Source organism: Coffea arabica, chromosome 11c (genome assembly GCF_036785885.1).
Source record: "Coffea arabica cultivar ET-39 chromosome 11c, Coffea Arabica ET-39 HiFi, whole genome shotgun sequence".
In the NCBI taxonomy this organism is placed as follows: Eukaryota; Viridiplantae; Streptophyta; class Magnoliopsida; order Gentianales; family Rubiaceae; genus Coffea; species Coffea arabica.
In genome coordinates, this window is record NC_092330.1 from 29290155 (window position 1) to 29362243 (window position 72089).

Here is a 72089-nt window from a genome sequence, read left to right on the forward strand (position 1 = left end):
AATACTAATTTTCAAATTACAGTGTAATACTTTTAAATTAAAATTCTTAAATCATATTACTAAAATTCTATTATAAACCAAAATTATCAAAAATTTAAAATATGATATTAGAATAATGAGAAATTTATAAATTAACATGATAATCGAGTATGCTATTAAATTACTAATAAAATTTACTTAAGTCATATTTTTAAATTTTATAATATTATTATCGCAATCAATAATGATAAATAATAGGGCAAATTCCACTTTACCCCCCTGTGGTTTAGCGTTTTTTCACATAACGCCTCTATGGTTTCAAAAGCTATACATAACCCCCTTATGGTTTGGATTAAAGTGTCAAAATAACGAAAATAGTCACTCGTAACGGCGTCATCTAAAATGTCAAAAATACCCTTATGTAAGATTGAAATTTATGTATTAACCAAGGGGGGTTATGTGTATATTTTGAAAATCATAAGGGGGTTATATGGTAAAGTATTAAACCATAAGGGGGTTATATGGTAAAATATAAAAATCATAGGGGGTTAATGTGTCATGTATTTATAAGGGTAATTTCGACATTTTTAGAAGTTCCGTTACGAGGGACTATTTCCGTTACTTTGACACTTTAATCCAAACCATGAGGGGGTTATGTATAGATTTTGAAACCATAGGGGGGTTATGTAAAAAAAGGGTAAACCACAGGGGGGTAAAATATAATTTACCCTAAATAATACAATAATATGACTTAATACAACACAACCATAAATAATACAATAATATGACTTAATATTGTATTATTAATATGACTTAATATAACACAACCTCCCAATATATTGTATTATTTATCATTATTAATTGCGATAATAATATTATAAAATTTAAAAATAGGGTTAATTCCACTTTGTCACCCCAAACTTTGGACGATTACCCACTTTAGTCCTTAAACTTCAAAATGGGACAGTTAATTCCCTAAACTTATAAATACCTCCCAATTAAGAAAAATTGTTAACAAAATCTTGAATACCGTGGTGGTCGAAGTGTCCCATTTTATAAGGGTTTAGGGATTTAAGTGTCCCATTTTATAAGTTTAGGGACTTAAGTGTCCCAATTTATAAGTTGGTCGCGCTACCTTTATTAAACATTAAATAACTTATTAAAAATTATATATGAAATAATAAAAGGTAGGAAGAATGCTTCGTAAAAAAAATAAATTAGAATGAGCGGCCACACTTATTAAAAATTACATATGAAACAATAAAAACGTAAGAAGAATGCTTCGAAAAAAAAAAGTAAAAAACTAGAACATAAGGACAAAAGCTTCTCCGCTCATCAATTGAGCGGCGAAGCAATTTGACCAACATTCTTTCGCCGCCCATCACATGAGCGGCGAAGCAACATTCCAAAGATTTTTTTTTTACAAAAACTGACCCAAAATACATGAAACTAAAATAAATAAAAATTAAAAATATTTTTATTAGTAGACTTAACTATCAATTGCGGCGACACCTTACCCAGCATTCCACCCCGAATACCCCCAATTTTATGAACTTTTTCAAAATTGACAATATCCTAAGAAATTCGCCCTTATCGTTTGAAAAAAAAAAAAAAAAGTGAGTAGCTATGAGCCTAGCTATGACTAAGAGTCAAAAGTTATGTTGGCGGCCCGCAGGGAAAAGTTGCACCTTCAAAAGTGTGATTCTGTGAGATTTCTAATAAGTTTTGTGGAGTGGAGAGGTGAAGCAGTGGAACTAGTAGATGATCCCTTGCAGTGAAGCAGTGGATAAAAGAACGAGTAGAAACTAGGAGATGCATTTCAAGGGAAAAAGCCCAAAAAAAAAAAAAAGGCTTGAGATTTCATGCTGTTGTTGACACTTCTGCTTTCTATTTTCAATTCACTGTTTTCGTGGCACAGCCTAGGGAAACTTTGACTGATTAATGTAACTTTGTAGTAACTTATAGTTGCTTGGAAAACAAATTGAAAGTTGGATAAAACTGTTACGAAGACAGTTGTATTTCTACTCACAAACGTTGTCAAAACACAGCATGAGAATAAGCAAAAACAACTCACTAAAATGTAGCAGTGCACAAAAGTGAGTTCATATAACAAAAACACTACCAATTCAATTAAGCAAATAGAGGATCCACTGGGAAGTCAGCAAGAATCCATCAAATGCTTGAGCAATGTTACTCCACCAGCCCCTCTTTGCCTTTGTTTGATTTAACACTTGGGAACATTCACTTCTGTATTTATTGAAGATGGATTCTCTTCGGACAAAAATTTTGTCACGTCACTACAATAACTCATGATTAGTTTATCGCATGACATATTACTCACTACTTGAATTAGGTTTTACTCTAGCCTACAACCCCGGTTACATCCATGTTAGTGTTGTGGAGCTGATATGAGGTTGATAGACCTATTAAATCATGTCAGGTTTTGAATCCAAAACCTGTATTTTATGAGATCTACTAAACAAGGACTTCCTCGGCAACTTTAAAAGACAAGACACTTAATGCTTCTCTTTTCTTTTTATTTTCATCATCCTTCATTTCCACATCTTTGGCCAAAAGAAGTTTAGGAGAAATTTTAGTTTTTCCATTAACATCAGTAATTTGATGTGAGAGGGAGAAAAGCAAGTCATGGTAGTTTTTTTTTTTTTTCCTTACAAGACAGTTGTGAATGGAGTAAAATGTTAACTCAGCAGCATTATGACAAAAAGTCACACAAAAAAAAAAAAAGAAAAAGGACTCAACCCAAATGTAGCAATCCGGTAAAAAAAAAAAAAAGTACTAGTATAACTATAATTACGCAATGAGAGGATCACTTGAAGGTGGGGGTTGATCAACTGCTTCATTTTCTGCAAAACAAGTATATATATATATATGGAAAATAGGAGTGACAACTAAAAATGTTTTGAGAAAAAATAGAGAATAAAGAAAGAGTAAAATGACAAATTGATATGCATAAAAACATATCTAAGGGAGAACTTAAGTGACACTTGGGCAAGAGAATCCTATGTTTCTTCTCCCCATATTAATACGTAGTCTCATAAAATTCTATAATAGATAACTAGACTGTACCACTTTGAAACACTAACTTTGTAGTTCAACGGGGGATTGGGGTAGGATTAATACGATTGTATGGTTATTATATTTCTTTCAATGTTTGATGTATATTTATATACAGGAATTGGTCTAAATGAATAAATTTATACATATAAAAAGTTACGTGTGTGTATTAAATTATGTAAAAAAATCCAATAACTTTCCAAGTGAAAAAAGATCCTAACTCTACCTAGCCCTAGTCGACTTGGTGGCTAGGAATCAAAGTGCATTATCACTCAACAAACATGTCATGCCATTTGTACTAGAAATTAAAGTACATAGTCTTGATTGAATTGACGCGAGTTCTTATTGTTGGTTTTGATATCAATAAGACTTGAAGGGAACCTGATCCTTCTCTATCTAAACAGATTTAAGTTTAATCAAAGATATTTGATTAAATAGGGATGGTAATCTAAAACAATTAAATGGAAAGAACAAATAGTTTAAGTAGTTGATAGGCACTTTTTATGCCATGCAACATTCTATCACATTATATGACGGTGACACATACTAATCCACTAAATTTAATTCGTGAGAGATTATGTCAATCCAATTCCACAGATGAGGAAATAAGCAAAATCTTTTGATTTTACCTTACAGGATGGAACACAATGCATTCAAATATGAACTTACTTCGTCTTCACCAAAATTCGCTAACTGGTCATGAAAAAGAATTGCATTAGATGATGTCTTAGATAAGCAAAAATAAATATTTGGATTAAAAAGCATCTCACAGAGCAAATACTATGATCCTGTTTCTTCCGAAGAGGAAAAAAAAAGTTATAAAAAACACAATAGTCATTAAAAAAACAAAATAAAATATTGAATGATGTTGGTGAAGCTTATCAAAATTGAGATTGCAAAGAAAAAGGGAATTTCAAGAACCGTAAATTGAATATTAAAAGGAGAAAAATTGGAGAAGGAAAAAGTAAAAAGGAGAAAAATAGTACCTGCTGATATTAACTAAAGGCACATGGCATATTTTTTCATAATCTTCTCCTTGTTGACCTTTCTCTCTCGTAACTCTGTTGTTGAATTCTTCAGGCATTTGCACAAGGGATACCTCATTTAGGGTGGTTACATATCTCAACCCATCTGGAATCATTTCCAATTCTTCACACTCCCCAATCCATAAACTTGAGAGCTTAGGCATGGCCCCGTCTTCCACTGTCCACTGCAGTAAATTATACAGACCACGAAGCCCGAGATGTTTTAGTTGGGGAAATCCCATTGAGCGGCAGATCATTTCTCGGCCCAGAAAAGAATATGACCCAAGTTCCAGTATTCTCAGGTTAGGAAGCTTCTCTAGTGTTCCTATTGGGTCTTCCTCAATATAAGTATAATACAGCTCTAATCGAGTAAGTCCTGCAGGATCAGGAAACATATGGGATTGGTAATCCGGTAACTTCTTGCATAAACTATCGCCGATCTCTAATTCATGAATATTCCTACTAAACAACACCATTGAAAGAACATCCAAACCCCTGTTGTTGCCAAAATCAAAGTCAACGATTCTAAGTGAGCTAATGCGCATGCAGTCCAAGTTTGATATATGATTGATGATGTGTTCCAGGTCCTCAAGATTTTTATACACTATTGCTTTGAAAGCTTTGAGATTCGATAATTTGCATACTTCTTTAGGATAGCAAAACCTGTTATCGAATGATTCAAGTATCTCCAGTTGCTTGCTTAACCACAGCTTAGGGTGAGCGTCCCACCACCTCCAGTCTGGAAGATAAAGATATCTCAAACGTTCCAATTTCCATAGCACGTTCGGTATTCTACAAGAACGAGAACTGCCAGATAAATCGAGAGTTTCCAAGCACTTTAAATTGCCCAAGGAATATGGCAAGTTTATATATTGACATTTCAATCTCAAACATCTCAAATGGATAAGATTACCAATATATCCCAGAGGTGATTTGAGAAAACAACTTCCGGAGGCCATATCGAAGGATAAAATTGCCAAAACTCTAAGCATCTTCAAATTGTTGACTTGGGACATTATTCTCACCCCTGGAATAAAATGTTTCAATGGATCACACAACAATGAGCGAAGATGCGTACTATGTTCTTTTGGCGGAAAGTTGTATTTAGAGATATCTTTTGGAAGCAAACGAAGGACTAAACCATATTGTGCTTCAATTGCAAGAGGAGAATCTAGTGAAGTACTATGGTCGACCACCTTGTACAAATTCTCCTCTTTTGCCTTGGCTAAGCACATATCTCTCATAAGATCGTGAAGCCGACATGACTCCAACCTTGTTACTGCACGCTTCCCCTCCTCATGTACTTTAACCTCAACCATGCATCTGTTTGCTAATTCTTCCAAGTAACGCTCTGCAACATCCATCATTGGTTCTTGCCCTCTTCTATCATTCTCAAATATCATACCTTCTCCTATCCACATCTGATATAAACTCTCTACTCCAATGTCAGAATCTTCCCTGAATTTACCCAAGTAAAGGAAGCATGGTTTTAATTGCCAGGGGAGGTCATAGTAACTGTACGCTAAAATCTTTGGCACCTCTCCTTCTTTTCCAATTTGTTCTCCCCTAGTCAGATAGGATTTGATATTCTCATGCACTTCATTCCATTCCTTGAGGGTTTTTTTAGTTCTAAGAATTTCACCCAAAACCACCACGGCCAACGGAAGACCCCCACAGTTATTCAACATTTTCTTTCCCAACTCTTCCATCTTGTCCAAATCTTCACAACCTGTGTAGCATTACACAAACTGAATTAATATCAACTACGACGCATCTATCATTCATAAGCATCATGTTATCATTCAACAACTATACGAAAAACTTAATAGTCTGTTAACCGATAAGTCTCCCAATCCAAATATTTGAGACCTATCAATAGTCTTAGAAAAAGGCTATCTTAAGACGCATTTTAGCTTTTTTTTTAATCTACTGGATTGTATGAATCTAAAAATAAAAACTAAAAAAAAAATTATGAAGTTGTTTAAGTAAATGGTGACAATACAAAAGGAATTATGTTTCCATTGTAGTAATTCAATTGTTAAAAGTTTCAGAAAGGCTATCATTAAAAATTGGCACTGATATTCACGAAACATGTTTTATATGTCTTGGTTAGCAAGTCAAAAATGTACTCAAAATTTTTCGTCATGCGGATGAAATTGTAGGACTATCAGTCTCACACACGCACATATCCTTTTACGTAAAATGAATTTAATGTGAATAAAGGGGAAAAATTTTACCTGCACCATTACTCGCCCACAATGATTTCTTTTGTAGCAAATCCCAACTTTCTTCCTTGGTCAAACCACTCAGTGGATGGTGATAACCATTTGGACCAACATGTGCTGCCACATCTCTTTTACGAGTTGTGAGCAAAATTTTGGTTCCATGCTCCGAACCTGGGATTGCGCCTTTTAAGCAATCCCAAGCTTCTGTTGACCAAAGGTCGTCGAGAACTATCAAACATCTCCTAGCTCGCAAGTGCTGTTGAAGCAGCCTTCTTTGCTCATCTTCTTTGCTCGTCACAATCACATTTCTTTGTTCAGGAATAAGCTTGAGTAGAATGCCTTGCAAGAGATCGTTTGGTTGCCATTGTTGTGACACACAAACCCAAGCAAAACCTTCAAAATAATGCTTCAATCTTTCATGGTGATATATCTTTCTAGCAAGAGTGGTTTTGCCTATGCCTCCCATGCCGAAAATCGAAGCCACACTTATTTTGTGCTCTGCCACCTCATTCAGCAAATATTTAACCAGCACCTGAACATCATTAGGCAGTTCAACCACATCATCGTCGGCCACAAAGGAGTAAGCGTGCCTTAATTGTTGCTGCCTGGATGGAGCTCTCGACTCTGCTTCCTCCGTTCTGGTCATTACATGCCCAAACTGGCCAAAATTTTTGGTGAGATTAGAGATCCTAGTTCTGAGACTTTGAATCTCTAAGCCCAAATCATGAAGGGCATAACCTTCTCTGGCGATACAAGCAGTCCTCTTTAGAGCACGCGTAAAGCCTCTGTTGCTTGAAATTGAAACCCGCAAAGCATAGTCTTCAACCAAATCACTTGCTTCATAAGCGACCGCTCTAAATTCCGGAAGCCACTGTTGTATAGTGTCCATTGCAGTCTGTTTCTTATCTGCATATCTTAAGAACATTTGTATGCATTTGAGATCGTCACGAAGGAGACTGACTTGCTCGCTAACGCCTTGTAGAAACTTTCCTTCTTCAATAGCCAATTTGCCTATATTCTCTACTGCAAAGGATAGGATTGCGTCTGCCATCTTGGATGAGATTGATTTATATTTTCCCTAATGGATGGAATTCACTAGCACAAAATGATGGCTTTACTCTTACATAGCAAGAAGAGCAATTTATCTGACTCAGACATTGACAAATGTTAGTAGACTCTGGAAAGTCTGAAAACCTTTGTAGGAATGCTATTGAATTTTTCCACGTGCTGTCCTTTTGAAATGTCCACGAGGTGCATTATTATTGTTCGGCCCCACATGGTAAGGATTGAGGGCAGGATTTCTTCGGCCATTTTGGATGAGATTGATGTATATTTTCTGTAATGGACAGGATTTCTGCAAAAGATGATGGTTTTACTCTGTAGTGGCAAAGGGGGGCAATTTATCTTGACTGGTTGACTCTGAAGTGTGAAACCTTTCGTTTTGTATGCTATTGAATTTCTTCTTGACTGGCTCTTTCATATGATCTGGGCTTTACTGAAAATTGTTGACCGAAAACTGATTAAAAGCTAAGAGTATTAAGAGTATTAACCACCATGAGAACGTTTTGCAATGAACTAAAAGCTAAGAACGTCTCCGACTACACGCTAAACCAAACCACCAAGAGCACATATTCGACCTTTGGGGCAAAATTTGATGTTTGTTCAAACACTACTATCTTCAAATGCAAGACAAAATCAGATTATAGTTAACCGTAGCACTACAAACACCTCGCGCTTCTTGAGAACCGTCAATAAACAAAAAATTCACATATGACAACATTCAAGCAACAACTTGTAACCGGCAAACGAAACCTCTCTGCTAAAATTAGGAACACGAGAAACAGAAGCTAAGATACCGAGATTAACAAAGCTTGAAGTCCACTTAATCTCTACATTTGTCACTTGGTCGTTCCGTCCCCGTCACCGTCCCCACACGATGCATTATTACGGTGCACCAGACCACAATAATTCAGGGTGGTACGGTGCTGCCCTGGCTGCTCGTTCTACTGTACACGGGACCGTAATAAATTTGGTTCGGTTGACGAGCATTATTGCTAGTCCAAAGGAAAAAATAAAAAAGAAAAGTCAGGTTAAAACTAAATGGGATAATTTCACAAACCTCCTTTGAGGTTTATGACAATTTCGCTCGGCTCCCCTTAAGTTTTACAAATTACACTGACCTCCCTTATCACAATAAAATGACTATAATGACCTTCACTTAACAAATAATTTACAATATAATAAAATGAGATTAAGAAAAAAAAAAGAAAAAGAAACTTGATTTTTTCGAGTATCCTGTTTACAAGTTACAGCTAACGATGATTATCTCTCACTTAATATCACTTCATTCTCATCCATTAACCCCTTCTACCTATAACTCGCTCTTAAATTACCACCAACCATTGTCTATAATTGCAACCAATCACGCCACAAGTGATCCCTCAAATTTTACTAGATATTCATATTCCTCCTTTCTTCTCTTTGGAATTGCCAAATCATAAATTTAGTTAAGCAATTAGATTTGATGGTTGAAGTAAAACCCACTTTCATGGTCAAATTAAAAGGAGATAAAGAGGCACACAATAATAATGAAACAAATAATGCAATCATTGGCCAAAAGAAGAAGAGGGACTGAAATTGATAAATTGCTAATTTATTTATCATCCATCCAAAAAAACTTTTTAAGATATTAATAATTATATTTATATTTCTTTTTATGTTTGACAATTGTTGGCTGTGGTTTTACTATAGAGATAAAATTTCTTCTTTGTATTTAAGACATTAACATGTTTGAAGATTTAATGGTAAGTTAGATTATTTTGTTTTGAGAAGGTATGGGCATTGGGTTTGAAATTTGAGGTGTGATTACTTGTAAATGAAATTTTGATTTTTAGCAAAATGAATTTCTTGAAAATCTTTATAGTCATAATGATACCTTTCGTTCTCTTAAACTTGATTAATTCCATCCATACCTAAATCTCCCCTAAGGATTTTCTTCAAGGCCATAATATGGCTCATGTAGTAAGAGTTAAGTCACTTATATGGAACCAAATCATGGCATCCTGCGTTGAACATTATGAAAATATGAGGGCAGTTAATTGTGAGCAGTGGCAGATTTAAGGTAGGGCCACAGGCCCCACTGTCCCCCTTAAATTCCTATTGTACCCATAGAATTATAATATAATTTCAAGTATGCCTCCGAAGTTTTCTTATGAAGGAAGGTAACGAATTACATGGTCCTTTAAGTTGGTTCATAAATTGACATTCTAAAAGGATGTATAGGCCACAAAATTCTATTTAAAGTAAGTTAAAAAAAAGGTTTTTCATTTCAACTTGTTAGTGAATATTTTTTTGTTTAAAAATTAGAAAAAGAATAGATAAAAAATTTTAGTGTTGCTTTTGCTCCTACTAAGAATTTTTCTAGGTCCGCCATTGATTGTGAGTCTGACCATATGGTGAGAATATTTATGAAAAATGAAACAAATCTTCAGAATCGAACGTGCTTTAGGAGAAGCAATTTTATCACTATGATGATGGAATTACTTGGGTTTAGAATTTGGAATTAGACTATTTGTTAGACTAGTTTGTTACTATAGTGGGTTTGGTTGAAATATGGAAGAAAGCAATTAGCAAAATAATTTTTATTTTATTTTTTTACAAAAAGGGTAGTTTAGGATTTTTGAAAAAAAAAATATAGTCTTTTGGGTCTATATTGTTATATAAACAGTAAAAATAAGGAAGGTAAGTGTAATTTAATAAACTTGAGGGGAGGTTTCTGCAATTGTCAGAAATCAAGAGAGGTTTTTGTAATTATCCCAAACTAAAATGTATAATCAAATATAGCTATTTGTACATCTTAATCAATTAAAAAATTTAACGATAATAGATGAAAATTACAAAAAATGTGTGAGACAAAATTGAAAGATTATTTTGTGAAACACTTGCATATGTGTGTGTTTGGATATGAGTGATTTGAAAAAAAAAAAGGAAAAATTATTTAAAATGTCCTTTACATTTTGTAAAATGACTTTTTCATCCCTAATTTTTAAAAGTGTAATTTTATGTCCCTTACAAATTCATATTGATCAAATTTGGTCCCTACATAGGTTTTCGACTAATTTTTTATCGAAATTCATCACGTGCCTTGCATGTGATAATTTTTTAGAGATAAAATTGTCAAATTAAAAATTACATAATCTATTTATAGCCCCTTATATTTCACAAAATAAATTATTTCGTCCCTAACATTTCACAAAATAAAATTTTTCATCCCTCACATTTCACAAAATGAGTTTTTTCATTCCTCATTGACTATGTATACGAATAGTTTTTTAAAATTCATGTATATATCTATTTGATTTCATTTGAACCATACGAATAGCATATAATATATTCCTATTTGATTTCACATAAATAGACTAATTAAAGTTGTACATATGCTATTTAATAGATATATACATGGGTTTAAATTTAACAATTTTGTTTTAATCCCATATATATATATTTGATTTCACCATGTGAATATATGTAATATTTGTAACCTTTTCTATTTTGATAATAATTTATTTATTGAGTTGTGTAATAAGATCATCTAATTAATCTGTCCTAAGTCGAATTCTATAGTCATGCAAATAAATTGCAGCTTAAATATGAAATTTTTGATCGTCACCTTTAAGACCAACAGTTGCATTTCTTACCTTGTAATTATCTTAAAATTTGAAAGTGTCAAACACTTATTTCTTTTTGTCATACTTTTCCTTTGTTTTATTTTTTCTATCCAAATTTAATTCGATATAAACACTTGATAATGTTTAGAATTAAATGTCATCTTTGTTTTCAATTTTCAAGTAAAAAGAAATGAACATGAGTGAAAACTAACAATTTTTTTAAACCCCACATATATCTATTTTAATTTCATCTGAGCAGTATGTTCAGGTGAAATCAAATAGAGATATATTACATGCTATTTGTATTATTTAGGCGAAATCAAATAGATATATATATATGAGTTTAAAAAAAATTATTCATACACATGATCAATAAGGGATAAAAAATTTATTTTATAAAATATGAGGGATGAAAAATTCATTTAGTGAAATGTGAGGGACGAAACAATTCATTTTGTAAAATATAAGGGACAACACAATTCATTTTGTGAAATGTGAGAAATTATAGATCGGATTATATGAATTTTGATTTGATAATTTTGTCCTTAAAAAATGATCACGTGCAAGGTACATGGTGAATTGACAAAAAATTAGTCAGAAAGCTAAATAGGGATCAAATTTGATCAATATGAATTTGTAAAGGACGTAAACGTATACTTTAAAAAATAAGGGACGGAAAAAGTTATTTTACAAAATGTGAGGGATGTTTTGAACAATTTTTCCAAAAAAATAATTTACTAACTTTCCAAACATAAATTCCAACATATCTTTTTATCTTTACAATAATTTTTTTATTTCACATACATCACATCACAAAAAATATTAAAATAATTATTTCAAATAATCTCCTATTCTTGAATTTTACTCCATCATCTAAACCCGAATCGAATGTTGTTGCATACACCCTCCCCAGCTTGAGCCCCTTGCCAAGTTCAAGTTTTGTAGAAACCACAGTTCATGTCCGAGTAAAATGTATAAAGTTCGTTTGGATTGCAATTTTTCTCTCAAAAAATTTTATGTTTTTTATGATTATATTTTTCAATCACATTTTTATTCCTGTATACATCAAATCGTTACAACATTTTTTTAACCGAAACTCCAAAAAATAGTAATTCAAATACGGTCATTTGCCTTAAAGACAATCGGCTGATAGGTCTACAGCCGCTGGAGTTAATTTCTATATGAATTCTTGGGGTACTCAAAAAAAAAAAAATTGGTCCCTGAGCAAATTTTTTTGTTAGTATTTATTGTTTAATCATTAATGTCCAATGCGTTCTCTTTTTGGCAACGCGAATTAAGGCCGCTTGACTTTCATATACTCGTCATTATATTTTGATCATTAATTATTTTTCTTCTTTTCAAATTGGTAACCAAACTGTTGTGACATCCCCCCCAATGCCGTCTAATTTAATCCATTCGTATCATATTTAAATAAAGGATGTTTCTCCTAGTTACTTTTACCTTAATAGTTTGTAACATCGTTAAACTAATAATCAACTTAAGGCTTATTTTTCAGCTAAATAAATTTTTCATATTTGTAAGCTAAAATAATTAACTGAAAAAATGATCCCCACCACAAATAATTTTCCTTCCCCACAACTTTTCTCAGCCACTTTTCTTTTAGACAGCCTCTTGTTAAAAGCTACAACTGATAAGCATGATTCCATGACATTTGTAAGAAGTTTTATGGAGTTTAGCGGTGAAGTACCGGTGGTCCTTGAGCCTTACTTTGGAGTTCACAAGTGAATCAGAGTCTGAGAGAACGCGTAGAAACCAATCGAAGCATTTCTTCTTCCTTGGTCTTTAGAAAAGAGGCTTGAGAGTTTGCGCTTTTTTTTTTTATTTTTATAAACAAGATTAAAGGAACATAAATTGATTGGAGTAATACCGAACTAAATAATACTATAAATAAGCTCACAAATAACAGAAGAAGAAATTAGAAATTCATATATGGTGACGCTTTAACTCAAGATCTCCTGCATCTACAGTTTTAAACTCTAATCGCTAAATGAATGCTTCATGGCACAGTGGCCAAGATAAGCATGACTAATTGTGTAGCCAAGTTTTATTTTGCATATATTAAATTGATACAATGTATTTTTTCCACTTTGGCGAAAGAGTTTTGATAGCCAAATTTTTTTTCAAATAATATTTTGGTTATATTATAAACATATTTCTCAACCTATCTTTCCATATTTTCAACTACTTTTTTATCTCATATATATCTGATCACAAAAAGTGCAATAGTAATTATTCCAAATAAACACAAAAGAACTAGAAAAAAACAAGTAGAGCCTGCTTTTTTTTTTTTCCACCGTGCGAATAAAATCTTAGAAAAGCAATAAAATATAAAAGTAGATCAATTTGGGTTTCTTTTTTTCAAAACAGAGTGTGTTTGGATAAAAGATTATTTGGGACAATTTTTTTTAAAAAATATTGTAACACTTTTTTCATGTGATATATATGGAATAGAAAGGTGATTGAAAATTATATTAAAAATGCAAGCAAGTCAATATGTGTAAATGAGATGTAAATAAGGTATAAACCAAACACACTAAGATTACTTCGGGAATAAACTCAAAAAAGCATCATTGTGGGGATAAATTTTGAGATTGATTCACTTTGGGAATAGTATTTGAAAAGAGTATTATTTTGAAAAAAAAAAATACTCCCAAAGCATAGGTGTCATTATGATTAAGTGTGAAGTATGAAACCACTTACCTTACCAAACGCCCCGCGGATATTTCAACAATGCCGTTTTGACCAAAAAAAAAAAAACTAAATTCAATCAAATTTACAATTAGGTATCAAGATGCAGTGAGGAAATTTGTTACCATTCAAACGATACTTTAGGTACGAGAAAGCGATTGCGAAAGCACATAGTTATTTCACAGCTGTGTCAATGCCATCGTCTGCAAGGGTACTGTTCCGCTCTTTGCACATCACATGCGATTATTTTCATGTATTGCTTGGTATACAAAATCGTATTGATTAAAAAAAATTAGTTTTATAAAAATAAAACATTTCACTTACAATCAAGTGCCACTATCCGGTGCAATGGTGAATGGTACACTAAATATAACAAATGCAAAAACTCGATAGAACTGCTTCTCATTAAAAATAAATTCCCTCCAAAAAATGCTTCCTTGTTACATTGCCCCCTAAATGTTTAATTGAATTAATTCACTCCCTGTGATAGTATAATTGGATGGAATTCACCATCAAAAGATGATGGTTTTACTCTCTGTGATGGATGGAATTCACGGGCAAAAGATGATGACTTTCACTTATGTTTACTCTAAAGCGTGAAAACTTTTGTTTTGTATGCTATTGAATTTCGGGATAATTTCACAAACCTCCCCTGATATTTTTGATAATTTCACTCAACTCCTTTTAGGTTTAAGAAATTACACTACCCTCCTTTGATGTGAAAATGTGACTATAATGTCATTCACTTAATAGATAATTCACAATATGATGCAAGGGTTAAATAAAACCAAGAAAAAGAAAAAGGAGAAAGAAACCCAACCTCTTTTAGTCTTTATCAATCACCATTCCTTCTTTCTCCCTTTTCTCTCACTCTTGTAAGAACGATTCTTTCTTCCTTTCTCTTATCGTCTCTATGTCCTTCCTCTCCTCTTACCTCTTCTCTATATCCATATCTTTGTCTATCTTAATGATGACCTACCATACCGTAACCATCTCTGTTTACTTGATGAATATGGCGTTATTTTACTTGCAGAAGCATATTTCATTTTCAACTAAAGAGAGATGAATGTGCTTGTAGTGATGATAAAAATAATGCAATTAATAATTAGAAGCATGGACGAGGAGGGATTAGTAGAAAAATTGTTGGGTTGATTGTTATCCTGAAAACTTGTATAGGATGTTAATAAATGCATTTGATTTTCTTTACTTAATTAATATTGTTGGTTCTTGTTTTGTTATAGATGGTTTACTCTATTTTACGACATTAATATATATTTTTATGGAGGTCAAAGTATCGTTCTACTGGTGGTGGTAGGTGAGATTATTTATTGTTTGTGGCAATGATGGATATTGAATTGAAATTTAGAGTATGAGTTTGGTTGTTGTTTGTCAAAGGAGAATTGATTTTTTTAAAACATTTAGGCTGAGATGATATTACAAGACAGGGTTGACATTTTTGGAGCTGCTAAAATTCTTGAACTGTCAACCTGTTTGCTTAGTAGGTTTGTCACATGTTTGGAAATTATTAGATTTGGCGTTGATATTTGAAGTGTTTGCTTGATAGTGGTGTTGTTTCAAATTTGGAAGAAAGTGTTGAGAAAACTAATTTCCTTTTGTCTTTTTATAGAACAAGGGTACTTTAGGGTGTTTGAGAAAAAATCTAGCCTGATGGATCTATATTCTTACCTAAATAGTAAAAGCAAGGGTAATTTCTAACAGCTAGTTTTTGAGTTTATGATAGAAAAGAAAGGATGAGAAAACTTAAGCTATGAGAGAAAAGAAGAAAAGAGAAGAGAAATAATTTTAATGTTGTTTGGGAGTTTTGAAAAGAAATGGAATGATTTTGAATATATATATCAATAAAAAATTCATTCAATAGTTTTGTGAGGATAAAATGGGTAATTTGAAAAAGTTTTGTAAGCTTCCATCAATTTTCCTTCGCTTTCCGCCTGTTTTGGTCAAAAAAAATTTTGCATTGCAGTAGCGCTTGGCATCCTTCAAAATCTGTTCGTTTCTTTTCTTTTCCATCTCACTTAAAAATCCCAAATGTAGGAAAATCCACCTTTCTCTTCCTTTTTTTACGTTTCCTTTGAAATCTGAACTCCTAAACTAGCTGTAAAACTTATGGGGAGCTCTCCGCAACTGTTAGATACTTCAGGGAGGTTTGTGAAATTATCTCCATGTACAAAGCCTTTTGAAATTTCCACGTGGTGCATTGTTATTGTTAGGCCCCACAGGGTACTGGCCAGCTCGTTCCGTCCCCACACGGTGCATTATTGCGGTGCACCAGACCACAATAAATCAGAGTGGTACGGTGCTGGCTTGTTCGTTCTACGGTGCACCAGACCGGAATAAATTTGGTTCAAGCATTATTGCTAGTCCAATGGAGAAAAAAAAAAAAGAAAAGTTAGATTAAAACTAAAATGCATAATCAAATATAGCTATCTGTACACCTTAAACATACTGTAAAATATTTAACTATTAACAACTAAAAGTTTAACGATAGTAGATAAAAATTACAAAAATGGTATTGCTAAATGATGCGAAAGAGAATTGAAATTATTTTGTGAATTAAGTATGTTTGGATAGGAGATTATTTGAGATAATTTTTTGAAAAATATATTGTAGCACTTTTTTGATGTGATATGTGTGAGATAAAAGTGTAGTTAAAAAATATGTTGATGATACAAGTAAGTCAGTGTGTGTAAATAAGATACAAACTAAACAATCTCATAGTCAGTGTGTGTAAAATGAAAGTTCATTTGGAAGTACAATACTAATGTCCTATTTGAATCGTTATATTATAAAATATTTAAAGAAATACACGGCAATGATTTGATATATATTAAATAAAAATATATTTATAAAGAAATATATAAAGAGTTTGATGATTCTTCCATTTCGTCAATCACTTCAAGAGAAAATTCATTTGCCCGAAAAAGACGCTCAGTTGATGGTTCTACAGCCGTTGGACTCTTGCGTCGCTCACGAAAACAATTTGATCCTTGAGCACATCTTTTGTTACTCCCTCTGTCTCATTTATTTAGTCATATTTGGAGAATTGAATTTTTTAAAAATAGTGATTTAATTGTGATGTTTATACTTTTTTTTTCAATTTTACCTCCATAAATTCAAATTTTAAATTTGAATAGTAACATGTATTTGATTAGAAAGAATGACCATATTGAAAAGAGATATTAAAAGGCGTTTTAACTTTTTTAACGTGACAATTATTTTAGGATATTTTAAAATAAAAAGTACTATATTTTCAATGGAATAGAAGGAATATTATTTATTATCCTGTGTGTTCTTTTTTTGGCAACGTGAATTATGGCCGCTTGACTTTCATATTCTCGTCATTATATTTTGGTCATTGGTTTTTATTTCTTTTTTTCATTTCAAATTGGTAATCAAACTACCATGACATCGCCCCTACTCCATCTAATTTAATCGATAGGTAAATAGAGTGTTTTAACTCTGAAATGTGAAACCTTTTTGTTTTGTTGTATGCTATTGAATTTCTTCATGTACAAAGCCTTTTGAAATTTCTTCAGTTGCATTATTGTTGTTAGGCCCCACACGGTCATTCCGTCCCCATGCGGGGCGGAATTACGGCAATAATGCAACATTTCTTTGCAACATTTTCTTTTAGAGTCAGACAGCTCGTTGGAAAAAGCTGCAACCGATAAGGCATGATTCCATGACATTTGTAAGAAGTTTTTTTTGGAGCTTAGAAGTGGACAAGGGGCGCGGACGGTTGCAGGTGTAATCGTTCCGAACGATTTTGGTCATTTTTAATTGCACGTAACTTCCTTTGTACATCGCGTAATTTTTTTTGTATATCGTGTAATTTTAGAGCAAATTTTTGTGGAACCCACACATGACGTGAAAATCGAGTTACAACTTGTAATTTCAACCGCATAAATTTTTGAGACCAGTTCATAGCCATTAATTGTTCAGGGATGATCATGACCGTCCCTGCCCCATTTCCCTTAGCAGTGGACAACTGGCGGTTAGCAGTGGGGCCGGTGACCAGGGGTGGGGCGGGGCCAGGGGAAGGGGAATACAGCAATAACAACTAATTAATTAAACAAAATGTACAGCAATGCACTGAGAAATCTTTGCCAAATTCGATGCATAAAAGCGAATTGAGATCCAAAACCCTACTAATTCAATTAGGAGAATTGACAAGGAAGTAAGAAAGAATCCAACAAGTTACTTGAGCAGTAGTACTACCACACACAGCTTCTCAGTGTCCTGTTTGATTTCAACACTTACAACAGTTACTCCTTTCTATATCTAACACGCCTTCCTTTTTGTTCGAAGTTAAGACGTTATCTGGATTGTAGTTTTCTAATGAAAATTTTTTGTGTTTTTTATTAATACATATTTTTATCATTTTTCTTTCTCACGTGAGAAAATGATTTTATTAAAACTACAAGCCAGCTACGCCACTCTCTCTTTTTATTTCCATCATCCTTGATGCCAGGGTACTCGGCCAAGACAAGAATTGTCTCCGCCAGTAAAATTTGCAAATGACGAGAGGAAGAATAGCATAATCAAAAATTCAATTCATTATGCTACCACAACAATTGCAGCATGAAGTAAGATACCGCATGCAAAATGGCACAAATATTGTCAAAAATCAAACCACATGAAAAGAAGAAAATGAAATTCCATTCGACCCCAACAATCCTGCAAATTACAATAATCACTATAACATTAGCTTCAATTACAATAGGAGGGAGGATTGTCCTAAGTGTAAGCATTCATCAACTACTTCATCATCCCAATTAATCCCATTTGTGGATGGATCAAGGATCTGCCTACAGTTACGTAAAACAAGAATAAATTACTACTCCATTTGTTAGTGCATGTAATGTGCATTTGCCATCACTTAAAATCGAAAGGCGACTGCACTGCAGTCGTTCCTCCGATGATCCGTCCGCTGCTTTGAACTTTTCACCGCGGCATCCGTCGCTTCAATTATTATTGTTTCTTCTTTTGGAGCATTCCAACTCTACAAACACTAAAATCCCCAACACTATAAACTATCTCTTTGGCCCTTTTTTCTTTCTATTTTGGCGAAACTTAAATGCTTAGGACTTTTTTCTTTCTACTTTCTTTTTTTTTTAGGGCGGTTGTCCGGGCTAACTTTCTGATTAAAGATTTGGTGAATTTCAGGGGAGCACCAAACGGATTTACTCTACGAAGGCAAAGTACAACAAACAGCTACGGCAGTACACTTTTGACTTCGGGCACAACCAAAGTACATGCATTCCTTATTATATAAGAAAACTGTGTAGTACACTGCGGGTTTCTCTTTTCCCAATTCTTCCACGACGGAAAAATCAACCATGGCTTAAAGTATCATAGACCAATTTGGTGGAATAGATCATCGTACGAATTAAGACTTTTTGAGACGACCAGCAACTATTTTCACGCCATACAATGGCTTCTTGTCAGCTGTCAGGGGATCATTACAAAAAAAAAAAATCAAACGCATATTCCACCTTATCTGCTTTCTTTGCTTGTATCCCACTGAAGAAAAGTAGGACCATAATATTAGCACATCGTCTTGTTAGAACATCTGCTAAACTTGTTAGGAAGAAAAATAACCTCTGCTAACCCAAATTTCCTTTGATTGATTCCCAAAAAAAAAAAAAAAAAAGTTAAGAGAAACAAGTCTTGCTCTCTCATGCAGTGAAATCAACCCTTCAATATTGCAAACAACTGCTACTACCTATCTCCTATAATATTTCTCTGTATTGTGGATGGATACTCTTTCAATAGCATCCCATTTGTGCAAAAGAAGTGTGAACATTAAGTTTATATTAAGAGTCACAAGTAAAAAGCCTGAAGGGAAAAAAGGAAAAAGACCCAAAAAAAGGAAGAAAAAAGAAGAAGTGGACAAAGTAAGATTTAAAAAAGAACATAATATGCATACAAAAAGGTTTTAGGACGTACTTTGCCGAACGAATATCTATGGGTGTATTTGGATAGAAGATTATTTGTAAAAATTATTTAACCAAATATTATAATACTTTTTGTGATGTGATATATTTGAGATAACAAAAAGGTGATTGAAAATTGTGTTTATAATCCAAGCAGAGTAATATTTGAAAATTTTTGTGATGTGATATGTTTGAAATAACAAAAGGTGATTGAAAATTATATTTATAATACAAGTAGAGTAATATTTGAAATTTTTTTTTCCAAACCGACCACATGCTTGTTCTGCCCAAATTAGGTAGTCTCACAAAATTCAAGTATAGATAGCCAGGACTAGGGATAACGGAAGTGAGAATGGAATCAAAGTGCATAACCACTCGACAAAAGCAAAAATTTGGGTAAATCTGGTCTTATAGATTTGATGCCCAAATTTGCCACATCTTTGATACTTGAATTAAAGAGATGGTGTGGCAAATTTTGAACTACTAGATCTACATAGACCGAACCTAACTAAGTGTTTGCCTTTCACAAATATGTCATGTAATGTTGTACTAGGAATTAAACTAAACAGTGTTGGCTCAAAAAAAAAAAAAACTAAATAGCCTTGAAGGAATTAACATGTGGCCTTAGTGTTGGAGAGAATTTCTCTTCATTATACTTCAATAAAATTAATTTAAAAATTATTTTCAAAAATCAACACCATTCATAGTATATTTTATCAGTTGTAGTAGTTGTCCATAAAATTTCATGTGAAATTGACTAAGTTTTACCATCTGATTAATAATTAACAATTTGTTACAATTTTGACTCATTTTTCATTATTGAAATGTTTCATGAAAATTGAATGCCAAAGTACTCACAAAAAGAGTACCATTTTTAGTATGTTAATTTAGAGATCAAGAGAAAACTAATGACACAATCGGATGAATTTATAAGGTTATACAATTTTAGATAAAGGTAAATAGGTAATCCATAGAGATAAAATATGTGCCACTACTCCAAGCTTTCACACCCAGCAAAGCCATATATAGTTGAAGGTGGGTAATTGCACTCCCTCAACTTTGGTAAAATCACAACAGCATTAGGAAAATTGAGAAGATTTTAAATTATATTATACTTGCCCACCCGCTTCCCCCTCCCTCAAATATGTAAAATGACCTTTTATAGTTGTGATAAGTGTGTATTTTGAGTATTTTAAGTGTGTTTTATTATTTAGTTTTAGTGTTTTTTAGTTATTTTTATAGTTAATTAATTAGGTTTCTAGTGAATTATGCATTTTATGGTTTAGGTGTGAAAAATTATATTTCTATGTGTTTAAAGTGGTGAAAACTTCATGTTTTTGTAGGTTTAATGATTCAACCATCAAATGCGTGATTTGAGAAGATGATTAGATGGTTATTGGTGATTTAAAGGTTTTAAAGAGAATATGAAGTGCAAAATACTCAAGAGATAAAATGCAATCAAGTATACAAGAAGAGAAGTTTGACAATTTTGACATCTTTTGATATTTCGGTTATATCTTGAGTTATAAGTATCGGATTGCGGTGATTCTTAAGCCATTTTGAAGCCAACGCATAGCTCCATATTTTGTATGAGACATTGAAATCCAGTTCATGCGTTTTCCTAATCAAAATGTCAAAATACAATCGGTCATTTTTGTTATCAAAAGCTGAAACAGGGATTGACCAGTTAAGGGTATTTTGGTCATTGCTTAGTATACAAAGTTTCAAATTGGATGATTTTTAAAGCATTGAAAATCTAACTCAAAGGCCTAAAACTTTCATGTTTTGCATAAGATCTAGTTCAGCCTTCATCATCAAGAAAATATCAGTGGAAATTGGTGCAAAAATAGAGCAAAATTGAAGGCTAACCAGAATTAAGAAAACCTGCAAAAGAAGTAAAACGTGGCGTCATACGTAGGGCTGCAAACGAGCCGAGTCGAGTCGAGTTTTGGCCTTATTGAGCCAAGCCTTGACTTAATTTTATTGAACTCGAACTCGAGCTCGAACTTGATGAGCTGACAATTTAAAGCTCGAGCTCGAGCTCGACTTGATTTGAGTCGAGATCGAAAAAAATAAAAAATAAATATTTTATTTTTAAAAAAAAATAAAATAATATTTTTTCTTAATAAATAATAAAATATTAAGGATATATATGTAATTTTACTATTAAAATAAAAAGTATATATACTTAATATAAAAAAATAAAAAAATATATACATAAAATAAAAAAATAAAATATATATATATATAATCGAGCTCGCGAGCCGCTAACGAGCTTAATATTTTGAGCTTGAGTTCGAGCTCGATTTTGACTCGAGCCAGCTCAAGCTCGAGTCGAGCTTGACTTGAGCCGCTCGCGAGCGGCTCGGTTCATTTGCAACTCTAGTCATACGCGACCTCATGCTTGTGTTTTCATAGGTCACGTTTTCTTCAATTGCGGCTACAACTTGCTCTATAACTTGTACTTTGTTCACACAAGTTTTTTGACCAATTTGTCTGCAAGAATTCTAGCTGGATATGAGCAAGTAAGCATGGAAATTTCAAGAAGCAACTTTTGGTGATTTTAAGAGACAAAATTACCAACTAGAAATAACACATTTTGAGCTTGAATTCTCTATAAATAGGGGCCCTTGGAGAGCTTATATTGATAACTTTGGAATGCTAGGCACACTACCAAAAATGTAGTTTTCACTAGTTTTTCTTAGTTTATAAGTGTATTATAGTTAGTGTAGTTTATCTTGTACTTGTAACTAGATTTGGATGAAGAATTAAGGAACAAGATGGAGGGCTTGGAATTCATGTGACAAGAGTGACTACTTTGCTATCACTTTCTATTTTGTATTTGAGTTATATTTAGCTACAATACAAGTATGGTCTTTTCTTTCATTTTCTTCATGTTTTACTAAAGTTGATGTCTAAAGTTATGGATGAACTTTCTATATCTTGTTAATGATATATATTTGGTTATTTGATGATATTATTTTGAGCAAGTTATTTAGCACTTTTGCCTTTCAAATCATAATTAACTGCCATTAATTGTGATAATTTTAAGATGTTAAGTTTGTAATAAGAATTGGGATTTGACACTAGTTCAAAGAAGTGTTAAACCTAAACAGCTCACTCACGAGAGTAGCGGTGCACCTTTATGGCTTTGGTGGCCTGTTCCGTATAATCTTATAAAAGAAATGAGCTTGTAATTGGTTTCATAGCCACGAGAATAAGTATGGCTTAGTTACAAGTATAATTGTTTCACTATGAGAGTACGTTTCAGATACATTAGGAAATTATGCCATAATTAGTCAAGATAATCACATTTAATTAACCAGTAATTTCACTTGTAAGAAGAGTAAGATATTCCATAGCCTTAGAAGCTTTCTATTGTTATTTCTATTACTTTTATCCCATGTTTATATTGTAGATTTAATTTCTTACACTTGTGATAGTCTAAATAATAAGGGAGTTTGAAAATCATTGGCAATTGACAATCTTTCTTGTGAGATCGACACCTAGTATTCCCTATACTCGATAAATGATTTGTATACTTGCAGAAAATGAGATGTTTAGATTTTATTAAAATTTGGTGCATGGTAGAATCTCGTCATGTTGCATTGTCCCCTAAAACTATTAAGATATCATAATGACTATCTTTTGTTGGACTCTTGGATCTAGTTTTAAGTTATATAATGATTGATCAATTTGGATTGAAAGTTATTTGAAAGCTTTTCTTGACTATAGCAATATTTTATGTGAAGTATGAGAAATGAAAAAATGTTGGAGAACGCATGTTAAGACTAATAAGAAATATTTTAAATTTTTTTCTAAATGTTTTATGTTCTTAATTCAAATAAGTAGAATGATATTATTGCTAAACTAAAGTCACAAATTTGGATTTAATGATACATGCAACAAAAATGTGCATCAAATAGTGTGTTATCAAGTCGAAACATCATATTCGCTCCGCTATTGTTCACCACTTGCAGTTGAAAATAATACCCTTAAAGTTACTTGTTGCTTAGGGAATGGCTCCACATTTTTCATGGACTGGGACAATTTTGATTGTTCAATTCATGGACTAAATGGCTTGTTTGACAAATGAGTTTTTGGCTAAGTTTGTCTCCTACCAATGTTTTAATAACTTCAGCTATAGAAATCTCAAAAAACTTCTTAAAAATTTTAAAATTACACACTTCAAAATATCCAAAATACAAAAAAAAAAAAAAATTCCCTTCCTCCTTTTCCTTTTTTTTCCTTTCCCACATCAACCCACTACGACTTTCGGCGCCGACCACCTCTTTCGATGCTGGCCATCTCTTTTGGCACTGACAGAGGTAAGTTTTTTTTTTCTCTTCTCCCTCTCCCTCACCCTCTCTCTCTCCTCCTCCCCTCCCTTCTTCTCCTCTTTCCCGTCACCTCTCTCCTTCCCTCTCCCTCCCTTTCCCCCCTGCGCAGATCACGTGACCAAATCTGGTTGCGCAATCTCCCCTTCCCCTATGCAATCTGGCCGCACAACCATATCTAGTCGCACAGCCAGATTGCATGACCAGATTTGGTCTCGCGATTTGCGTAGGGGGGAGGGGGAGATTGGCGGAGGAGGGAGAGGGGGGAAGAGAGGTGGCAGGGAAGAGGGGAAGGGAGGAGGAGAGGAAGGGAGGGAAAGGGTGAGAGGAAAAAGCAAAAAAATAAAAATTTCTGCTGTTGCTGGCGGTGGGAGGGATAGGGAGAGAGGGAGACGGGGAAGAGGGAGAGAGAGAAAAATGCAAAAAACAAAAAATTGTTGTTGTTGCTGCAACGTGCAACGGGGGGAGGGGGAAGGGAGAAGAAGAAGAGAGGAAAGAAAAAAAAATAGAAAGAAAGAAAAAGAAAAAAGAAAGAGAGAGAAAAAGAAAGAAAAAAAAAGAAAAGAAAAAAGTTTTCCATGTTAAATATTTTTCCTATAACTTATGTAGTAAAATTTTATGTAAACATCCAAAAAATTCATTTGCCAAACCAATTATTTATATGCCGCCCAAGTATACCTATAGCATAGGGACCATAGTGGGGCAAAAATGGGTCAATTTTATCATAATTCAATCCTCAGTTTTCAGCTAAAACCGCTTTTTTTTTTTTTGGTCATGATAACAGAATGTATTACCTAGTTAATTAGCTAGTAATTAATCCAAAACCAGATTGTCTTTTAGCTCAAAGTATTAAGAATTTAAGTTGCTCTTTGGCTGCATTTAGTCCCAATAGAATTTCTTGGAAATTTTTAGCTAGAGCGGCAGCTCTTCTACCTTAAGTCTACCATAGAATTTTTTTTTAGAAACATTACTCTGTTTGGATTAGTTGTTTTTGAAATATTTTATTGTAACAATATAGTTGAAAAACTTTTACCGTAGATGAGGTTATTTTTTGTATTTTTGGTGTTTTTTAAGATTGTTTTTTATGTTTTTGATGCTTTTGAAGTTGTTTTTTTTTTATGTTTTTGAGGTTTTTTTTTTGTATTTTTGGAATTTTTGAAGTTGTTTTTAATGTTTTTGAGGTTATTTTTATTTGTGTATTACTGTAGTATTGTAGTTGAAAAACTTGTTTTTTAAAAAATCCTCAATCTAAACAGAGCTTTTTTTCTAAAAACAGGGAAGGGAGAAAAGAAAAGATCATTTGAGTTTATTGCTAGGCCTTACCTAGTTGGTCCTTTCAAATTTCCAACTCCAAAAAACAATACTAATAATATGAAAACTCAAAACAACAATCACTTGAAGATGGATGTAAATATAGTAAAAGTTCTGAAAATCTTTTAGTAATTGTCTTTATGGCTTGTTCCCCTAAATTGGGTCTTGGATTGGCTACATAATTCGAACCCGACTTTGGCCGGACAGATCTTCCCAAGCACATCAGCCTCAAAGTCACTTCAGTAATCAATTACTAAAACCCACCCTTCTCCTCTTTTCTTTGGTCATTCTCTTTCTAGTAAAGTGTATACGGAATTTCATCTGATCTAATTTAAATTCACAAATTGGTTTAGTCAATTGAGCTCCCATATTTTTGTACAGGGAATTTTAGCTAGTTGATTATGCCCAAATAATTTGACACTAAATTCTATCACCTAATTATGTACTTCAACGTGTATTTTTCACCTAAATTAATATTTGCATACTACTTCACATAAAAGATAGGGCTCCGGTCAACTGTGAAACTGCAAAATTAGAAGTTAAAAATCTCATTTGGATTATTATTTTTTGAAGTTTTTGTAGAAAATTGTATTGTAATAATTTAATATACGTAAGATAAAAGTACTAGAGAACAATGAGGCGGTGTCTAAATCATGGAAATTCAATTTTCGAACACAATTAGTCTTCCGTTTGGCCAACCCAAGGATGTTTCTTAGTTTGGTATTGTACTTATTTGGATGGTCATCTTATTTTTAATTAAGGTTAATAAAAAAGTTAAAGGAATTGGGAAAGTTTCCTTATTAATTTAACCCTCTCTTCTTAAGAACACAAGAACATAGATGGCCTCCTCCAACTACATTGGTGAATCTTGCACTGAATCTAGCTCTATGCCAACAGCTTTGAGCACAAGAAAAGTTTGAGCAGCTAAACAAAGTGAGACTAACCAAACCAAAAGCTAAAAATAATCACACATTATCTCCTTGTTGATCAAACACTAAAAGTGAAGGATCAGATAACAGATTGGTATCTTTCCCTAATAGCTAAGTAAAGATGCTCGCAATACATACAAATGCTAGCCCATAACCAACTTACAAATGCTATGTGCAAAGAAACTTATGACGCAGAAGCTGCAACATGCAAATGAAAGATGGTGGAAGACTTTAGGCAAGAGTTTTCAATACAGAAAATTGGTAATAGAGGCAAGTATTGTTTTCTAGAGAAACCTGAGGCTCAGAATTTCCTGCAACAAACCTTAATAGTTTAACAAATGTTCCAGAGTTTTAACTAGTTTTCTTTGGTGTCTAACCATGAGACAAAATTGCAAAATAGCTTTAACAATATAGGAAACAAACTCAGTCATTCATCATAAGATTAATTTGTATGTATAATAAGCTTTATTAAGAATACAATACTCTGCCTTTGTACCTTTTTTGGGACAATTAGCAGAGAAAATTTTGATACAAATTTTAATTGTATGGACTAACATAGTGCCAGCTTTTACACCAAAAAAAATCACAAAAATGAACGAACTTTAATTTCAGAAGAGTGGACGGAAATCACATATTTGTGAATCAAAAGACATCGCAGATTGAATTTTGAAACCAGAATTCTATAATCCCAATTCAAATCACATTAAATTTAGAAAAAAAAATGTGAAAACACTGTAAGCATCCATGTTACAAATCAATTACTCCAAGTTTTTCAAATAATATCCCTCTATGCATTAAAATTTCCATATAAATTAAAAATTGCAGGAAAAAAGAAAAGAGATTCAGTAAGTTTAATTACCTCACATTTGAATCAGTGTAGAATTTTCTTAAGACAAGACCCAGGGCTTCGTTAAACAGGATTGCTTGGACAAACAATTTCTACTCGATAACCTATTATTCCGCCAACCCATCTGCACAACGACACGAAAATGAAGAGAAATAACCACAAAATTGAGCTCAATCTACTATTACAAATTTCCTTCAAAATGCTGATACAAAAGTGAAAACTCTGAGAAAGACGGGAAAAAGATTAAACAGAAGGACAAAAGATAAATAGCCACAGAATTGAGCTAAATCTGCTATTAAATCTTGCATAATTTCTTAACCTTTTGGAAGTGGATCTATTTTTTCATGAAACAGGGGAATGACAACAAAAGTGTGTTGTCATAGCCAAAAAATTCATGTTATGACAATATTTTAGTGATTTTTCTCATAACAAAAATATGTGTTCTATTAATGACAATAACACAAGTCCTCACCAAAAAATTAACATTATGGGATAATAAGCACTATTGTCATTAAATTTAATTTATTTATGACAAAATTAGATGTTGTCACGAGGTGTTGTCATTTAAATTTGAGGCTAAACAGCAAAACAAATCTGACTTCACGGCAAATATATGGATTGCATGATTTGTAATTTAAAAAGTAAAAGGAAACAAGATGATAAACAAATATAAACAGGACAAGCAAATCAAACAAATGTAAAGTCTGCCAACTAAACTTATAAATTTATAACCAATAAAAAAATTGTCTTGCTTCTTTTCCTACTTAACTTATATATTTCATTCTATTCAATTGTAATTCTTTGGCATCTTATATTTAACAATCCTTTATATATATATAGTTCAGTCCAATTAGTAATAGAAAATAATGATCTTAAAATTTCTCTATAAATATCTACCGTAAATTCATTCATATTTAAGAAAAAATTGATAACATTACTGCAAAAAAGAAATTACTAAACCCAAACAAAAAATATCTCAAAAAAAAAATTTTTTTCCGCCAACATTTTGTCCTTCCAATCCTCGGCAGGCACCACTTGCACGGGAAACAATTCTGCGTAACTGAGAATGGAGTCAAAGTGCATCATCACTCAACAAACATGCCATGTCATTTTGTACGACGAATTAAAGTAAATGGTCTTGATTGACTTAACACAAGCTCTGATTGTTGGTTTTGATATCAATAAGACTTTCTTTCACCTTCTTTGTCACCAATAAGACTTGAAGGCAACATGATGCTTCTTTGTCACCAAATGCTAAACAAAATTTAATTTTAATCCAAGATATTAGATTAAATAGGGATGGTAATCTAAAACAATTACAGGGGAAGCACAAATAATTTAAAGAGTTATTAGGCATTTTTTACACCATGTAACATTTTTTGTTGATGAGTACATTATATGACGGTAACACATACTAATCCATTAAATTTAATTTATGAGAGATTATGTCAACCCATTTCCAAACACGAGAAAATAAGCAAAATATTTTGATTTCACCTTACAATATGGAAGGCAATGCTTTGAAATATAAACTTACTTCCTCATCACCAAATTCCTTAATCAGTCACGGCATAGGAATTACATTAGATGATGTCTTAGATAAACAAAAATAAATATTTGGAAGATGAAACTAAAAAGAATCTCACAGAGCAAGTACTGTGATCCCGTTTCTTCCGGGGTGAGATTCTCAAAATTGAGATTGGAACTCGATGCCAAGAAAAAGGGAATTCCAAGAACCGTAAATTGAAAATTAAAAGAGAAAAATTGGAGGAAAAAGTAAAAGGAGAAAAAGAGTACCTGCGGATCTTAACTGAAGGTACATTGCTTATTTTATCATAATCAACTCCTTGCTGACCATTCTCCATCCTAATTCTATTGTTAAATTTTTCAGGCATTCTCGCAAGAGATACATCTTTTAGAATGGTTAAACATCTCAGCCCATCTGGAATCATTTCCAATTGTTCACACTCGTCAATCCCTAAAGTTAAAAGCTTAGGCATGGCCCCATCATCCAGTTTCCACAGCTTCAAGTTACCCAAACCATTAAGCTCGAGATGTTTTAGTTGGGGAAATCCCATTGAGCGGCAAATCATTTCTTGGCCCAGAAAAGAATTTCTCCCAAGCATCAGTATTCTTAGGCCAGGAAGCTTCTCGAGTGTTCCCATTGGGTCTTCCTCAATTTTAGTACCAAACAGCCTTAATCGAGTAAGTCCTGCAGGATCAGGAAACATATGGGATTGGTAATCCGGTAACTTCTTGCATAAACTACCGTAGATCACTATTTCATGAATATTCCTACTAAACAACACCCTTGAAAGAACATCCAAACCCCTGCTGTTGTCATTCGAATTGTTGGAGTTGATTCGTCCAAAATTACAACCATTGATCATAAGTGAACTAGTGCGTATGCAGTCCATGTTTGATATATGATTGATGATGCGTGCCCAGTCCTTCAAATTGCTATACACTATTGCTGTGAAAGCTCTGAGATTCGACAATTTGCATACATCTTTAGGATAGCAAATTATGCTATCGAATGATTCAAGTATCTCCAGCTGCTTGCTCAACCGCAGCTTGGGCTGACAGCCCCACGACCTCGGAAGATAAAGATATCTCAAACGTTCCAACTTCCGTAGGATGTTTGGTATTCTACAATGAAAACTATCAGATAAATCGAGAGTTTCCAAGTACTTTAAATTGCCCAAGGAATGTGGCAAGTTTATATGATGACACTGCCTCAATCTCAAACATCGCAAATGGATAAGATTACCGATATATCGCAGAGGTGACTTGAAATAACACCTTTGGGAGGCCATATTGGAGGACAAAATTGCCAAAACTCTAAGCATCTTCAAATTCTTGACTTGGGACATTATTCTCACCCTTGAAAAACGTTCCCATTGGCTTACCAACGGATCACACAAGAATGAGCGAAGATGCTTAGTTTGATCTTTTGGCAGAAAGTTGTATTTAGAAATATCCTCTGGAAGCAAATGAAGGACTAAACCATACTGTGCTTCAAATGCGGGAGGAGAATCTCGTGAAGTACTTTGATCGACCAGCTTATACAAATTCTCCTCTTTTGCCTTGGCTAAACATAGATCTCTCATAAGATCATGAAGCCGACACGACTCCAACCTTGTTACCGCATGCTTCCCATCCTCATGTACTTTAATCTCAACCATGCATCTTTTTGCTAATTCTTCCAAGTAACGCTCTGCGACATCCATCATTGTTTCTTGCTCCCTTCTATCATTCTCAAATATCATACCTTCTCCTATCCACATCTGATATAAACTTGCTACTCCAATGTCAGAATCTTCCTTGAATTTACCCAAGTAAAGAAAGCATGGTTTTAGTTGCCAAGGGAGGTCATAGTAACTGTAAGCCAAAACCTTGGGCACCTCTCCTTCTTTTCCAATTTTTTCTCCCCTATCCAGATAGGATTTGATATTCTCATGCACTTCATTCCATTCCCTGAGGGTTTTTTTAGTTCTAAGGATTCCACCTAGAACCACCACGGCCAATGGAAGACCTCCACAGTATTTCAATATTTTCTTCCCTGACTCTTCCATCTTGTCCAAATCTTCATAACCTATGTAGCATTAAACAAAACTAAGTTAATATCAACTACAGCGCATCTATCATTCATAAGCATCATGTTATCATTGACAACTATACGAAAACCTTGACATTTTGTTAACTGATAAGTCTCCCAATCCAAAGACTTGAGACCTATCAATAGTCTACGAAAATGGCTATCCTAAGCATGGTTCAAAAACTCGTCTAAGTCCGAAACTATAGACGTCACTAGAATGGGGCTCAACTCAAACGAGTCGTCAGTGGAATGGGGCTCTCTATTCTAAGATGGGTCCACTATTCATAGGAGACACATGAACTGCAAGTGACTCATTCAGACTTGATCGACTCAGACTGAGTCGACTAGGAGACTCAAAAAATTGCCACAAACATCCGAGTCACCCTGCTTCAACTCGGATCCAAGGACACAACAAGCTTTCTGGTATTCTAAAATCCATGAAGAGGCAACGAAAATCAGAAAATAACACGTCAAGAACATTGAAAATCCATCAACACTAATTAAGAAAATACAATAACAAATGTAAAGAAAAATAAAAAGCATGAGATAGGTAAATAAAGAAACCGGGGAGAGGAAAGTTGAGAGGAAAAAGAAACCAAGAAAGTTTGGACTTGGGAAGAAGGAATTGGGTTATGGCTGTGGTGGAGCATGAAACCGAGAAGAATGGGAGGAGAGCTCTCAGAAGTCGGGGAGCAAGACCCATTGAAACTTTGACTTTGACTTTGACAGATCTATCCTTTATTGCCAGTGAGTGGTCATAGTTATTGTGATTATCAAACATACCCCCGTTCTTTTTGGTAAGAAGTTTTTTTAATTTTATTTCCAACTTAAAATTTTATTTCCGTAAAATGCTTAAAAGTTCTAAAGCTTCTTTGGTTCTTACTAAAAACTCATAGGTAATTCCATGTTTCCTATTTATTTAGCCATTTCACTTTGAAATCCAAAACTTCTTAAATATTGTGTTCTGTCTTTAAATGTTTAAAATTCCTTATGAGCTCTTCTTACAGTTTTGGATAGACATACATATAAATATGTAGCATGCTAAAAATATATTTACCCAATATTTATTGTGATTTGAAACACATAATGGTCAGTGAAACATCAATTTAAAATCTTATAGTTAGCAATAAGGGAGGAAAATAGAAAAATACAAACACATAATCTTTACTTCTTATTTTTTTTATACATGTATTTTATCGCAAATTTAAAACATTCTTTTGTTTAGAAAGAATAGAGAATGAATTGTAAGAAGAATTAAATATTTATCTAATATTAAATATGCGTCTCATTGACATCGTGACGATTCTACCGTGCTCGATGTGAAACGGTGACGGCCGCAACCGCTCCTTTGAACCATGATACTAAGAGACATGTTCGTTTTTTTTTTAACTACTGGATTGTATGAATCTGAAGTTTTTTTTTAAAAAAAAGATCAAGTTGTTTAAGTAAATGTTAGTTATGTTTCCATTGCAGCATTTCTATTGTATATCCGTGGCCTTTTACATAAAATGAATTTAATGTGAACAAAGGAGAAAAATTTTACCTTTACCACTTCTCTCCCTCAGTGCTAGAAACTCCGATTTCATGCGCAGCAACTCCCAACTTTCTTCATCGGTCAAACAACGCAGTTTATGTTGATAACCATTTGAAGCAACATATGCTGCCACGTATTCATTACGAGTTGTGAGCAAAATTTTGGATCCATGCTCCGAAACTGGGATTGCGTCTTTTAGGCAATCCCATGCTTCTGTTGACCAAATGTCATCGAGGACAATCAAACATCTCCTAGCTCGCAAGTGCTGTTGAAGCAGCCTTGCTAGCTCATCTTGTTTGCTCTTCATTATCTGTTTTCTGTTTTCAGGAGTAAGCTTGAGTAGAATGCCTTGCAAGAGATCGTTTGGTTGCCATTGTTGTGACACACAAACCCAAGCAAAACCTTTAAAATAATGCTTCAATCTTTCATGGTGATATACCTTTCTAGCAAGAGTGGTTTTGCCTATGCCTCCCATGCCCAAAATCGAAGCCACACTTATTTTGTTCTCTGTTTCACCCTGATTCAGCAAATATTTAACTAGCACCTGAATATCATTAGGCAGTTCAACCACATCCTCCTCAGCCACGAAGGAGTAAGTGTGCCTTAATTGTTGCTGCCTGGATGGAGCACTCGAGTCTCCTTCCTCCGTTCTGGTCATTAAATTTGCATACCAGCCAAAATTTTTGGCGAGATTAGAGATCCTAGTTCTGAGACTTTGAATCTTTAAACACAAATCATGAATGGTATAACCTTCTCTGGCGATGCAAGCAGTCCTCTTTAGAGTAAGTGTAAAGCCTCTGCTGCTTGACATTGAAACCCTCAAAGCATAGTCTTCAACCAAATCACTTGCTTCATAAGCGACCGCTCTAAATTCCGGAAGGCACTGTTGTATAGTGTCCCTTGCAGTCTGTTTCGTATCTGCATATCTTAAGAACATTTGTATCCATTTGAGATCATCATTAAGGAGTCTGACTTGCTCGCCAACGCCTTGTAGAAACTTTCCTTCTTCAATAACCAATTTACCTATATTCTGCACTGCAGAGGATAGGATTGAGGATAGGCTTTCTGCCATTTTGGATGAGATTATGGTTTGACTCTGCAATGGATGGAATTCACTAGCAAAAGATGATGGTTTTACTCTTACATAGATAGCAAAGGGAGCAATTTATCTTGACTCAGATATTGACAAATATTAGAAACTTAGAAGACCTTCACATATCTTGACGCTGAAGTGTGAAAACTTTTATTTTGTATGCTATTGAATTTCTCCGTGTACGAAGCCTTTTGAAATTGGGATAATTTCACAAACCTCCCCTGAGATTTTTAATAATTATAGATAGCTTTCCTCAAGTTTTAAAAATTATATATACCTCCCCTATTTTTACTATTTAATAAAATTATAGGTCTAGTAAGATAGATTTTCTTACAAAAATCCTAAAACACCCTTTTGTACAGAACTAGAAAAGCAAAATATATTATACTCAATAATTTTCTTCTACACTTTGCACAAGTAAAAAAATTGGGATAATTTCACAAACCTCCCCTGAAATTTTTGACAATTATAGATAGCTCTCCTCAAGTTTTAAAAATTATATATACCTCCCTTACTTTTACTATTTAATAAAAATATAGGTCTAGTAAGATAGATTTTCTTACAAAAATCCTAAAACACCCTTTTATACAGAACTAGAAATGCAAAATATATTATAGTCAATCATTTTCTTCTACACTTTGCACAAGTCAACAAGTCTAATCCCGGACAACTATCCAGACGTATGTTCTAAAAATCAAATAACCATTTAAAAGATCCCAAATTGCATACACAATATCCATACTTGTCATGCAAAAAAAAAAAAAAACACACTCACACACACACACGCACAAACCCTATTGATAACCAATTTTTATATCCAAAATTAAATATCAATACTTAAATATATTTTGAATACAAGCTAATCTAACTTAGAACCATCGTTACAACCATTTTATGCCTTAAAAATATTATTACTCAAAAGTAAAGAATAAATTCCTCCACAATAAAATCATAATAAAAAATTTCTAATCCAATGAAAGAAATCCTTTTGTAATTATTGATATTTTATAAAAAAATTTCTTGGGGGCAAACAAAATATGACAAATTCCACATCTTTTGCTTTTTTTCCTATTTCAATTATTAATTTTATTATTTATTTCTCTGTCACTGTGAGTCTTTTCATTTTCTTCTAGTTTGACATATAATCTGCTTCCTCTATTAATTTGTAATTTCAATTCGCGAATATCTACAAAACTAAAAATAATAAAAAGGCATTCTATTAACTAAAAAAGAGAAGAGCGAAAATAGACATAAGATAGAAAAATAGAAATTTTGTTGGGTTTAGTAAATTTATTGCCTTAAATTTAAAATTATTTACCAAGTGGAGGGCATTATAAGTATTTTACTATACTAAGGGAGGTAAGTGTAAAATTTTAAACCTGAGGGGAGCTGAGTGAAATTGTCGGATACCTCAAGGGAGGTTTCTGAAATTATCCCTTTGAAATTTCCACAGGTGCATTATTATTGTTAGGCCCCACACGGTGCTGGCAAGCTCGTTCCCTCCCCGTCCCCACACGATGCATTATTTGTTTATTACCGTGCATTTTTACAGTGCACCAGACCACAATAAAATAAATCAAAGTGGTGCGGTGCTGGCCTGCCAGATGAGAATAAATTTGGTTGGGTTGACGAGCATTATTGCTAGAAAAAATAAAAAAGAAAAGTCAGATTAAAACTAAAATGGATAATCAAATATGTGATCGGATAGTAGATTATTTGAAATAATTATTATAATATTTTTTATGATATAATATATATGAAATAAAAAATATATTAAAAATTATGATTGTGATATAAGTAAATAATTTGATCCATATATCCAAACACACAAGCAAGAGAGAAAATTGAAAGATTATTTTGTGAAATACTAGTATCGTGAAATATATCAAATAAATGGGAAGAAAAGAATTAGAAAATAAAAAACTGAGGTCATTTTGTCATCCTATTAAAAAAATGAGTTATTATTTATTGCTTAATCATTAATGTCCAACGCGTTCTCTTTTTGACAATGTAAATTAAAGACGCTTGACTTTCATATACTGGTCATTATATTTTGGTCATTGAAGGACCAAAGGATTAAAATAATTTATCTTGCTTCAAAATCAAATCCAAAGTTGGATGAAGTTTTTTGACAACACGTTATCAACAATTACCATCAGCTCCCCAATAGAAGAAAGGGACACAATACCTACTGCGTGGTGATGACAGGACACAATACCTACTCAACAATTGTGTATTAGAAGCAGGACTGGCCCGCCTTTCAAATTTGCGTGGTGATGTCGAATTGAAATTTGAGGCCATGTCTCCTTTTCTTTTAGGGATAATTGCAGAAACCTCCCCTGAATTTTATAGTAATAGCATTGACCTCTCCTATTAATTTTGAAATAGCACTGACCTCCCCTATCAAAAGTTGGAGGCAATTTAATAGGCAAAAGTGGGTCAATTTATCAAAGTACCCCTGATATGATTTAATTTTACCAAATGAATGTGATGAGTACTTTCATCAAACCCAACAAAGCATTTGTTAATAAAAATTACACTAAATTAACTATTTCTGCATAGTTTAACTAATTAACTAATAATCTAATTAATTAATAACTAATTATCTAATTAACTATTAACTAATTATCTAATTGTTAATAGTTATTAACTAATCAAACTATTTCTGCATAATTAAACTAATTAACTATTAACTATTAACTAATTATCTAATTAATTAATTAACTAATTTCTGTTTATCTAATTAACTAATCTCTATTTATCTAATTAACTAATTAATTAATTATCTAATTAACTAATTAACTAAAGTTGTTGTCTATCCGAAACTAATAAACTATTTGCATGTTAAACTAATTAACTAATTAGCTACTTAACTAATTAACTACCTAATTATCTAATTAATTAATTAACTAATTAACTAATTTTTGTTTATCTAATTATCTAATTAACTAATTAACTAAAGTTGTTGTCTATCCGAAACTAACAAACTATTTGCATGTTAAACTAATTAACTAATTAACTAAAGCTGTTGTCTGTCCGAAACTAACAAACTATTTGCATGTTAAACTAATTAAATAATTAACTACTTAACTAATTAACTAACTAATTAATTAATTAACTAATTAACTAATTTCTGTTTATCTAATTAACTAATTAACTAAAGCTGTTGTCTATCCGAAACTAATAAACTATTTGTATGTTAAACTAATTAACTAATTAACTGCTTAACTAATTGACTAACTAATTATCTAATTAATTAATTAACTAATTAACTAATTTCTGTTTATCTAATTAACTAATTAACTAAAGCTATTGTCTGTCCGAAACTAACAAACTATTTGCATGTTAAACTAATTAACTGCTTAACTAATTAACTAATTAATTAACTAACTAATTAACAAACTATTTGCATGTTAAACTATATGCAGTACGCATTACCTATTTAAAGTATCGGCTCTTTATAGGTATTTTACTTTCAAACATTTAATTTATGATAAAAATATCAATATTTGTAAGTAAAATTCAAAAGTGTTACAAAAAATATCAGTATTCTTAATTTCAAACATTTAATTTATGGCCCTATGCCCCTCCCTTTTTGTAAGAATATTACTGTAATACTTTTTGAATTTTACTTACAAATATTGATGTTTTTATCATAATGTTTGAAAGTAAAATACCCATAAAGAGTCGATACTTTAAATAGGCAATGCGTACTGCATATAGTTTAACATGCAAATAGTTTGTTAGTTTCGGACAAACAATAGCTTTAGTTAATTAGTTAATTAGTTAATAATTAATCAAATAATTAGTTAATAGTTAATTAGTTTAACTATTAACTAATTAGATAATTAGTTAAGCAATTGTCAAGCATATAATAATTGTCAAGCAAGAAGAGGGCAAAATTGGAAGAAATTTCTTATCTCACTTCTATAAAAGCTGTCAGGGAGGTTTCTGCAACAAATTGTTACTGTTCAGGGGAGGTGAATGCAATTTCTAAACCTAGAGGGGAGGTTAGTGCAAATGTCAGAAATCTCAGGGGAGGTTTCTGCAATTATCCCTTTCTTTTATTCTTGGTACTCCAATGATCCTAATAGCGTCACAAAATCTTTTCAAAGATAACACGTTCAGAAGAAGACCTAATGTTTATTTTACGACTGAAGACAAGAAACTGATTTATCAAGACAAGAAAGTATGGACATATTATCGGTAAAGAGAGTCAACTTTTGCAGTTTTTTTTTTTTTTTTTTTTTGCCCCTTCTACAAAAAGGGCACAAATAAAAGAAAAGTTCTTTCGCTTTGCATGCAAACATCATCTCACATTGTTGCTAGTCCAATGCAAAAAATAACTAAATAAATAAAAAGTCAGATTGAAACTAAAATCTATAATCAAGTGTAGCTCTTTGTATACCTTAAATATTGTAAAATATTGAACTATTAACAACTAAGAAGCTTGACGTAACGCTTTGTTTGGATTGCATTTTTTTAAATTTTTATAGCAAAATTACTGTAGTGATTTGATATATGTGAAGTAAAAAGGTGATTAGAAAATGTGTTCACGAAAAACGTAGTAATTGCTGTCCAAACAAGGCCATGTGTGTTGCTAAATGATGTGAGACAAAATTGAAAGATTATTTTGTGAAATACTCTTGTCATGAAATATATCGAATGAAGGGAAAGAAAAGAATTAGAAATAAAAAAATGAAGTCATTTTCTCATCCTGTTTGTACTTTACTTGCATGGTCGTTGTGTTTTGTAAAGTTAATCATAATACACAGAGAACCCAATTGTTTTCCCAACTAGTCTACCTAAATCTTGTCTTAGATTTTACTCCGTTATTTAAACCCCAATCCAGCTGTTGTAGATACACACTCCCCAGCTCGAAGAGTCCCTTGCCCAGTCCAAGTTTTCAAGAAAGGATACTTCAAGTCAGAGTAAATTTAAAGTTAATTTGGGGGATTCAATACCGATGCCCCATTACGATTATTATTTTTTGGAGTTTTTCAGAAAAATACATTATAGTGATTTAATATATGTGAGATAAAAAGGTAGGTAAAAAATATATCTATAGAAAATATAAAAAGCTTGATAATCCTTCCATTCGGTGAGTCACTTTAAGAGAAAGTTCATTCATCTAAAAGACACTCGGGTGATGACTCCCTAGCCGTCGGAGTTAATTTCTGTATGGATTCCGGGGGCATTCACGAAACTAATTTGATCCTTGAGCACTATTTTTTTTTTTGTTATTATTCATTGTTTAATCATTAATGTCCAATGTGTGTTCTCTTTTTGCCAACGTGAATTAAGATTGCTTGACTTTCATATACTTGCCATTATACTTTGGTCATTTGTTTTTTTTTTTTTTTTTAAATTTCAAATTGGTAATCAGACTACCGTAACATCCCACCCCTTTCCATCTAATTTAATCCATTCGTAAATGGTTTTGTCAGTCGATGGTCTCATATTTAAAAAAAGTTTTGTTACTTTTACCTTAATAGTTTAGTAACATCATTAAATTAATTATCTACTTAAGGCTTATTTTTCAGCAAAATGAATTTTTCATATTTGTAAGCTAAAATAATTAACTTAAAAAATGATCCCCACCACGAATAATTTTCCTTTCCCACAACATTTTTTTTTTTTGCAACTTTTGTTTAGACACCCTGTTGGAAAAAGCTGCAACTGATAAGTGTGACTCCATGACATTTGTAAAAAGTTTTTCGGAGTTTAGCCTTACTTTGCAGTTTGCCAGCGAATCAGGCAAATGCTTAAGCTATTAATTAATTTCTACCCCTTTATCTACCAAAAAAAACAAAGTGAATCAGTGAGTTAAAGAATGCGTAGGAAACTAGGGCTGCAAATGAACCGAGTCACAAGCGGCTCGAGTCAAAGCTCGACCCGAGTTCGGTCAATATCGAACTCGAGTCGAGCTCGAACTGGCGAAATCGAACTCGAGATCGAGTTCGAGTTCAAAATATTAAGCTCGTTAGGCTTGCGAGCACGAGTATATATATATATATATATATTATTTTTAAATTTACTATATATATTTTTTATTTTAATAGTAAAATTACATTTATATCCCTAATATTTTATTATTTATTAAGAAAAATAATTATTTGTTATTTTTATTAGATTAATTTCTAGAAACTCGAGATAACGAGCTGCTTGCGAGCTAGAAATCGAGCTACATTACGAGCTGACAATTCGAGCAGCTCGCGAGTCAGAAATCGAGTTACAGCTCGCGAGCCTTGTCGAGCCGAGGTCGAGCCTAGCTTTTCCTTGATCGAGTCAAGCTCGATCTCAATTTTTTTGGTTCGTCGAGCTCGAGTTCAAACTCGAACCCATCTATTATTAAGTCGAACTCGACTCGATAAATCTAAAACTCGCTCGACTCGATTCGTTTGCAACCTATAGGAAACAATAGGAGCATTTCTTCTTTCCTTGGTCCGATCTTTTAAAAGGGCCCAAGCCCAAGGAACAGCCGCGTCGTCCCTCCCAGGCGTTCTGCCGGCTGGATTGTGATTTCTTGCCAAGTCTAGGGGCAATTCGGTCTTATTGTGTTCTTTGTATTTTTGTTTCTTTGGTTAGTGGTTCCACTCCCATAGCTCTCCCAACAATTTGGTCGTGAGTTTTGAAAATTTAAAAAAATATGATGATGGCTAAGGACGAGTGTGCATATTTTTGGGGCAGGCAAAGAAAGTGAGGGTATTTTTTTGTTATTTGTTTCTCTACATTAGTTTATATATTAATAATATAAATATGGTCCGAGACAATTCTGTATTAATATAAACATGGTCTGATAAAAGATTCTAAAATAAATATGGACATAGTTTGGTGAAAAATTCTAAAATAAAATTTTCTCTAAATTTGTTTCCATCTTTGATTTCCCTCTTTTTCTTCTTTATTCAAATTAGTTTAACGTTTGAATGGCTATGATGTGATAAAAAAAAATGGCAACAAGAATCCTGCTTCAAAATTCATTTTACATCCCTAGCTTTTCTCCTTCCCTTCTTTATTCAAATTTAATTTATTGTTTGACCAACCACAATGTCCCCACAAAATCCCAGCACGATTTTTTTTCCCAAATTTGTAAATTTTATTCCGCATATTTTCTATTGATATTAAAAGAAAAATAAAGGATCTCTTGATTAGAAACTTATTTAATGCTTTCTAGACAAATCCACTATTATTGTTTGTGTACATTATTTATTTATTACTTAATTTTAGTAGTATAATAATAATAATATATTCTGTATTGGATATGGTAAGCTCCAATTGAGTGGACATGACATGATTAAAAAAAAAACAGCTTCTCATAGATTTTACTCCAGATTTCTCTAGATTTCGAATTTTTTCCTTTTTTTTTCCTTTGAATTTAGTTAAACATTTTAGTGTTAATTATGCTTCGAATTTCTCTTTATTCCTCACAAATACATTAACTCTTTTGTATTGGATATGGTAAGCTCCAGTTGAATAGAAAGGGCATGATTTAAAAAAAGCATTTTATATATTTTACTCCACATTTTTTGCATTTTAGATTTTTCCTTTTTTTGTTTAAATTTAGTGAGATATTTTGGTGCCATTACACACCGAATCCCTATGTATTCAGATTTCTTTGCATTGCATATTTTTTCCTTTCTTCTTTAGATTTAGTGAAATATTTTAGTCCCAATCCCGGTCCAAATTTCTCTCTGTTCCTGAGAAAAACCTCCACTATTTAAAAGAGCAGAAGGCTTAATGAATAATTGAAGCGTCGTCTTCTACTGGTTTTTTGGTGATTTCTTACAAACGCTATGGTTTTTGTGTTTGTCTGTCTCGCCTTATTACGCTAATTTAGCCACCATTTTTTTAATGCTTTGTTGCTTGCTGACTACTGTATGATTAACATTTTTTTTCGATTTTGTCCCATTCTTATTGGATGTTGTGGGAGATTCTTACGTGTTATTACATGAGAGAAAATGATTATTAGAGCAAAAATTGATAAAATCCCATGCTTGTTCTGCCAGGTTTTTAGCAATTAATTGAGCATTTTGTGGTAAATTTTGTCTAATATGGATGCTACATTTGATGCTCTTTGGACTCTTACTTTTTTTTTTTTGGTCAAATAACTCTTATTTTGTTTTTGCAACATTCGTACTCTTTTGACTCCTTAGTTTAAAAAAAAAAAAAAAAAAAAGCACGTAGGCCTACGTTTCCATCATACAATAGTCAATGTACTCCATGCTAAATGTGCTTGGACCAGTTTTCGAGATGAATTTTGGTCCACTAAATCTCCTTATATCCTAATTAATATTTTTTTTTGTTCATGTCTCCAATAAGATTCCAAATTCATTTACCCCTAACGAATTTCATTACTATTTTTTTATTTACCTAATCAAAAACCTTTCCTCCATCTTTATTGCTCTCACTCTGTCCTTCTACTCTTCTGGTTTTTTTCTCCCTGGTTAGTCATCCTTCACACTCTTTTAATGCTCATTTATCTGTTTCATGTCCAGCCTTTGATGCTTTCCTTGTACTTATGTATTTATTTTCATGTTTTGCCTCCTTTGCTCATGCAATTTTAGCACACTGCTCATCGAAATCATCATTCAATCATTTTTTTTTAAATTTCACCATATTACACATTGTGTAAAACTTATTGTCAGATACAAGAAGATCAATACCACACATACTTTTTATGCTACAGAGTTTTAATATATATATATATATATATATTCCATAAGTATAAATATGTGTGTGTGTGCATGCTGTTTCAGAGGATTATGATTATTTCTATACAAATAAATGTATACCATATCTACACCTCTTGGTAAGCATACATGCATGTAGACCAACTTTAAAATTTTAGTCAATTTTCTATTTTTATCCATTTATTTTTTTATGGTTGTATTTATAGGTAATAAAGATATTGTGTTTTTTTTTTTGTTTGCTACATTTTTGGCCTAATGTATTTACTAACCATAATGATGCTTTTTGTATTAACTTATACAAAAATCTATCAATATTCAAACATTTTATGGAATTTTCATCTTTTTAGTCTTTCATCATTTAAAAACTTAGACAAGTATTTTATGAATCATGTATTTTAATAAGTTGACATATTAATTTCTTTTCAATCTTTTTTTGCTTAGAATAATTATTTTCATAGTTAACGTATTAATCTTTTTGCCAACAAATTATGAAAAACTCACGAGCAAACCTACGTGAAGAGCAGGGGAACCAACTAGCATTTGGTAAAGAGGCTTGATAACTTGTTTTTTTTTCCTTTAACAAGATTAAAAGGAACATAAAGTAATCGAAGTAATAAATAATACTATAAATAAACTCACAAATAATATGTAGGAAAACAAATCAAGCTATTTTTCCTAATTTGTTTTGGTATCTTATTTGTTTAGTTTCCATATTAGATTAGGAAATCTCCAGTCAGTTTCCAAATAAGTTTTGGTTTACAATTGTATTTGCTTTAGGAAATTTTGGAGTCTATAAATACTAACAATCTAGTAGGTTATTGGTGTGGAGAGTTGAGTTGAGTCTAAAGATTAGACTTAAGAGAAAATCTCATAGTTGAGATTTGTGAGTTGTCATGAGCAAAAGATTATGACTTAATATTTGTTTTGAGTTAAATAAATTATTGAGTGTTTGTTCTCCTCCTCTTCCCATATATTTTTTATATGTGTTAGAATTACTTTCACTGTGTGCACGGAGATTTTTCGTGCCAACAAGTGGTATTAGAGCTCTAAGTTTTAATCCTAGGGCTTGGAGCTTGTTCGTAAAATTAAAGTATGGATCCGCATTATTTGCACAATTGTCACGTTCTTATCTTCGATAGTAAAAACGATTTTGAGGCTTAGAGGTTGATGATGAAGAATTTTTTCCAAAATATTGGAGTTTGGAATATTGTCGAAACAAGATATACGGAACTGGTAGCAGGTATGAAATTATCAAGCGATGCAGTTAAAGAATTAGAGAGAAATAGATAGTTGGATTGCAAGGCAATGTACTATCTCAACACTCAAGTCCAATTGCATGTTGCAAAAAAATTTATACATTCAAAGTCGGCAAAAGAGGCTTGGACAATTTTAGTGAACTCAAATCGAGGTGCTGCTAATGTGAGAAAAATCAAATTGCAGGAACTTAGGAGACAATTTGAGTTGGCCCAGATGAAATCCATGGAGTCAATTAAAGATTTTATTGGTACAATTAAAGAAATTGTCAATGATATGGTGTCCAATGGTGAGAATTTGAAAGAGGTTAGAGTTGTTGAAAAAGTTCTGAGATCTCTAACTGCCAAATTTCACACCAAGAAGATGGTCCTTGAAGCCACAAAGGACCTTGACAATTTGTCACTGGTTGAATTGGAAGGTGAATTGCTGACATATGAGATGTTCTTGAATCAGCAGCCATTGGATACAGTAGAGGAGGTGATACAAGCCAAGGTGGATAACTTAAAAGGAAAAGAGGAGGTGAATCATATGGATACAAATCAAAGGAACCAGAACCTTAGAGGTAGAGGATGTGGAGGTAGAGGTAACTTTCATGGTCATGGAAGAGGTAATTATTCTTACCAACTCAGAACTAATTCTAACAGGGATCAATAAAAACAATCAACAGCAAAGTCAAAGAAATAATTTTCAAAGGCATGATAGATCTAATGTCCAATATTATAATTGTGGTAAAATTGGTCATTATCAGAATGAATGTTGGTCCAATAAAGAGTTGCATGCTAAAGTGGCTGAAAATAGTAGTGATAGAGAGGAGACCTTGTTGCTTTCTAGTTCTATAGCTGGAGAGTCTATGAAGAATGATTGGTTTATTGATTCTGGTTGTAGTAATCATATGTATGATAAAAAGGAGATGTTTTCTAACCTAGATGAATCTTTTCATGCATTTGTGAGATTTGGAAACAATGAAAAAGTGTCTGATCTTAGAAAGGGAAAAATCAGAATTATTTTGCAAGATGGGTCTTCGAATTTTAGTTTTGATGTTTTGTATGTGCCAAGTTTATATTATAATTTGTTGAGTTTGGGACAACTATCTGAGAAAGGTTATGATCTGCATTTTAAATATGGTAAAGGCACCATAAGTGATGAAAAATTGGGATTAATTGCCAAGGTAAAGATAAACCGTAGTCGTTTGTGGCCTCTTTCTCTTAACTGTGGCGATTTACCTTACTTTAATTCCATGGCTTGTGATGATTCTTGGTTATGGCATATGCATTTTGGGCATTTGAATTTTGGGAGTTTGAAATTTCTTGCAAAAAAAGAAATTAGTTATTGGGTTCTGTTGAGTTTCCTGATAAGAAAAGTGAGTCTTGTATTTTGGGAAAGAAGCACAAGGATCCTTTTCCAAAAGGCAAGGCTTGGAGGGCTAATCAACCACTTGAACTGATTTATTCAGATTTATGCTCAGTTGAAGTTCCTTCCAATAGTGGTAGTAAATATTTTATTACCTTTATTGATGATTTCAGCAAGAAGACATGGGTGTATTTTCTGAGAAATAAATCTGATGCATGTGATATTTTTAAAAAATTCAAATATTATGTAGAGAAGCAGAGTGACTATTTTATTAAAACTTTGAGAACTAATAGAGGCACTGAGTATCTTATTTATGATGACTACTTGGTGGAAGTGGTATAAAACATCAATTGACAGTTAGATATACACCTCAGCAAAATGGCATGGCTGAAAGGAAGAATAGGACTGTGATGGACATGGTGAGGTCTATGATGCACTCCAAACGTATTGCTAAATCCTTTTGGGCAGAAGCAGTATCTTGTGCTATTTATGTTTTGAACAAGTGCCCTGCTAGATGCAATTTTGGGAAGACCCCACAAGAAGTTTGGACTAGTATGAAACTGGATATTTCTCACTTCAAGGTTTTTGGATGTCTTGCGTATGCGCATATTCTAGATCATTTGAGGAAGAAATTGGATGATAAGGCAGAGAAGTGTATTTTTATTAGATATAGTCATGAGACTAAAGGATATAAGTAATTCAATCCAAACTCAGGAAAGGTGATTGTTAGCAAAGATGTGACTTTTGATGAAACATGGAGCTTGGGATTAGTCTAAACAAGATCCTGAGACATTGCTAAAGTACTCATCCATTTCTCCCATTATGGGACCGAGCGCTGATAAGCAAGCAGTGGAGCAAGTTGTGCAGCCTCATGGTGATCCCTCACCTTCCACTATTCAGGCTAAGACATCCAGCCGACCACAGAGAGAACGTTGCATGCCAGCCTGATTTGATGATTATGCTATGGTAAAGATAATGATTTAACTGATGAAGAGATTGTCAATTTTGCTCTTTTTGCAGATTGTGAGCTTGTCTCATTTGAAGAAGTAGCAAAAAATGATCGTTGGGTTCGTGCAATGGACGAAAAAATTCATGCCATTGAAAAAAAAAGATGCATGAGAATTAACCACTATCCCACTTGAAAAAAAACCAATTGGAGTGAAATGGGTATATAAGATCAAATATAAGCCAATAGGAGAGATGGATCGCTTCATTTGGGAGTTCAATACCAATATTCGTTAGAATAACTATTTTTTGGAGTTTTTTAAGAAAAATATACTATAGTAATTTAATATATATGAGATAAAAAATGATTAAAAAATATATTTGTAAAAAATGTATAAAGTTTGATTATCCTTCCACTTCATCGATCACTTCAAGAAAAAGTTTATTCGCTTAAAAGATACTCAGACGATGACTCTATAGCTATCAAAGTTAATTTCTATATGGATTCTAGGGGCACACATGAAACTAATTCGAGCCTTGAGCAATGTTTTATGTTATTATTCATTGTTTAATCATGATTCTGGTAGGGATCATTTTTTAAGTTAATTGTTTTAGCTTACAAATATGAAAATTTTATTTCGATGAAAATAAACCTTAATTAGATAATTAATTTAATGATGTTACTAAACTATTAAGGTAAAAGTAACTAAACTTTTTTCAAATATGAGACTATCGATTGACAAAGCCATTTGCGAATGGATTAAATTAGATGGAATGGGTGGGATGTTATGGTAGTCTGATTACCAATTTGAAATTAAAAAAAAAAAAATCAATGACCAAAGTATAATGGCGAGTATATGAAAGTCAAGCAACCTTAATTCACGTTGGAAAAGAGAGAACACACATTGGACATTCATGAACTTTGAAGTAAGTTTAAGGGCGCACTAAGAATCTCTTCAAGAGAACAGTTTAAGGTAAGTGGTACTTACCCCCTTTTTTTTGAAATGTTATATATGAATTTCCTCAATTAAATGCTTTATTTTGATATATGTAAAATGGATCATATATGCCTATTTGAAATATTTTGCTATGCAATGTTTTATGAAATGAGTGATATATTTTCATGAAATGAAAAAAATGTGCATATGATTTGTGAAATAATTTTATGTTACAGAAAGCTCTAAATGGTCTAAAATAGACAGTAGGGGCTATAATTCTAACATGTTATGTTATGTTAGTCATGAGTAGAGGTGGCAAAATGGGTGACTTGGATGGGCTTGGGTTGGGTAAAATGGGTAATAGGTATAAGTGAGTCAACCCATTTATATCCATTTAATTAGATGGGTATAAATGGGCAAGTCAAAAAATGAATTGGGTAACCCAATTACCCATTTATTTTAACTTTTGTAAACTCTTTTAAATTCCTTTTTGCAAACTAAGTTATTAATTTATACAGCTTTTTGCACCCGTCATTAGTTTTGAATATTTACTTATAATGTTCAATAAGCCTAATTATCAATTTTTTTCTTATCCGTATTTTATGTCGCAAAATTACATGCTATTTAATAATTGAATAATAAGAATATAAAATTTTGAACTAAGTACTATAAAAGCTAACATAAAAACTTAATACAAAAATTTTGAGCTGCTAACATTTTTTTCATATATAAATTTAAAATTTCATTTTGGAAAGATCGGAAAAAAGGTTAAAACTTATCATAAATTGGTAATACTAAAAAATGAGCAAGTTAACAAACTAAGAGAAACTAAAATGATAAGATAAAACCAACAAATAATAATAATAATGAAATAAAAGTAGTTAACATCATGACAAAATGAAAAATCTGAAAAAAAAAATAGGTGGAGCAAGAGAGAAGACTTGGGAAGAGACAATTTTAAATGGGTTAATTGAATTTGATGGGTTACCCAATAATACCCATTTAATAAATGGGTTAAATGGGTATTATTGGGTAACCCATTTATACCCATATGCAAAAATTCAAGATACCCATACCCATTTATTCGTGGGCGGGTACGGATAAATTTAATTAAATGGGTTGATTTGCCACCTCTAGTCATGAGAACCGGTATAGATTCTAACTGATTGACTTATGTTATGTTATGTGATCAAGGGGTAATCGCAAAACCTTGTGATCGCCCTCTTAAAAGGGGTTCAATCTTTAGGCTAACTATTCAGAAACTGAATATTGTATATACTTGTTTACGAGATATATTTATGAAATGAGATGACATGATTGATAAGCTTTATGACTTACAATTATGTTCAATGAATACAATCATGTCATATTATATGTGTTTCTATGCCATGTTCGGGGGTGGCCACCATTAGAACCTGTGGGATTAAGTATCACGTCGGATCGAGGCCACTTATGTGCATACCATTGACCTTCAATGAAATATATATATATGAAATAGGCTGACAAATATTTTTAATTAATGTATGCATGTGATATGGTATGACTGAATTTGCAAATGTATATAATATGTATATAGCTACATGATTCGATAGGGGAGTAAGTACTATCTGCTAGGCATTCGTCACTCAACCCACGTCTTTTTATTTTTAGTTCAAGAAAGTCAGCTCGTGTACATTTAGCAGATAAGTGAGAGAGGTAAATAGATAAATATTTAAATTTTAGGAAGTTAAAGTAATGCATTTTGTAGATGCAATTTAGTGAAGTATATGTATTTAATTGATATTTGTAAGATTTAAACTTTAGTCAAATTTTGTAAGTTATGATCATAATGTCTTGTATTTATGAGAGTAAAGTCTCATAGATAAAGCATGCCACTTTGCAAATCCAATATAGGGATCGAATTTAGGGCGTGACAATATTTAATTAAGTTGGCGATTTGATTGAGGTCCTCAAGATTGTGATACAGTGTTCCTCTAAAAGAACTAATTCATCGAGTTGGATAAGTCTCTAGAATTGTAAGACCTGTCATCGAATGAGTCAAGCATCTCCAACTGCTTGCCCAACCCATTTACCAAAGCTTAGGGCTAGAGAAAGAGCTCAGGAGATGAAAGATATCTCAAATGTCCCAAGTTGGGTATTTTTCTGAAACATTGACTATCAGTTAAATCAAGTGGGAAGGCCGAAAGAGGAGGATGGTAGGGGATGTAGGAAGTGTTATTGATGTGTAGAACAGAGAGAGAGAAGCTTTAAATAAAAAAAGGTGTTAGAAAGATTTAAATAAAAAAAAGAGAAAAGATTTAAATTCAAAGAAAATTTCTAACTGTATAGGAAGTTTAAAGAAATAAACAAAATTTAAGCAAAATGAAAAAGGAGGAAGAAAGTCATTTGTTGATACAAGAAAAAGGCACAAAAAAAAAAAAAAACAAACTGATTTGATTTGATTTGTCTACATGCATGTAGCTGTTTATTGTCCTTTATTGAAAAGTAGTGATAGATTTCAAATTCAATACGAGTAAAAGCTGTGAATTGCAAAAAAAGGGATGGAATCAAGAAACTTGCATTGGGTTGTGGTCGAATTGCTCTTTTCCGGGAGAATGATGGGTCTTATTAGGAAAAGTTTAGATTGGTTATGGTAATGTTTCTTAAAATACTAGAGAACAATGTGGCGGTGTCTAAATCCAATGTTCGAACACAATTAGTTTTCCGTTTGGCCAACCCAAGGATGTTTCTTAGTTTGGTATTGTATTTATTTAGATGATCATCTTATTTTTAATTAAAGTTAATAAAAAAAGTTGAGGGAATTGGGAAAGTTTCCTTATTAATTTAACCCCCTCTTCTTAAGAACACAAGAACATAGATGCCCTCCTCCAGCTGCATTGGTGAAACTTGCAGTGAATCTAGCTCTATGCCAACAGCTTGTGAGCACAAGAAAAGTTTCAGCAGCTAAACAAAGTGAGACTAACCAAACCAAAAGCTAAAAATAGTCACACATTATCTCCTTGTTAATCAAACACTAAAGTGAAGGATCAAATAATAGCTAAGTAAAGATGCTCGCAATACATACAAATGCTAGCTACACAAGAAGACCTAACCAGCTTGCAATCTTGTTGGCCCATAACGGTCATGCTGGTTTCAGATCTTTTGGAGGCCCATAACAGCTGCTATGTGCAAAAAAACTTGTGACACAGAAACTGCAACATGCAAATGAAAGATGGTGCAAGATTTTAGGCAAGAGTTTTCAATACAGAAAATTGGTAATAGAGGCAAGTATTGTTCTCTTAAGAAACCGGAGGCTCAGAATTTCCTGCATTGAATCTTAATAGTTTAACAAATGTTTCAGAGTTTTAATTAACTTTCTTTGGTGCCTAACTTAATCATTCGTCATTAGAACACAGTACTCTGCCCCTTTTACCTTTTCTGGGACAATTAGCAGAGAAAATTTTCATATAAATGTACAGACTAACATAGTGCCAGCTTTTACACACAAAAAAAAACCACAAAAATGAACAAACTTTAATTTCAGAACAATAGAAGAGTGGGCCAAATCACATATTTGTGAATCAAAAGACATCACAGATTGAATTTTGAAACCTGAACTCTATAATTCCACTTCAAATCACATTAAATTTTTTAAAAAAAGTGAAAACACCGTAAGCATCCATGTTACAAATCAATTATTCCAAGTTTTTCAATTAATATCCTTCCATGCGTTAAAATTTCCGTATAAATTAAAAATTGCAGGAAAAAAGAAAAGAGATTCAGTAAGTTTAATTACCTCACATTTGAATCGGATGAGATCAGGGAAAGCCAGGAGATTCAGTGTAGAATTTTCTTAAGACAAGACCCAGGGCTTCGTTAAACAGGATTGCTTGGACAAACAGTTCCTACTTGATAACCTATTATTCCTTCAACCCATCTGCACAACGACAAGAAAATGAAGAGAAATAACCACAAAAAGCTGATGCAAAAGTGAAAACTCTGAGAAAGACAAGAAAAAGATTAAGCAGAAGGACAATATATAAATAGCCACAGAATTGAGCTAAATCTGCTATTAAATCTTGCAAAATTTCTTCACCTTTTGGAAGTGGATCTATTTTTTCATGAAACAGGGGAATGACAACAAAAGTGTGTTGTCATAGCCAAAAAATTAGATGATTTTTAGTGATTTTAGTGATTTTTCTTGTAACAAAAATACGTGTTTTATTAATGACAATAACACAAGTCCTCACCAAAAAATTAACATTATGGGATAATAAGCACTATTGTCATTAAATTTAATTTATTTATGACAAAATTAGATGTTGTCACGAGGTGTTGTCATTTAAATTTGAGGCTAAACAGCAAAACAAATCTGACTTCACGGCAAATATATGGATTGCATGGTTTGTAATTTAAAAATTAAAAGGAAACAAGATGATAAACAAATATAAACAGGACAAGCAAATCAAACAAATGTAAAGTCTGCCAACTAAACTTATAAATTTATAACCAATAAAAAAAATTGTCTTGCATCTTTTCCTACTTAACTTATATATTTCATTCTATTCAATTGTAATTCTTTGGCATCTTATGTTTAACAATCCTTTATATATATATATATATATATATAGCTCTGTCCAATTAGTAATAAAAAATAATAATCTTAAAATTTTTCTATAAATATCTATAGTAAATTCATTCATCTTTAAGAAAAAAATTGATAACATTGCTGCAAAAAAAGAAAAGTTACTAAACCAAAAAAAAAAAAAAAAATTTCCACCAACATTTTGTCCTCCCAATCCTCCACAGGCAGCACTTGCATGGGAAACAATTCTTAGTAACTGAGAATGGAATCAAAGTGCATCATCACTCAACAAACATGTCATATCATTTTGTACTACGAATTAAAGTAAATAGTATTTGATTGAATTACCACAAGCTCTGATTGTTGGTCTTGATATCAATAAGACTTGAAGGCAACACGAGGATTCTTTATCACCAAATCCTAAACAGATTTTAAGTTTAATCTAAAACAATTACATGGGAAGCACAAATAGTTTAAATAGTTATTAGGCATTTTTTAAGCCATGCAACATTTTTTTATGACTACATGATATGATGGTAACACATACTGATCTATTAAATTTAATTTATGAGAGAGTATGTCAACCCATTTCCAAAGACGAGGAAATAAGGAAAATATTTTGATTTCACTTACAATATGGAAGGCAATGCTTTCAAATATAAACTTACTTCCTCATCACCAAATTCCTTAATCAATCACGGAACAGGAATTACATTAGGTGATGTTTCAGATAAACAAAAATAAATATTTGGAAGATAAAACTAAAAAGAATCTCATAGAGCAAGTACTATGATCCCGTTTCTTCTGAAGAGGAAAAAAAGATTAAAAAAAGCACAATAGTCATTAAAAAAAAAAAGAAAATATTGAATGATGTTGGCGAAGCTTATCAAAATTGAGATTGGAACTAGATGCTAAGAAAAAGGGAATTCTAAGGAGAAAAAGAGTACCTGTGGGTGATCTTAACTGAAGGCACGTGGCTTATTTTACTATAATCTTCTCCTTGTTGACCATTCTCTCTAGTAACTCTGTTGTTGAATCCTTCAGGCATTTGCACAAGAGATACCTCTTTTAGGGTGGTTACATATCTCAACCCATCTGGAATCATTTCCAGTTCTTCACACGCCCCAATCCATAAACTTGAGAGCTTAGGCATGGCCCTTCTTCCACTGTCCACTGTTGTAAATTACACAAACGACGAAGCCCAAGATGTTTTAGTTTCGGAAATCCCATCGATTTGGCTCAAGTTCCAGTATTCTTAGCTTAGGCAGCTTCTCGAGTGTTGCCATTGGGTCTTCCTCAATTCTACTATAACGCAGCTTTAATTCAGTAAGTCCTGCAGGGTCAGGAATTGTATGGGATTCGTAATCCGGTAACTTCTTGCATAAACTATTCCTGATCTCTAATTCATGAATATGCCTACTAAACAACACCCTTGAAAGAACAGCCAAACTCCCGTTGCTATCATTCGAATTGTTGGAGTTGGTCCTGCCAAAATTACAGCTTCTGATTATAAGTGAGCTGATGCGCAAGTAGTCCAAGTTTGATATATGATTGATGATGTGTTCCAGGTCCTCAAGATTTTTATGCACTGTTGCTTCGAAAGATCTGAGATTCGACAATTTGCATACATCTTCAGGATAGCAAAATCTGTAGCTTCTTGCTCATTCTCGGCTTGAAAAGGCTTCGGGGCAATTAATCAATTCCCAAAAGAGTTGTTATCTTGCTCATTCTCGGCTTCCCTTATCTAGACATAGAGTTATTCAGCGAATAACTCAGTTCTCGTATAAACAGTTTCCTGTTAAATATCTTGGATGTCCCCTATATATTGGGACCTAGGCTTTGGAGGTCCCATGGCTAATCAAGATCTAAGCTTTGACCACTTTTGACCACTTCTAGCCGTTCAAGCGATTAGCCCTGTTCTAGCTCTACCATCCACCCCTATCATAATAGAAAGGGGTACTTTTGAGCTGATCTGTAACGGATCAAAGCGACCGTTAGTCGGGCTGATCTGTGATTGTTGGTCAAGGACAAGCCAGTTCCTGGCTTGCCTTAACTTAAATGGGCGGGCATTCGAGAAGTCAAAAAGTTTACTGAACAACTACTTAGATCTTGATTGATTTGGATGCAATGGAATTTGATTATCGAATGATTCAAGTATCTCCAGCTTCTTGCTCAACTGTAGCTTAGGCTGAGGGCCCAACCCCCAGTACGGAAGATAAAGATATCTCAAACGTTCCAATTTCTATAGGACGTTTGGTATTTTACAAGAATGATCACTACCAGATAAATCAAGAGTTTCCAAGTACTTTAAATTGCCCAAAGAATATGGCAAGTTTATACCCCGACCCATCAATCTCAAACATCTCAAATGGATAAGCTTACCGACATGTCCTAGAGGTGATTTGATATAACAACTTTGGGAGGCCATATTGAAGGATAAAATTGCCAAAACCCTAAGCATCTTCAAATTCTTGACTTGGGACATTATTCTCACCCCTAGAATAGGTAATTGTCCTTTGCCTGCCAACGGATCACACAGGAATGAGTGAAGATGCTTAGTTTGTTCTTTTGGTGGAAAGTTGTATTGAGAGATATCCTCTGAAAGCAAACGAAAGATTAAACCATACTGTGCTTCAGTTGTAGGTGGAGAATCTCGTGAAGGAGTTCGATCGACCAGCTTATACAAATTCTCCTCTTTTGCCTTGGCTAAGCACAGATCTCTCATAAGATCATGAAGCCGACATGACTCTAACTTTGTTACTGCATGCTTCCCCTCCTCATATGCTTTAATTTCAACCATGCATCTCATTGCTAATTCTTTCAAGTAACGCTCTGCGACATCCATCATCGTTTCTTGCTCCCTTCTATCATTCTCAAATATCATACCTTCTCCTATCCACATCTGATATAAACTCTCTGCTCTAATTTCGGAATCTTCCCTGAATTTACCCAAGTAAAGGAAGCATGGTTTTAGTTGCCAAGGGAGGTCATAATAACTGTAAGCTAAAGCCTTTTGCACCTCTCCTTCTTTTCCAATTTTTTCTCTCTTATCCAAATAGGATTTGATATTCTCATGCACTTCATTCCATTCCTTGAGGGTTTTTTTAGTTCTAAGAATTCCACCCAAAACCACCACGGCCAATGGAAGACCCCCACAGTGATTCAACATTTTCTTTCCTAACTCTTCCATCTTGCCCAAATCTTCACAACCTGTGTAGCATTACACAAACTGAATTAATATCAACGACGACGCATCTATCATTCATAAGCATCATATTATCATTCAACAACTATACAAAAAACTTGATAGTCTATTAATTGATAAGTCTCCCCATCCAAAGATTTGAGACCTATCAATAGTCTTGGAAAAAGGCTATCCTAAGCATAGTTCAAAGACTCGTCCGAGTCGGAATGGGGCTCTCCGTTCTGAGATGGGTCTGCTATTCATCAGAGACGCATGAACAGTGACTCATTCAGGCTCGGTCGACTCGTCCTGAGTCGACTCAGAGACTCAAAAAATTGCCACAATCATCCGAGTCATCCTGCTTCAACTAGGATCCCAGGACACAACAAGTTTTCTGGTATTCTAAAATCCATGAAGAGGCAACGATAATCAGTAAATAGCATGTCAAGAACATTGAAAATCCATGGACACTAATTAAGAAAATACAATAATAGATATATAAATAAAAATAAAAAGCATGAGATAGGTAAATAAAGAAACCGGGGAGAGGAAAGCTGAGAGGGAAAAGAAACCAAGAAAATTTGGACTTGGGAAGAAGGAATTGGGTTATGGCTGTGGTGTAGCATGAAACCGAGAAGAATGGGTCGGAAGTCCGGGAGCAAGACCCATTGAAACTTTGACTTTGACAGATCTATACTTTATTGCCAGTAAGGGGTCATAGTTTCATAGTTACTGTGATTATTCTTTTTGGTAAGAAGTTCTAAATTTCTTACTAAAAATTCAAAGGTAATTCCATGTTTCCTATTAATTTAGCCATTTCACTTTGAAATCCAAAACTTCTTAAATATTGTGTTCTGATCTTTAAATGTTTAGAATTCCTTATGAGCTCTTATTACTATTTTGGATAGACATACATATAAATATGTAGCACACTAAAAATATATTTACCCAATATTTACTGTGATCTGAAACATATAATGATTAGTGAAACATCAATTTAAAATCTTATACTAGTTAGCAATAAGGGTGAAAAATACAAAAATACAAAAACACATAATCTTTACTTCTTATTTTTTAAAACTAATAAAAATATACATGTATTTTATCGCAAATTTAAAACATTCATTTGTTTGGAAAGAATAGAAATTGAATTTTAAGAAGAATTACATATTTGTCTAATATTAAATATGGTCTCACTAATACAGTGACAATTTTGCCGCAACCGTTCCTTTGAACCATGACACTAAGAGACATGTTAGTTTTTTTCTTTTTTAAATCTACTGGATTGTATGAATCTGAAAATTTTAAAAAAAAAAAAAAGATCAAGCTGTTATTTTTCCATTGTAGTAATTCAATTGTCTATCGGTGGCCTTTTACATAAAATGAATTTAATGTGAATAAAGGAGAAAAATTTTACCGTCACCACTTCTCTCCCTCAATGATTTCACGCGTAGTAACTCCGATTTCTTTCGTAGCAACTCCCAACTTTCTTCTGGGGTCAAAAAATGCAGTTCATGGTGATAACCATTTGGACCAAAATGTGCTGCCACATCTCTATTACGAGTTGTGAGCAAAATTTTGGTTCCATGCTCCGAAACTGGGATTGCGCCTTTTAGGCAATCCCAAGCTTCTGTTGACCAAAGGTAGTCGAGGACTATCAAACATTTATTATCTTGCAAGTGCTGTTGAAGCTGCCTTGCTAGCCCATCCTGTTTGCTCTTCATTATCTGTTTTCTGTTTTCAGGAGTAAGCTTGAGTAGAATGCCTTGCAAGAGATCGTTTGGTTGCCATTGTTGTGACACACAAACCCATGCCGTAAATCGAAGCCACACTTATTTTGTGCTCTGCCACCTCACTCAGCAAATATTTAACTAGCACCTGAACATCATTAGGCAGTTCAACCACATCCTCGTCGGCCATAAAGGAGTAAGTGTGCCTTAACTGTTGCTGCCTGGATGTATCACTCGACTCTCCTTCCTCCGTTCTGATCATTACATGCCCATACTCGCCAAAATTTTTGGTGAGATTAGAGATCCTAGTTTTGAGGCTTTGAATCTCCACACCCAAATTGTGACGGGCATAACCTTCTGTGGCGATGCAAGCAATCCTCTTTAGCGTACTTGTAAAGCCTCCATTGCTTGTAATTGAAACCCTCAAGGCATAATCTTCAACCAAATCACTTGCTTCATAAGCAACAGCTCTAAACTCCGGAACCCACTGTTTTATACTGTCCCTTGCAGTCTGTTTCGTATCTGCGTATCTTAAGAACCTTTGTATCCGTTTGAGATCGTCATGAAGGAGTCTGACTTGCTCGCCAACGCCTTGTAGAAACTTCCTTCTTCAATAACCAATTTACCTATATTCTGCACTGCAGAGGATAGGATTGAGGATAGGCTTTCTTCCATTTTGGATGAGATTATGGTTTGACTCTGCAATGGATGGAATTCACTAGCAAAAGATGAGATGGTTTTACTCTTACATAGATAGGGAGCAATTTATCTTGACTCAGAGATTGACAAATATTAGTAGACCTTCACATATCTTGACGCTGAAGTGTGAAAAGTTTTATTCTGTATGCTATTGAATTTCTCCGTGTACAAAGCCTTTTGAAATAGGGATAATTTCACAAACCTCCTCTGAGATTTTTGATAATTATAGATAGATCTCTTCAAGTTTTAAAAACTATATATGCCTCCCCTATTTTATTATTTAATAACAATATAGGTCTAGTAAAATAGATTTTCTTACAAAAATCCTAAAATACCCTTTTGTACAGAACTAGGAAAGCAAAATATAGTATTCTCAATAATTTTCTTTTACACTTAGCACAAAATCAACAAGTCTAATTCCAGACAACTATCCAATTGTAAGTTCTAAAATCAAATCGCCATCCAAAAGATCCTAAATTGCATACATAGCATCAATACTTGCCATGCCAAAAAAAAAAAAAACACACACACACACACACACATGCACAAACTCCATTGACAACCAATTTTTATATCGAAAATTAAATATGAATGCTTAAATACATTTTGAATACAAGTTAATCTAATCTAAAACTACCATTAGAACCATTCTATGGTCTTAAAAATATTATTATCTCAAAAGTAAAGAATAAATTCTACCTTCACAATAAAATCATAATAAAAAATTTCTAATCCAATGACAGAAATCCTGCTCCCTCTATTGATTTTGTAATTTCAATTTGTTAATATCCACAAAACTGAAAATAATAAAAAGACTTCATATTAATTAAAAAAGAAAAGAGCGAAAATAGACATGAGATAGAAAAATAGATTTTTTTTGGGCTTTGTATATTTATTGCCTTAAATTTAAAATTGTTACCAAGTGAAGGGCATTATAGGTATTTTACTATGCTAAGAGAGGTAAGTGTAAAATTTTAAACCTAAAGAGAGCCGAGTGAAATTGTCGGATACCTCAAGGGATGTTTCTGAAATTATCCCTTTGAAGTTTCCACGAGTGCACAATAAAATAAATCAAAGTGGTACGGTGCTGGCCTGCCTGACTAAAATAAATTTGTCTCGGTTGATGAGCATTATTGCTAGAAAAAAATAAAAAAGAAAAGTCAGATTAAAACTACAACGTATAATCAAATATGTGTTCAAAAGCAAATTATTTGAAATAATTACTATAATACTTTTTATAATGTAATGTATATGAAATAAAAAAGTTTATTAAAAATTATGATTGTGATATAAGCAAATAATTTGATCCATATATCCAAACACACTAGCAAGAGAGAAAATTGAAAGATTATTTTGTGAAATACTAGTATGGTGAAATATATCAAATAAATGGGAAGAAAAGAATTAGAAAATAAAAGCTGAGGTCATTTTGTCATCCTATTAAAAAATTGAGTTTTGTAATGTTGCCACCCTTAGTAATTATTTATTGCTTAATCATTAATGCCCAACGCTTGACTTTCATATACTGGTCATTATATTTTGGTCATCGAAGGGCCAAAGGATTAAAATAATTTATCTTGCTTCAAAATCAAATCCAAAGTTGGATGAAGTTTCGTGACAACAGGATATCAGCTCTATAGTAGGAGGGGACACGATACTCTTCACACCATACAATTACCATCAGCTCCACAATAGAAGAAAGGGACACAATACCTACTGCGTGGTGATGACAGGACACAATACCTACTCAAATATTGAAAGATTATTTTGTGAAATACTATTGTCATGAAATGCATCATATGAAGGGAAAGAAAAGAATTAGAAAATAAAAAATGAAGTCATTTTCTCATCCTATTTAAAAAATGTCGTCGTGTTTTGTAAAGTTAATCATGGTACATAAAGACCCTAATTGTTTTCCCAAATAGTCTACCTAATCATGGCTGGGATTTTACTCCATCATTTGATCCCCAAGCCTGCTGTTGTTAGATGCATATTCCCTAGCTCGAAGAGTCCTTGCCAAGTCCAAGTTTTCTAGAAAGGATGCTTCGAGTCCAAGTAAAATTAAAGTTCATTTGGGAGTTCAATACCAATATTCGTTAGAATTACTATTTTTCTGGAGTTTTTAAAAAATATATATATTATAATAATTTAATAAATATGAGATAAAAAAGTGATTAAAAATATATTTATAAAAAATGTATAAAGTTTGATTATCCTTCCACTTCGTCAATCACTTCAAGAAAAAGTTTATTCGCCTGAAAGACACTCGAGCAATGACTTCATAGCTGTCAGAGTTAATTTCTGCATAGATTCTGGGGGCACTCATGAAACTAATTCGAACCTTGAGCAATTTTATTTGTTATTATTTATTATTTAATCATGAATGCCCAATGTGTGTTCTCTTTTTGCCAACGTGAATTAAGGTTGCTTGACATTAATATACTCGCCAATATACTTTGGTCATTGATTTTTTTTTTTTTTTAAATTTCAAATTGGTAATCAAACTACCATAACATCCCACCCATTCCATCTAATTTAACCATTCATAAATGGTTTTGTCAATCGATGGTCTCATGTTTAAAAAAAGTTTAGTTACTTTTACCTTAATAGTTTAATAACATCATTAAATTAATTATCCAATTAAGGCTTATTTTTCTAATTTAATCCATTCGTAAATGGTTTTGTCAATCGATGGTCTCATGTTTAAAAAAGGTTTAGTTACTTTTACCTTCATAGTTTAATAACATCATTAAATTAATTATCCAATTAAGGCTTATTTTTCAGCAAAATAAAATTTTCATATTTGTAATCTAAAATAATTAACTTCAAAAATGATCCCCACCACGAATAATTTTCCTTTCCCACAACACTTTTTTTTTTTTTTGCAACTTTTGTTTTAGACACCCTGTTAGAAAAAGCTGCAACTGATAAGTGTGACTCCATGACATTTGTAAAAAGTTTTTCGGAGTTTAGCCTTACTTTGCAGTTTGCCAGCGAATCAGGCAAACGCTAAAGCTATTAATTAATTTCTACACCTTTATCTACCAAAAAAAAAAAAAAAAAAGTGAAACAGTGAGCTAGAGAACGCATAGGAAACAATAAGGAGTATTTCTTCTTTCGTTGGTCCGATCTTTTGAAAGGGCCCAAGCCCAAGGAACAGTGCCGTGTCGTCCCTCCAGGTGTTCTGCTGGTTGGATTGTGATTTCTTGCCAAGTCTAGGGGCAATTTTGTCTTATTGTGTTCTTTGTACAATTTGGTCGTGTGGTTTGAAAAATTCAAAAAATATGATGATGGCTAAGGATGAGTATGCATATATAATTTAATTAGTTACAAACTTATGATAATGATATTATTAGTTATATGTATTATATAATGTCTATTAGTATATATAATATAATTGATATTATTAATTATACTAATAATTATATATGTGTACTAATACAAATTATTAATTGGTTATACTAAATTTACTACTACATTTATACTAAATCCCTAATTACACTTAATACAATAATATTTTTTTTAAAAAAAAATCACAAGCACAATAATGAATTAGTGATTGTATTTGTGCCAAAAGTGAAAACTTAACTACTTTAGTTATATTTATTTCATCATGTTGGATTGTATTCAAATATTTTTTGTTTGATTTTTTTTATAAGTTTCAATTGTAAAATTATAATGAATAATAATTTGATAATGTGTTAATATTTTAGTACTTGATTATTTGCTAAAATTTATTAATAAAATTATATAACAAAATTTTATTAACCCTGCAGGAACACCCACGAGGGAAGCGGGGCGGGGCGGGGGAGTGGGGATGGGGCAGGGGCGAGGGGAGTTTGTAAGCAGCGGGAAGGGGGATGGGGGAGGGGGTCCCCCGCCCCGTTGCCATCCCTACTGTCAATTATACTCAAAACCCAATAACCCACCCAATCCACCCGCTAATTTGAGAGGTTGGGTTGGATAAGTTAGGTTTTGGCTTAATTTTGGATTGGGTAATAAAAATCCATATATATTTTGGACGATTTGGGTATTTATGTTGGGTACCTATTACCTAACTTAAATTTAAAAAAACTAAAAAACAAGTTAATTTAAAGCGGGACCCACCTGCCCCATTGAGGGATTGTAATTTGGAGCGCTTGAGAGGATGAGCCCATTGAAACATGATGTGACATAGGCTTTTTTTATTTTATTATTTTTTTTTACTATGTGACGTAGCTTCGATTGCTTGGTTCTGAGCAAAATGTCGAGCTTCTTTATTTATTTGTTTCTACATTATTGTTTTCCATTTTGGCCAAAAGCTTGTTTAACTTTCCAATATGCTCCGCCAATGACAAATATTTAAGATGATGAATCCACTTAAAATACAAAGGCTCTGTTTTGATTGCTGAGGTTGTTCGAGTCCTGCCAATCTGCCATGGATGAATAGGAGCTTTGATTATATTAATTAGCAAGATTTCATTAGCCAAACATTGATTTTTGTGGTTAGTAATTACAATTCCTCAACTGGGATCATATAATTAAAAACCCGCGTTACCTGACCTGCCCCATACATATATATATTTTTATATTTTTATACACATACTATAAAATAATAATTTAGAGCTAAATAAGTAATTTCGTTGAACAAATTACATTACAAATATGAGAGACTATAGTTTATTTACAAGATTCATTTATGGCTCCAAATTTCAATTTATAACTTTTTTTAAAATGTGATTGGGTCCAAGTAGTTTAAACAGTTAGTATGTGTGTGTATTTGTAAAAGTATATTAGTGTGTATTTTAGTGTGTTTGTATGTGTAAAAATAATGTATTTTAATGAACTTAAAAAGCGAGTGTGTGCTTACATTTGTAAGTGTTTTAGTGTGTGAAAATATATTCATGTGTGTGAATTTTTTTTTTGTATATGAAAATATATTTGAGAAAGTTTATGTATCAAAATCTATTATTTAATATAATGGGTCATATTTGGGTCATGGGTTTGAGATAATCCAATATGACCCAATCCAAGATTAACCCAATTTAAAATTGGGCGGGTTGGGTGTAACTCATTTAAATGAAAACCCAACATTAACCCGCCCAATTGTCAGGCATAGTGGCAGGCAAAGAAAGTGCGGGTCCAATTTATTATTTGTTATTTGTTTCTCTACATTAGTTTATATATTAATAATATAAATATGGTCTGAGACAATTCTGTATTAATATAAATATGGTCTGATAAAAGATTCTAGAATAAATATAGATATGGTATGGTGAAAAATTCTATACTAATAAAATTTTCTCTAAATTTGTTTCCATCTTTGATTTCCCTCTTTTTCTTCTTCACTCAAATTTAGTTGAATGTTTGAATGGCTATGATGTGATGAAAAAAAAATGGCAACATGGATCCTGCTTCAAAATTCCTATTACATCCCTCGCTTTTCTCCTTCTCTTCTTTATTCAAATTTAATTTACTGTTTGGCCAACCACAATGTCACCAAAAAATCCCAGCACGAATTTTGTTCCAAATTTATAAATTTTATTCCATATATTTTCTATTGGTATTAAAAGAAAAATAAAGGATCTCTTGATTAGACACTTATTTAATGCTTTCTAGATGAATCTACTATTATTGTTTGTGTACATTATTTATTTATTACTTAATCTTAATAGTATAATAATAATAATAATATATTTTGTATTGGATATGTTAAGCTCCAATTGAATGGACATGACATGATTAAAAAGAAACAGCTTCTCATAGATTTTACTCCAGATTTCTCTAGATTTCGAATTTTTTCCTTTTTTTTCCCTTTCAATTTAGTTAAACATTTTAGTGTTAATTATGCTTCGAATTTCTCTTTATTCATCACAAATACATTAAATCTTTTGTATTGGATATGGTGAGCTTCAGTTGAATAGAAAGGGCATGATTTAAAAAATCATTTTATAGATTTTACTCCACATTTTTCTGCATTTCAGATTTTTTTTCTTTTTCCATTTAAATTTAGTGAAACATTTTAGTGCCAATTACATTCTAAGTCCCTCTGTATTCAGATTTCTCTACATTGCAGATCTTTTCCTTTCTTCATTTAAGGTTAGTGAAATATTTTAGTCCCAATCCCAGTCCAAATTTCTCTCTATTCCTAAGAAAAATCTCTACCATTTAAAAGAGCAGAGCCTTGATGAATAATTGAAGCATCGTCTTCTGCTGGTTTTTTGGTGATTTCTTGCAAACGCTATGATTTCTTGCAAATTACGTCTCGCTAATTTAGCCACCATTTTTTTAATGCTTTGTTGCTTGCTGACTATTGTATGATTAACATCTTTTTTTTGATTGTGTCCCATTCTTATTGAATGTTGTGGGAGGTTCTTACGTGTTATTACATGAGAGAAGATGATTATTAGAGCAAAAATTGATAAAATCCCATGCTTGTTCTGCCAGGTTTTTAGCAATTAATTGAGCATTTTGTGGTAAATTTTGTCTAATACGGATGCTACATTTGATGCTCTTTGGACACTTTAACTCTTACCTTTTTTTTGTTGGTCAAATAACTATTATTTTGTTTTTGCAACATTCATACTCTTTTAACTCTTCCTTTAAAAAGAATAATAAAGCATGTGGGCCTTCGTTTCTATCATACAATAGTGAATGTACCCCATGCTAAATGTGCTTGGAACAGTTTTCGAGATGACTTTGGTTCACTAAATCTTCTTACATCCTAATTAACATTTTTTTGTTCATGTCTCCAATTAGATTCCTAATTCATTTACCCCAAACGAATTTCATTACTATTTTTTATTTACCTAATCAAAAACCTTTCCTCCATCTTTATTGCTCTTAGTCTGTCCTTCACACTCTTTAATGCTCATTTATCTGTTTCATGTCCAGCCTTTGATGCTTTCCTTGTGCTTATGTATTTATTTTCATGTTTTGCCTCCTTGGATCATGCAACTTTAGCACACTACTCATTGAAATCTTCATTCAATCATTTTTTTTTTTTAATTTCAGTACATTACACCCTGTGTAAAACTTATTGTCAGATACAAGAAGATCAATACCACACATATTTTTTATTCTACAGAGTTTAATAAATATATATATATATTTCATAAGTATAAATATGTGTGTATATATGTATGTGTCCGTGTGCATGCTATTTCAGAGGACTGTGTTTATTTCTATACAAATAAATGTATACCATGTCTACACCTTTTGGTAAGCATACATGCATGTAGACCAACTTTTAAATTTTAGTCAATTTTCTATTTTTATCCATTTATTTTTTATGGTTGTATTTACAGGTAATAAAGATATTTCATGTGTTTTTTGTTTGCTACATATTTGGCCTAATGTATTTACTAATCATAATGATGCCTTTTGTATTAACTTATAAAAAAATTTATCAATATTCAAACATTTTATGGAATTTTCAACTTTTTATTCTTTCATCATTTAAAAACTTAGACATGTGTTTTATGAATCATGTATTTTAGTCAGCAAACATATTAATTTCTTTTTTATCCTATTTTTTCTTTGAATAATTATTTTCATAGTTAACATATTAATCTTTTTGCCAACAAATTATGAAAAAATCAAGAGCAATCCTGCGTGAAGAGCAGGGGAAAACCAACTAGCATTTAGAAAAGAGGCTCGATAGTTTGTTCCTTTTTTTTCTCTTTAACAAGATTAAAAGGAACATAAAGTGCAGCTTCAGCCTTGCCCCAAATTGCGAGAGGAGCTTTCCACTTAGATAGGTTAGGAGTTGCGGCTCTTCGCCGGATGGAATGATATGATGTATTTCGTTAACACATAATAAATAAAATGCAGATATTTTGTTAAAAAAAAAAAAAAAAAAAAGGAACATAAAGTGATTGGAGCAATACACATCTAAATAATACTATAAATAAACTCACAAATAATGGAAGAAGAATTAGAAATTCACATATAGTGACGCTTTAACTGAGGATCTCTTGCATCTATAGTTATAAACTCTAATCGCTAAATGAAAACGTCTAGCACAGTAGCCAAGATAAGCATCACCAATTATGTAGATTTGCATTAAGAACGAAAAGGATTAAACTAATTTTTCTTGTTCCAAAATCAAATCCAAAGTTAGATGAAGTTTTATGACAACATGATATCTACTCAAAGAATGTTTTCAAACAAAAACATGAGAATGCAGCAATAACAACTAATTAAGCAAAATGTTCAACACTGCAATGGAAAAATCTTTGCCAAATTCAGTGCATAAAAGCGAATTGACATGACCAAAACACTACTAATTCAATTAGGCAAATGGAGAGGTGACAAGCAAGTAATAAAGAATCCATCAAGGTGCTTAAGCACTGGTACTACTGCACACAGCCTCTCATTGTCATGTTTGATTTTAACACTTGGAACAGTTACTTCTTTCTTTTTTTAACATGCTTCTCTTTTGTTCAAAATTATTAGACATTTTCTAACTAATTTTTTTTTATTTTTTCTGAATATATTTTCCAATCACTTGTACGTCACACATACATCAAACCACAACAATATATTTTTTCATAAAAAAACCCCTAAACATAACAATCCAAATTCGACATATTTTGATTGGTTGAGATCAAACTGTGAAGTACATTTGAAATAAAATTATTGAGAAGACATGATACTTTGTTAGTATGCACTGTGCTATGAAATATTTGCCATCATGACTGTGATTCTTGGGTAGTGAATGCTTGAGGGCAAGCATTGTTTAGGTGTGGGGGAATTTATTAAGTGACTAATTGTGCATATAATTGGTGAATATTTTTCTCTTTATTTTGCTAAAATATGGTGTTAATCGATGAAATTTGGTCATATTTGATTTTTGGTGTTGTTTTTAGGAATTGTTGGTGAGAATGGAGTAAAAGGTGTATTAAAAGTCGAATTTCTAGAAGACAACACTTTATAAGGCGTGACCACGTCTTCACTTGATGAGAAATCCATGCTTACGAGAGTTGAAGTGGGCCACCATTTGATCTTTGCTAGCATATTGGAAGTCCGTGGATGTCTTTAGAAATAGACAATCTATTGTTTCTATCTAGTAGTGTGAGTTGAATAGGAGTCTTAATCCTTTCCTTATTGGAAGTTGGAAGAAACATAAGTGAAAAAGGAAGTCTTTTCCTTTTAGGAGACGTTTTCCTTGGTCCATTGCGACTAAACTAGCCTCGTACGAGTATAAGAAGGACAGAAGCCTTTGGCCAGGAGCTCTCATTCTTTTTCCTCTTTTTCTCTACAATAAACCCTAGTATTTCTTGTGGCTGCGAATCTACCGGGAGGAGCGGCTAGTTTCTTTTCTAGTTGAAGGATAATTGAAGCTTTGGTTCGACTATGCTGTGAGATCTAATTTGATTTGTTTGCTTCATTTATTTATGAGTATTAATATATTCTCTGTTCATTCATGATTATGATTATTTTCTACAGTTAAATACCTGATCAATATTTAATTGTCGAAATAGTCTAGTGCTATCTAAAATATCAAATCCGTAATTGTTTGATGGTTTTAGTATTTGTGGCGTGTGATATAATTTGATTGTAAAAGAGACTTTCGAATTTATGTCACGGGAATATATAATCTAACTTAAATTATCCGAACTTGTGTGTTTGTTGGTTAGAATTGGTAGTTTCTCTAATTATTAATGCTGTCAATAGGTTAAATCCTAAGAGCTTGTTTAGGGTTGCTTAATTGGCAAGAGAAATAGCTACAGAGTGTGTTGTGGTTATCGAAACAGTAAGGAGAGGCAGGTTGTCAGAGCGTGTTGACAACCATAACCAGTTTATTTATGAATAAGTGATTTCACCTTTGCATCGATGATCAGTTAAATGAACCAAAATGGAAATTAGACCTTCGACTAGAGTGTTGCCTATTCTTGGTTTAGTTTTATTTAATTTTGTGATACTGTCTTTATTTTTATTCAAGTGAGCTATTTAGTTAATTTCTCCTAATCCCCCATTTTCACAAAGAAATAAATCACCCAATCCATATGGATACGACCCTACTCACCGCTACAGTCAAATCCATATTATTAGAGTAGGAACTTTTATTTTTGCTAGTTTGACAAGCCAACATGGCCCACAAATACCAATCCTTTCATTTGTGAATGACTGCCTCATTTTCTTTAAAGTGGACACTAGTTCCTGTTCCACTGTAAATAGCCACTTAGAGGCTTTTTGTCTGGCTTAGGGCGAAACCATCAATCGGGACAAATCTTCTATTATCTTCTCCCCAAAATCAGCTGTGCAATCCAAACGCAATGCTAGGGCCATCCTTAACATCTTCAACTCCACTCACAAAGACAAGTATCTAGGCTTGCCTTTCATCCAGGGCCGCATGACAAAGGCTGACTTCAACCAATTATTGGAAAAAACCATCTCTAGAATCTCTACTTGGTAGTCTAGGTATCTATCATATGCTGGTAGAGCTTGCCTTATCCAATCCTCCCTAATTTCCTTGGGCTCATATGCCATGTCCTCCTTTATGTTGCCTTAACCACTCTGGACCACCTACAGAAACAACACAAGAACTTCTTCTGGAAAGCAGATTCAAACTCCAAAACCCCAGCTTGTATTTCTTAGGGTGTCATGAGCCAACCAAAGCACTGGGGTGGTTTAGGTTTTAAAGACCCTCGTACTCTAAACTGTGCCTACCAGCTGAAGTTAGCTTGGCACATTTTCAAAAACCCAGGCTCCCTCCTTTCTAGAGTACTCAAACACAAATATTTCCCTCACTCGCACATCTTCTAATCAGCTCGACATCCCCACCACTCCAGAGCCTGAAAAACATACACCAGATGCTTCCTGCCTTAAAACACCACCTGTATTGGTACCTGGGGAATAAGGACCATATTAGCCTCTGGTATGACCAGTGGGTTGGACCAGAACCCCTCTCAAATACCACCCTTCAACCAATTCCTAAACACATGACCACCTGGAAAGTTTCATGCATAATCAACCACCACACTAAGGATTGGGACCTCATCTTATTCGCCCACCTCTTGTTAGAATCCACCTCCAAACTTATCCTTAGTGTCATAATTCCTTGATATCTCGATGAAGACAAGCCATCTTTGGGTACACAATTCTGCACAAATCCTTCTATCTAGACTATTTATAATCATTCGATCCCTACAAGCTATCCCCCTACTTTTCTGGCCCTTCAATGGTCGAAAATTTGGAAGGCTAACATTCCTTCTCGAATCAAGTTCTTCCTTTGGCAACTGGACCATGATAAACTCTCCACAGCAGAATACCTTTCTCGAACCAAACGCATCCCTACAAGTGACTGCCCTCTTTACAAATCAGCTTGCGAAAATCTCAATCACTTTCTTTGGGAACGTCCGCTAACTACGCAGGTTTGGCAAGCGTATTGGAACAAATCTTACAAAACTTGGCAGTTCACACACTCACTTGTAAAAATGAGTAGAGCTTCTAGTTTTGACGACTCTATTTTATATATAATATGGTGTATGTGGAAAGCTTGGAATAACACACTCTTCAGGGGTGCTCAGTTCAAACCTTACAAAATCCTTAACACAACCTTATGGTTGAAAAGAAAATTCACAATCTTGGGTACCTTACATACCTCCTACCTGATAACCAGTAGACCTAAACCCCCAATAGTCGAGCCGAAATGGGTCATCCTCTCAGTTGATGGAGCTTGCATACATAACTAGATCGCCTGTATAGGAGGTCTTATTTGAACTTACCAAGGAACCTTTGTCTGTGGCTTCTCCATGAACATTGGAAGAAACACAAATATTATAGCAGAAATATGCGCTTTACGAATGGGTTTACTGCTGGTGCTTCAAAAGAATTTTTCCAAGATTGTAATCCTATCTGACTCTAAAATTGTTGTGGACAACCTGCATGCGCCTTGGAAACAAGGAAAGAGATGAACCTTCAGAAAGACCCCCTGATGAAGGACTGCCTCTAACTGTTAAAGATGATACCAACTCACGCATTACTGCACTGTAGACGAGGTTATAATCAAGCAGCTGACCTTTTGGCTAAACATGCTCTATCTCTAAACTGGTAAGATGGTTGTAAAACTTTTGATGCTCCCACTACTTCTTACTTGTCTCTTTTGTCTGTTTTGGATTTGAATGTTCTTCTACTAAGGGAGCTACTTTTGTACTCTTAATCCATCAATGAACTTTTAAGCCTATCTTTCAAAAAAACAACAATTTCACTACTACAAAAATGACCTTTAACGACGTTTAAAGGTGTCAGTATAGATAATTTACATTGATACTTTACCTTTCCTCACACCTCGGATGAGTGTTGTCCCTTCCAATGTGGGAATAGGCTAGTAGCATTCAAATGTGTCAAGAAAACTATGCTATTATAACATCCCATCTGCCAACAAAAATGCCTTTTATTGACAATCGAAAGTGTAGGATATTGTCGAAGTTGTTGAGCTATGCTGACACTTTTAACTGTTAGGAGTTTTTTTTTTCTTTTTTTAAAATAAAGAAGCAACCTGATTGTGCTCCCTGCTATACATTCCGTCAATCAGATACCCAAAGGACTTGTAAAATTATCCCAAAGAACAGAATGCATGTAGTAATTTAAAAGCAAAAGTCAATGCTCAAATATCATTTGTTAAACTAAAAGTCAGCAACAAGTACTAACATAGCTAATCAAAAAAGTTGTTTAAAGTAGAATAGCAATGTTAAACAATGCCCCTAACTAAAATTAAAATAAAAGACTCTTCTAATGTAAAAAGTTGAAAGAACTTGCAGTAGCTTCTAAACTTTCCAACCAAATGAGAGCCTTCAGTTATAACCACAAAGGCACCATTAATCTTTAGTTGGTACCACCTGTGCACAAAGTACTTTGGTATAAGAAATAGACCTAACCAGAAATATTTTAGTTTGAGCAACAAGCAGAAATGAAGCTTCAAAAATAGGAATCAAAGATCCAACAAGTACAAGAATCAAAGTCATGCTAAAGTTGCAAGCAACTCCAAAGTTATAGCTAGAGAGCCAGATAATTATTTGTGACAGACATTCCTAGGTTGCTGTAATACCATATCCCAAGGACGTGAAGCCTTGATTGGATCACCATTCTTCTGTGAAAGTGCCCTACATGCAACAAATCCTCCCAATTCTGTAATCATAGTTTAAAATGACAGCTTCATTAACAGTAAACAAGGTATAACTTCAATAATGTCATACTGAAATCATTACTAACCAATAGGAATAATTGCAAAATCTGAGCCACCGCATAGCATAATATCCTGCAGATTTCCATATATTTGAAATAGAATACTAGATCAGCTGCTACAAAATTTTGAAAGGATTGTTAAATACCTATATGTCACAAAAATTGGGGGAAGGGAGGATTTAACCACTTATAGCTTCATGTCTAAGAATGTGATTCGCTGCATTTAGCATACAGAAATTGCTTGTTGCACAAGCTGTAGAAATAGAGTAATTTGGGCCCATCCATCCCTGCAGTTTCAGCAATTAGAGAATAGCTACAGGATTATAATCTTGATTTAACTCGATTGAAAGTTTGGCAAATAATGAACTGCAGCATACCAAATCCATTGCAAGCATTGCAGACCCCATATTGGTCGTAGCAAAAGGTACACAAAAAGGATTCATCTTCTTGTATGACACCCTCAAAGCTTCTATTGCATCGTTAAAAACCTACTTAGTTAAGCCAAAAGAGCATCGGGAGAAAACGTCGAATAGCCCATAATTAGTTTAATAACTGTTATGGGAGAGAGACAATACAATGCACCCTCATTTGAGGACTAGAGGGACAAGTTAAACTTGGCACTTGTGTGAGTTTCATAAGAATTCTCTCTGAGCTGGAACATAGAGGCATGTTAGAGTCAAAATAATTCATTCTCAAGGTTCTAAAAATGCTTATTAGTAAGTTACCTTCATTCCACCCAGGGCAGAGCCAATTAAAACACCACATTTAGCCTTGTCAATTTCCTCCATGACATCTTCTGTGATGCCACCATCAACTAATGCTTTTTTACCTGCAGTTAGCATGTAAAGCATGAACTTGTCTGCCCTCTTACAAAATTAGGATGACTATTACCTCAATCCCAAAACACGCATCTCACCAAAAGTTTGCATTCTACTTGACATTTTATCGAACATGTTATGGACAACAAATCCATAATAAAATAGTCACATGAATCAAGTAGACAACGGAGAGGAATAAAGCTAAACAACAAGTGCACTCAAATCATAAACTATTTTGTCTCGTAGGGTAGGGTGGCGTTGTTACGCTCGAGCCACATCATGGGCTCGTGTGAAAAGGACGGTGGACTACTTGGACCAGTTAGTTACACTTCTACTTTTAGTGTTCGATGAATTGCCTCAAAAAAAATTTCTTTCTAGTACCAGATTTTTCATCTCACGAAAAGCACTCTGGTAAAGATTATCTGCTGAATCAAGCACTAATGCACAAAACTCCTACAGTCCACCATATACGTACCACACATCATTAGCTAAAAGCAAATAAGCAAACACAAAAGAATTGAAACCAAATCCAGTTTGTATCGATCAAATAGATGAATGGTACTGGCATAGTTTCGCGGACACAAAAGCACGAGACAGGAATCTAGAAAGGAGAAAGTTCAATTACCACAAGTGAGATTAATTGGCTTGCCATCTTCTCAAGACTCCCAAAGAATCCTTTCTTGATTCCTCTGCGTTTCGCTTCTTCTCTGGATACAGTTGATTTCACCAACTCATTGTTTTCTCCCATTAAGAAGACGAAGGCTTTATTGGCCTTAAGTTCAGCGACTAGTAGCAGATCCCCTTCAACATCTACACTTTCAAAGGAAACCGTCCACTCCAACTTGAAGAACAAATAGATAGCTTCTTTACAGTGGCATTTAGCAAAAACATTATCTAATTACTCACAAAATAAAAAAAAATTTACCATGTAATTACATACCTTCAATGGGAAACCAAGGATAGTTTGTTTGTGGAGAGATTCAGTAGAAAAAACTCCAAGTGTTTTGGCTGAGAGATAGTTTGCGGAGAGTGTTTCTTGTGAAAGAGATCAGAAGGGCAAAATTTGACAAAGTGTTTTGACTGGCAAAATAAAATGTTGAGTATTTCACAGCAAATGAATCTTCCGCCAATTCACTACGATGTTGTTTTGTGCATAGTTATTAAACCCGGCCCTGTCCGGCGGTCAAACCAGTGAATCGGGCATTGGACCGGGCTAGGTTTGAAATTAGATCGTTTAAACAATCAACCCGTTGACTATTTAACGGACCGGCGATTCGATCGGATTAAACTGGAAACCCAGCCGATTTTGTCTACGAACCGGATTTCATAAAAAAATATTATTCCTTGGCTGGAATTCGAACCTTGGACCTTTGGTCCTTGCAGCAAGGCGTATACCACCAAGCTATTTCACTATTTGTTGATTATTACTTATAATATATAAATGTTTTGTCAATTTTATATTTT

At 33.1% G+C, this 72089-nt stretch overlaps 5 protein-coding genes across 9 annotated transcripts; 1 reads left to right on the top strand and 4 right to left on the bottom strand.

Annotated features, from left to right (window-relative positions):
* Window positions 1-3532: 3532 nt before the first annotated feature.
* LOC113715666 (putative disease resistance protein At1g50180) lies at window positions 3533-7575 on the bottom strand. Of its 2 annotated transcripts, none has more exons than XM_027239937.2 (3): window positions 6317-7575; window positions 4041-5808; window positions 3533-3747 (listed from the first exon to the last, which is right to left on the bottom strand). In XM_027239937.2, the coding sequence occupies exons 1-3, from the start codon at window positions 7353-7355 to the stop codon at window positions 3744-3746; spliced, it is 2811 nt and encodes a 936-aa protein (XP_027095738.2). In that variant the 5' UTR covers window positions 7356-7575; the 3' UTR covers window positions 3533-3743. The 2 variants fall into 2 exon arrangements, with proteins under 2 accessions (XP_027095738.2, XP_071926000.1); XM_072069899.1 differs by lacking the exon at window positions 3533-3747 and having other exon boundaries at window positions 4708-4871; window positions 4993-5808; window positions 6317-7570.
* Window positions 7576-19028: 11453 nt separating this feature from the next.
* On the bottom strand, window positions 19029-33377 carry LOC113717116 (putative disease resistance protein At1g50180). 3 transcript variants are annotated; one of them, XR_003454280.2, is made up of 4 exons: window positions 32200-33377; window positions 28856-30653; window positions 27071-27182; window positions 19029-19146 (listed from the first exon to the last, which is right to left on the bottom strand). XR_003454280.2 is itself a non-coding variant. In XM_027241775.2 (3 exons), the coding sequence occupies exons 1-3, from the start codon at window positions 33260-33262 to the stop codon at window positions 27122-27124; spliced, it is 2922 nt and encodes a 973-aa protein (XP_027097576.2). In that variant the 5' UTR covers window positions 33263-33377; the 3' UTR covers window positions 26066-27121. The 3 variants fall into 3 exon arrangements, 1 of the variants encoding a protein (XP_027097576.2); XR_003454279.2 differs by having other exon boundaries at window positions 19029-19221; XM_027241775.2 differs by lacking the exon at window positions 19029-19146 and having other exon boundaries at window positions 26066-27182.
* A 9901-nt stretch (window positions 33378-43278) lies between these two features.
* LOC113715993 (uncharacterized) lies at window positions 43279-45525 on the top strand. The gene is made up of 3 exons (XM_027240295.1): window positions 43279-43834; window positions 43998-44395; window positions 45349-45525. Exons 1-3 carry the CDS (start codon window positions 43279-43281, stop codon window positions 45523-45525), a joined length of 1131 nt encoding a protein of 376 aa, XP_027096096.1.
* Window positions 45526-49336: 3811 nt separating this feature from the next.
* On the bottom strand, window positions 49337-56764 carry LOC113715994 (putative disease resistance protein At1g50180). Of its 2 annotated transcripts, none has more exons than XM_072071352.1 (4): window positions 55626-56764; window positions 51972-54234; window positions 50241-50376; window positions 49337-49651 (listed from the first exon to the last, which is right to left on the bottom strand). In XM_072071352.1, exons 1-2 carry the CDS (start codon window positions 55930-55932, stop codon window positions 53267-53269), a joined length of 1275 nt encoding a protein of 424 aa, XP_071927453.1. In that variant the 5' UTR covers window positions 55933-56764; the 3' UTR covers window positions 49337-49651; window positions 50241-50376; window positions 51972-53266. The 2 variants fall into 2 exon arrangements, with proteins under 2 accessions (XP_071927453.1, XP_071927452.1); XM_072071351.1 differs by having other exon boundaries at window positions 50236-50376.
* A 13222-nt stretch (window positions 56765-69986) lies between these two features.
* On the bottom strand, window positions 69987-70678 carry LOC140016531 (3-oxoacyl-[acyl-carrier-protein] synthase II, chloroplastic-like). The gene is made up of 3 exons (XM_072070070.1): window positions 70533-70678; window positions 70185-70295; window positions 69987-70094 (listed from the first exon to the last, which is right to left on the bottom strand). Exons 1-3 carry the CDS (start codon window positions 70656-70658, stop codon window positions 69987-69989), a joined length of 345 nt encoding a protein of 114 aa, XP_071926171.1. The 5' UTR covers window positions 70659-70678.
* Between the last annotated feature and the right edge of the window lie 1411 nt (window positions 70679-72089).

What these genes read in the sequence shown, in the direction of transcription:
- LOC113715994 (XM_072071352.1), bottom strand. Translation starts at nt 55,932, where the DNA reads ATGAAGAGCAAACAGGATGGGCTAGCAAGGCAGCTTCAACAGCACTTG. An exon ending in GAGGGAGAGAAGTGGTGACG is followed by an intron (nt 54,235 to 55,625) that starts GTAAAATTTTTC and finishes AATGCTACACAG; the next exon opens with GTTGTGAAGATTTGGGCAAG.
- LOC113717116 (XM_027241775.2), bottom strand. Translation starts at nt 33,262, where the DNA reads ATGGCAGAAAGCCTATCCTCAATCCTATCCTCTGCAGTGCAGAATATA. An exon ending in GAGGGAGAGAAGTGGTAAAG is followed by an intron (nt 30,654 to 32,199) that starts GTAAAATTTTTC and finishes AATGCTACATAG; the next exon opens with GTTATGAAGATTTGGACAAG. An exon ending in CCTTCAGTTAAGATCCGCAG is followed by an intron (nt 27,183 to 28,855) that starts GTACTCTTTTTC and finishes GTCGTTGTGCAG; the next exon opens with ATGGGTTGGCGGAATAATAG.
- LOC113715666 (XM_027239937.2), bottom strand. Translation starts at nt 7,355, where the DNA reads ATGGCAGACGCAATCCTATCCTTTGCAGTAGAGAATATAGGCAAATTG. An exon ending in GTGGGCGAGTAATGGTGCAG is followed by an intron (nt 5,809 to 6,316) that starts GTAAAATTTTTC and finishes AATGCTACACAG; the next exon opens with GTTGTGAAGATTTGGACAAG.
- LOC140016531 (XM_072070070.1), bottom strand. Translation starts at nt 70,658, where the DNA reads ATGCTTTACATGCTAACTGCAGGTAAAAAAGCATTAGTTGATGGTGGC. An exon ending in CTGCCCTGGGTGGAATGAAG is followed by an intron (nt 70,296 to 70,532) that starts GTAACTTACTAA and finishes TTAACTAAGTAG; the next exon opens with GTTTTTAACGATGCAATAGA. An exon ending in CAATGCTTGCAATGGATTTG is followed by an intron (nt 70,095 to 70,184) that starts GTATGCTGCAGT and finishes CTGAAACTGCAG; the next exon opens with GGATGGATGGGCCCAAATTA.
- LOC113715993 (XM_027240295.1), top strand. Translation starts at nt 43,279, where the DNA reads ATGTACTATCTCAACACTCAAGTCCAATTGCATGTTGCAAAAAAATTT. An exon ending in CTTTCATGGTCATGGAAGAG is followed by an intron (nt 43,835 to 43,997) that starts GTAATTATTCTT and finishes GGTCCAATAAAG; the next exon opens with AGTTGCATGCTAAAGTGGCT. An exon ending in AATTGGGATTAATTGCCAAG is followed by an intron (nt 44,396 to 45,348) that starts GTAAAGATAAAC and finishes GCTTGGGATTAG; the next exon opens with TCTAAACAAGATCCTGAGAC.